At 52.9% G+C, this 69750-nt stretch overlaps 1 protein-coding gene across 4 annotated transcripts; it reads left to right on the plus strand.

Annotated features, from left to right (window-relative positions):
* Positions 1 to 6790: 6790 nt before the first annotated feature.
* Positions 6791 to 53918, plus strand: MB21D2 (Mab-21 domain containing 2). Of its 4 annotated transcripts, none has more exons than XM_072996392.2 (2): positions 6791 to 7178; positions 52020 to 53918. In XM_072996392.2, exons 1-2 carry the CDS (start codon positions 6899 to 6901, stop codon positions 53282 to 53284), a joined length of 1545 nt encoding a protein of 514 aa, XP_072852493.2. In that variant the 5' UTR covers positions 6791 to 6898; the 3' UTR covers positions 53285 to 53918. The 4 variants fall into 4 exon arrangements, with proteins under 4 accessions (XP_072852493.2, XP_072852494.2, XP_020671412.2 ...); XM_072996393.2 differs by lacking the exon at positions 6791 to 7178 and adding an exon at positions 33659 to 33764; XM_020815753.3 differs by lacking the exon at positions 6791 to 7178 and adding an exon at positions 47224 to 48872.
* The last annotated feature ends 15832 nt before the right edge of the window (positions 53919 to 69750 follow it).

A 69750-nucleotide genomic window follows, 5' to 3' on the forward strand; every position in this document is an offset into this window, starting at 1 on the left:
CAGTCAATCAATCATTCACATACAGCTGCAACTCAATAGTGTTTTTTCTTTATTAAAGTTCTTGAATGGCGAGCACCTCTTTATGCAAAACCCCATCCTTTCTAAAAGGAGAGAGGAGAAAAAGAATCATGGGCCGTTCCAGCCATCATACAGCTGAAGAAAGGCTTACCTTGTGACTTCTAACTTGTGACCTCAGAAGTGACTGAAGCTGAAAGAATCGGGGCCTTGTTCTTCCACAAAACCAGCGCTCTTCCCTTGCCAACCCCTGGGTTTGTTAGTGCTGGCAAGATCAGCAAAACACGGAGGCTTATTTATTGTACAAATCACTCTGAGCATCTTTTCACAAGGTGTTGATGTGCCCGGGATGCTTACAAAGCCACGTTGTCTTTGACTTCCATGGTCCTTTGTTCAGCATTTGGGGGGCACAGAGAAATGTGTCCCATAAAACCAGCACTTTGCTCAGTTAAGGGATGCCCCTCTGAACCCTGCAGGCAGAACTGCGGTTGCTTTCCCCAAAACAATCCCCTAAACCTTGTGGTCCTCTCCGTGGGGCTTTCTGCCCACCTGTCTTTCTCAGGACCAGACCTCTGTAAGGTGAGGCGGATTAAGATTTGGGGTGTTGCAAAAGGGTCAGGGTGGAGGCAACCTATTTCACCAGCATGACGTGGTGTGGGGCAGACCCACAAAAACCAAAGGGAGCGCTTGGGAGTGATCATCGTCACAGTCAGAGCAAACTTTTAGACACTCTTTAGAGATCATGTTCAGCCCAGGGGGAGCCTGCTCACAGCTCCTCGGAAGCACACTGTTGCTCCCCAAAGGGAAGACTCCTTAAATGAAGTCTCAAGGCAGACGCCACGACAAGGACTCCCCACAGACCTTCCCGTTGGGTTTCCTCGCAGGATGTCCATCTTTCCACCGAGGCAGCTTCGCATTGAAAACGACCCAGACCCAACCAAAGTTCCCAAAGGTTCAAAGCAGCTTGCAAGGTGGTTTGATGAGCTGACGCTGCAAAGTCTACGAACTTTACAGGTCTCTCTCTCTCTCTCTCTCTCTGTGCGCATACATGTATGCCTGTGCGCAAGTCCACATGCTTAAGCTCCCAGTTCCGGCAGGCAGGTGCAGGCCTCAAGGGGGCAGTGCTAAGGCCAGCCATGGCTGTTCTCCTGTGGTGAGAGGAGTAACCATCAGAGCTGTTTTAACTGGCCTGGCCTTCATCTTATAGCTCTTGTGGAGGGCTCTACATATGTGTGTGTGTGTGTGCGCACGTGTGTAGGCAGCTGCCCCGAGCAGATAATCTGGGCCCAGGAGGCAGATGGAGGCAACACTGCTCCTTCTGTGGGTGCCTCACTTTTGTGGAAAACCATTCCTTTTCTTATTTTACAGCCCTATTCAACTGATTTACAGCCCTTAAATCCAGGAGGGGCATAAACAGCCCTGGTTCTCTCAGAAGGAAAAGGCTGTGAGCTCCCCATGGGGAGGCTAGAGGCCCTGGCAATGGCCTGGGCTTCTTTACAAGTGTTTTGAAGGAATGCAGCAGCTGAAGGGCAGCTTCTCGCGGAGGCTGGGGATCCTGTCTCCTCTGGTTTCAGGGCCCGCCACCTCCCAGATCTCTCCGCCTGACGCACCAAAGACCGACTGAAGCTGTTTGCTGCTGGCCAGCCTGCATGGGTCATTTTGTGGACCGGGACACGAGAGCCACTGTGGTTACCGGATGTCGTTCCCGCCGGACAGGGCAGATGCCTTTTGTGTGTGCAGGAGGACATGTTGAAAACTTCATAGGCCTTCGTTCCTTTTTCTCTCTGATCCGGATTAGGGCAAGAAGCTTCTCCAGCTGACCTGCTGGGTGTTTGTTCAGGTCCCCTCCGAATATTGTGCAAGGCAATGTACACAACCGTGTGTGGGAACGATGGAACATCACGCTTCCTTGTGTTATCCAACCTCTTGGAGAGCCATCGCTTCTGTTCCTCACCCACCCACCCCCGCCAAGTCCTGCCACTGCCGGCCAAGAAGGAGTCCAGGTAGCGGCTCTCTAAAGAATGGCAAGTTGCCCCTTTGATTTATGCCATTGCACCGAGACTGCTGGAAGTGGGGAATGTTATGATTCCGCCCACTTTTGTGTTTGCCTTGCATTAGGGTCACCTTGCATTGTGCATCTTGATTAACAGCTGCTTCTCCTAGTTAGGTATCACTCACAGATTTCACGAGCATTCCCTCTGCTCCTTGAGCCAAGTCTTTCTAAAGAAAGATGCTGAGCAATACGGCACCCCACTTCTCTTGAGCATGACAAGGGACTCTTCCGAAGCACCATTGAGGTATCGGCCCATCAACCAGTCACAACTCCACCCCGTCTAGTCCAAAATGGACCTGCTTGGCCACAAGAATATCTCAAAGGATTAGAGCGAAAACCTGGCCGAAACCAGGACAGAAGATACTCACAGCATGTCCCTCGTATGAGATGCTAAAAATCAGAGTGGGGAGCGGGAGGAGGGATCTTAAGCCCATCTTGCCTGGTGAATTTATTATTTATTTCAATCTGTAAACCGTTCCATTACTGCAAATGCACTACTCTGGGTGGTTTACAGTCAACCAAAACAATAAATATAAATCATGCCTGGTATTTGGGGTCCTTTGTTGGTTGATGTATCCGCTCTGTCTGGATTTTCTAAAGAGGGGATTTCCATGGTTGATGGAAGTGTTTCAGGTACTGTACTTCCATTAGGATGGTCAACATCATTCTCGGGGAAGGCTTTATCAGGATTCCACACACCCCATCTCTCTTTCTCTCTCCCCCCCTCCCCTTGTGCAGTGAACGTCAAATTAGCAGAATCCTTTCCCCAGCATTTCTTTCAACTACGTACTCTTTTCCCTTTGGTGTGGTATTTACAGAACGCTGCTTGGTCATGCCTCACAAGAGCCCCCGTGATCTAATTTGTAATTTGGAAGATCTCTGCCTCCCCGTCTTTGCTGACTGTGCATTTCAAGGGTGTTCCATCAACTCTCGGCTGTGTGGTTTGGGTTGATTTTTATGCTCCCTTTTAGCATTTGACATTTTAATAAACAAGGGATTTCAAGAACCACTCGTTCTTTTGAAAAAGGAAATGCACCACTGGAATGAGGAGCGCCGGGCGCAAAATCTAAAGTCTGAATCGGAGCGCTGTCAGCGTACGAAAGAGAAAGAACCTCTTTGCACCTTAAAATGTGTAGGGGCCCTCTTAGCACACATCCTGCTTTGTACTACTAGTCCTGATGAAGGGAGGGTGGCAGCAGGAAGCCCATCCAGCCTTGTTGTTTGCAATGCTAGTAAATACACAATGACCGGTAGATATTGGGTGGGGGTGGGGAGAACAATATGCAACAGGACAGCTGGAAAAGCGTTTTGCACAGTCCATTAGAGAACCGTCCGCACATTCTTTGAGTCTGGTGCTTAATTTGGTGTGGATCCTCACACCTTTCTCCTTGTCTGGATGAATCATGTTCCACAGCTGCATGATTGCTGCATGAAAATGCAGGAAAAGATATTGCACAGCAGCACAGTTTGGCATGACATAAGACAACTCAAAAAATGAGGGGGACAGCCCAAACAAAATGTTATAACTTTGAAACTGGGCCTTGGTTCATTACCAAATTAGGCACAGATGTAGCAGACAGTCTAATTTTGCTCTGTGCCAAATATGGGGATGTTTTGGCAACGGGTTTGCAAGTAATGATTTTTAAAAATAAAACTATTCCCTTCCTTGAAGACACCAGCAACCTTTTTTGTTTGCAGATTTAAAACAGACTAAATACAATGGAAACACCAAACCTGCTTCTCTTGAAATAGAATGGTTAGTCCCAATGACCTTTTAAAATTTGGAAGTAATCTGGGCATCCAAGGCTCTAATATTAAATTTGGGAACAGCCATTTCAAAGGGGTGTGTGTGTGTGGAGGGGGGGTCTGACTTTTTGATAAACACAAATGTTCTAAACATAAACATTGTTTCCATTTGAGAGTCAGGGAGACCCTGCCAGTCAGGACCAGATTGACTCTCAGGAGGAGAACTTTTTAACTCATTCCTGTCCACACAGACATTTAAGAGAGTTCAACTAAGCTGGAGTCTCTGACTCCAAAGGGGGGAGGGTTTAGCTTAGGAGGGATTTTTGTTGGTGTTTTTGATGATGTAAGCTGTATGTTTTGTAGTGTGCTAATTCAATAAAATGTTTTTTTTAAAAAACTTGTGACCCTGCCAGTCAGGACCGGATTGACTCTCAGGAGAACGTTTTAACTCATTCCTGTCCACACAGACATTTAAGAGAATTTCTATGTCTGGTGTAAATATATTTTTAAAGTTATTGTCAACCAAATACAGAATAATGTTGACAACATTATTGTCAGGAGACAAGATAGCAGCCATTGTAAACCTTTTTTTTTTTTGCCACAGCCCTATACACAGGATTGTGTAAGTCCCATAACAAACCTTAGAAGGTGGTGGGTGAAGAATTCTTTCCATTCTGTGGGATCCCCTTCAAATGTGGCAGGACTGCTCAGGGAACCCTTGGACTCTGGTTGAGAATGGCTGATCCATAACAGACCCTCTTCTGCTCACTACCAGTCATTGGTTGAAAAACAGCCCTGACAATTGCTTTGTGAGAAGTGCATAGAAAAAAAAGTGGTTAACCGATTAAAAAAAATGAGTCAACGTTTGGGATTTCCCCTTCCATTGTGTCACTTTGTGAATGGCCATGAGCAGAAAAGGGTAGACCCATCTCACTGGCTGGCCATTGGGGTTGCCCACCACCTGGCTGCCCTTGGCTAGGTAAAACTTGGCCTCCTTTTTCCTGCTGGCAGCATCAGTATTATATTGTGCAGCCATCTCGGGCCCTTTCCTGGCTTTTTGAACTGTGGGTCCAGAAGCCCAATACCCCACATTCATAAACTAGAGGGTTCTGTTTTCTGAAGAATTGAGATTCGTATTGCTACAACAGCAGAGCATACCAGCAAGGTGGGCGAGAGCCTGGAAACCGAACCCGCAAGGAAAGGAAGATGAAGACACTGAATAGGTTTAGCCTGGAGAAGAGAAGATGAAAGGATGAAGTGGTAGCTACATCTGGATATTTTGCTCTGGAGTGTGTGTGTGTGGGGGGGGGGGGCAAAATCAAGGGGTTCAGAGAAATAGAAGGTGGGATTGACCCAACGTTAGGAAGAACTTCCCAGCCATCCAGTGAAAGCAATGGATTCGGCTTCGTTGCTGTTGTTCTTGTTAGGTCCTGTGTAGTTGCCTTCAAGTCACAGCGCTCCTATGAATCAGCAAACGCCAGCATAGCCTATCCTCAAAGGCCCTGCTCAGATCCCGCAAACTCAAACTCAGTGCGTCTCATGCTTGGTATCCCTCTTTCCTGGTCGCCTTCCAACTTTCCTGGCATCATGGTCTTTTCCAGAGCCTCTTGTCTTCTCAGGATGGGCCCAAAGGAGGACAAGCCTCGGTCCTTTGTTAGAGGTTTCTTCACCTGAAGCCAGGCGGTCCTAGCAGATTAGCCCAGCTGCCCAACTCAAAGACCCCCCCCTCACCCCCATTTCACTGCCCCCAAGGCCTGTGTGGTGCCGGAGAGCAGGACTCCCTCTTCCCTTCGGCCCTGATCCGAGCCTCCCAGGCTGGTCCTGAAAAGCAAGAGGGCACAGACAAAACCGACACCAAACGGGATCCTCCCGAAGGGCCAAATGGAAACCGGATTGGCTCATTACCAACCTCGGCTTGTAAATATGGTGCCGGAGGGGGGGGGGAGGGAGCTTTCTGGAGATCCTGGACGGCCAGAAAAACCAACCCGTGTGTGTTCGATATCTGATCAGGCCTGAACTGGCGGCCCGAGGCAAAGACGATGGAGCTGAGGCTGGGCTGCTTCGGGGCGTCTCACGAGGAGGCAAGACCGGCTGGGAAAAAGCCGAAGGCAGGCGGCGGCGAAAGAGGGAGACCCGAGGAGAGAAGGACGGGAGGGAGCCGTCCGGGAAGTCTGTGAAGGGTCTGGACCTTCTTCTGGAGGGTCGCCGGGGTGGCCTCGCGGGGACCCTCCCCACAAAGTGAATAAACGAAGCCCTTCTCCCGATGTGCGCAGCGCGGCTCGACGAAGCGGCCCCTGCGCCTCCCCCAAGGAAGCAGCCCGGGAACAGCGAGCGGGCCAGGACGCCCCCGGGGGGGGCTGGCTTTTTTGTTACCCCCCCTCCTCCCCCGGCCTGGCGCTTGCGGCGGAGGTTGGGAGCCCGGGAGCGGCGCGCCCCCCCTTCCCTCCCCTACGGGCGGCGGCGGCGGCGGCGGCCTTTGGCCCCGGGAGCGCGCTTCACGGGGCGGCCTCTGCGCGGCCCCTGGAAGCGCCGGCTGGAGCGGGAGCAGCTGCCTCCGCCGCCTCCTCCTCCTCCTCCTCTCCCGGCCGGTCGCTTGTTGATCTCGGCGGTGCCGGTGCCGTCCAGGGCCCGGCCGGGGCGGGAGAGAAGAGCAGCAGCAGGAGAAGGAGGACGAGGAGAAGGAGGAGCCGCGGGGCGGTCGGTCGGTCGGGCAGGCAGGCAGGCAAGCAGGCAGGCAGGAGGCGCCCGCGAGCGAGCCAGCCAGCCAGCCAGCCAGCGAGCAGGCGAGCCAGGGAGGGAGCGAGCGAGCGAGCGAGGGTGCCCGGCTGGCTGGCCGGCCGGCCTGGGCGGAGAGGCCGGGAGGAGGAGGAGGAGGGCGGCGGCCGGAGGAGCCCCGGGGCCCGCCGCCGCCGCCGCCGCCGTTGCAAGCCTCGCCCCCTCCCTCCCTCCCTCCTTCCCTTCCCCGCCTTCCCCTCCCCTCGCCCGGCGACGGCGGCGGCGCGTTGGGCGAGCCCGGGGCGGATCCGTGGCGGCGGCGGCGGCGGCTCCTCTCCGCCTCTCTGGCTCTCCGGCCTCGGTGCGAAGATGGCCGCGCCGGCCCTGGCGGCCAAGGCGGGGGGCCCGGGGGCCTCCGCCTCCTCCTCCTCCTCCTCGCTGCCCGGCCCGCCGGCCCGGCTCCCGGCCACCACCTCCGCCGCCGCCTCGTCCGCCGCCTCGTTCCCGGGGCTGGATTTCCGCTCGGGGGCGCGCGTGGAGGAGCTGAACAAACTCATCCAGGAATTCGGCCGCCACGACCAGCGCGAGTACGACGACCAGCGCGCCCTCGAGATCCACACCGCCAAGGACTTCATCTTCTCCATGCTCGGTAAGCAGGAGGAGGAGGAGGACGGAGGGAGAGGCAGGCAGGGCCCGGGGCGCCTCGCGGCCGGCCGGGGTGCCCGCCGTCCATCCCCACGTGCCTGGGCGCCCGCGCGCGTCCTTCCCCGTGGCCAAGCTGCTGCCCGGGGAAGCACCCCCCCCCGAGGGCCGTGGCCAGCCGCGCGCGCCCGGGAAGGGGGCCGGAGGGCATGGCGGGGGGGGGGGGCGCCCGGCTGGCTGTCGTTTCCCTCCTTCCCCTTTCCCTCCCCGCGTGTAAGGCAGCGGGGCGCCCCCCCCCCCGCGTTTTCTTTCTCTCTCTCCCTCCGTCTCCCCAGGTGAGGAGCGCTGCCCGGGCGCGGCGGCGGGGAGCGACACCGGGGGTGGGGGTGGGGGGGGTGGGGGGGGAGAGCAGGGGGGCGGCCGCGCGGGGGTGGGCAGGGACACACACACACACCCCGGCGGGCTGGGGAAGGAGGCCCGGCAGAGATGCGCCCCCCGCGCCCGCCCCCTCGTGCCACCGGCGGAGCGACAGCCGCCCCGCGCCCGCCGGTGTGTGTGTGAGTGTGTGAGTGAGGGGGGGGGACTGGAGCCGGCGGGGGGGAAGGGGGCTCGGCGGCCTGGCACGCCCGTGGCCGAAGGAGCCGGACTCCGCCAGCCAGCCAGCGAGGGAGGGAGGGAGCGGGGAGAGAAGGGGGGAAAGGCAGCCCCTCCCCGCCCCCGCCTTGTTTGAGGGGGGGTTTATTTCTGGGACACCCCCTGCCCCCCAGCAGGACCGGAGCTGCCGCCGCCGCTCAGCGCCCAGCGCGGGGCTCCCCAGCCTTCCTCCTCCTCCTCCTCCTCCTCCTCGGTGAGGAAGACAAAGGGCAGAAGAGAGGGGCGGGGGCGGGGGGGGGCGTGCAAAGCCAGTTGCATGCGCTGCAAACAGGTCTCTCTCTCTCGCTCCATCTCCCCCCGACGAGGGGGGAGGGCCCCCGCCCCCGCCCGCCCCCCTCCGGTCATTATCGGGCCGGGATGTCCTGGCATGGACGGAAATCCCAGCCGGAGGGGGTCGCAGACGGAGGAGGAGGAGGAGGAGGAGGAGGCGCAGCCGAGGGCCCTGAGCCCGCCCGCCCCCCCGCCCCCCAGAATGGCAGCTGGCCTTTCCCAAGGATTGATTTCCCAAGGATTTTCCCCCTCTCCCGGTTATTAATGCACTGGACAGAAAGATTTAATCCTGACCGGAAGAGGAGTCCAAAGCCTAAACCCCCTGCCCCCCCTCCCCGAAAGAGGTGGTCTGGCAGATCCAGGCCTCTCCTCCCTGCACCTCTCTTGGGGGTCTGGAGCCCAGAAACGCCCTGGCAAGCAAGCAAGTCAAGCAAGCCATCGAGATATGGAGGTCCTTCGGGAGGAAAGGTGGGATCCTGGTCAAGGGCGGAGGGTGGGAGCCTTCGTGGCTTGTCAGAAGGAGAACAGGGCCTGGTCAGCCTGAGCTGTCGCTTACGAAACAAGCCAGGTTCAAATGTTGGTTTATGCGTTTAGTTCACTCACTTTGGCAAACCCTAGTAACGCTTGACCACGGGATGCAGGGACCACGGAGCAGAGCTTGTCGATTGCCGTCCGCCTTCTGCTCCCTTTTCCTCCCGTCGGTGCCTTACTTGGAGCTGCTCCCTGGGTGCCGGGCGCCAAGCTCTACCTTCTTCCAAACGTGTTTTGGCCCTTGGTGTGTCGGATTGCTTCCTGGGCTCTGGACGCTATTCCATGCTTTTATTCCCTTTTTAAGTGGGATGATGCTGAGACTTAGTTTAGCTTCCTTCTTTGCTGCCGTCCCCCAGTCCTGGCAGCTCCATGTGGACGGAAACTGGCTTCTTGTGTCGTGGGTGGCCTCTGGGGAGGAGAGCTAGCCGGTGGTGGTGGTGGTGTCGTGGGTCAGCAGGGCTGAGCAAGAGGAACTTTGGGTGGATGGACAGAGGCTCTGGGTGACCCCATTCATTCCCATTTGGCTGTGGCCCTCATGGTAAAAAGAGGCTGGTGGACATCCCCAAACCTAAGAAAGCAGTTTTGTTGCTTTGAAATATTGCTCGGCTGGAGGATGCATCTGGAAACGAAGCATCTGGAAAGGAGACACCCGTCACTTTGGCTACTGGAGTTTATTAGGACAGGAGGATTGGCCTCGAGCAATGCTGGGATGTTTTTTTTTTAAAAAACAAGTGATGGCTCTTAAGGTTACCTGTTCTGTATACAAGGCTGGCTGTGTAGCCCGGTGAGTCTGGTCTCTGACTGCAGAGCCAAAGTTTCAAAGTTCACTTCCCCCACTGTGCATTCCAGAAGAACCAGCCTGTGTGGCAGGCTCCCTGGGGGTGGGGGGCGGGGGGGCAGGGGGGAGAACCAACACCCCACTTCCTGTTCTTTGCCGCTCTTTGGCCGCTGTCATTTTCATCTTTTAAAAATGACTCCATCTTCCTTTTCTGTAAGAAAGCAATTCTCCAGAGTCAGTTTTGCAGGCTGATTATTGCAGTTCCCCCGAGAAGCCTTGGGATGAGTGTGCAAAGCTGGACTGGGCAGCTTTTTCCGTAACTACTAGGCCGGGGGGGAGGAGAACGGGAACTGCCCACCCACGGCGCCTCCCCTTCTTCCCGTGGAAGGACTGTCCACAGGGACGTTGCTTCTGCAGTCTGGTGTGGTGGTTTCCCCCATCGATATCTGGGAGTCAAAGCCTTGGTCTCAGCTGGATGGGTCAGGCTCCCTTGGTCTGTCCCGCTGACCCTGGGTCCCATTCCTGGAGGAAACGCTGGCGATAAATCTGGCACGTCCATAAATGCACCACAAGTGGGTGCCGGGGGGGGGGGAGGCACAGCGCAGGAGGGCTGGGTAGCCAAGGAGGAGAAGGTCCCGGCTGCTGCTCACTTCCCTGCTCAGCCAAGGACCAAGTGGAGGGACAGAAAGGAGGGCTGCTGGATCCTGTTAGCAGGGGATCACCTGGGCCAGGCGGCCCGAACGTGCCCGGCCCTTCTGTGGCAAAGGACATGCCTTCAGGGGCCATAAATTCCCCAGCAGTTGCTGGCAGACACAGACGGGCGGGTGCGCTTCTGGGCCACACCTTGTCTCAGAGAATGGAGAGAGAAAGAGCCGAGGGAGGTAGGCTGGGTGGGTGTGCGTGCGTGCATGCACGGCAGCTCTCTCTGCCTCATGCTGCTGCTTGTCGTCGTGCACTTGGGAGCACGGGGGGTGGGGTTTCCCCTCTGTCCCCCACCACACACTGTCTCCAAAGTACAGTGGTAACAGCCCCTCAGGCTCAGGGCGCCAGATGGAGAGCTGGTGGGGGAGACCCTTCATGCGGGGGGGGAACAGCAAGGTGTACAGAAGTCCCTAACTCCCCCCCGCCCCAGATATTATTAGGAAGGCAGAAATCCCACGTGTCACCCCCCCACGGCCCCCACCCACCCCTCTCGCGCAGCTTCTGCCACCGCTAATGCGGTTCTTACCCACCCCCTGCCCTTTTGAGGAAGGGTATGGAAGAAGCAGTCGTACCACTAGAGCTATGAACCAACGTGCATTGTCCATGCTGGGTGGCTGCCCAGCTGCCCATGTAGACGCTGGGGGGGGGCGTCCGGCAGCCGTGGCACCTAAAAGGTAGCCGAAAGCCAGAGGTCATTCCGCCTGGGCACCGTCAGAGCAAGCTGTGCGTGCCCTCTTGGGCAGAAAGCTGTCCTGTTTAGGAGCCCAGCTGTCCAGACTTCTGCATCAGCATCATCAGCATCCTCTCCCTCCAGGCTAGGTCAGGTGAGGCAGTCGGTTGAAAGACAGGAAGGGCGCTGGAAACAGTCTTTACACCGAGGGGGGGGTTGACGGTGCTCCAAGCCCATCCAGGCCCCCCTGGGCTGAATCGGGCCCCTTCTGGCCGCTGTGGGTGTTTTCCTGGGGCACCCGTTGGCCTCTGTGACCCAACTGGGAGCCCGAGGGGCCAGGTGCGCTTCCTGGGTGCTGCTTGGGGGTTCGTGTCTCTTGCAAGAGGCTCCCTTTCAGCCTTCGGTTTTGGTTCTGTGCAGAAGCAGAAGGTTGGGGGGGGGGAACCTGGGAGGGAGGGGGTCAACCCACTGACCACCCACCACCTGTTTATGAATCCTGGTCCTGTTTGGAGGAGGGCTGGGGGTTCATCCCAGGGATTTGTAGGAGGTGCTTTGACTCCAGGTTCTGTGGTGAAGTGGTTGTGTGATGGGGCCGGAGTGGGAAGGGCTCCAAGTTAATGAACTTAAAACCCTTTTTCCTGTCGCATTCTGTCGTGTTTCCTGCAATGAAAACTCGTTCTATTTAAAACGGCACCCTTTCTTGCTTTACTTTCTCAGTCTCTGTAGCGTATGCGTGTGTGTGTGTGTGTGTGTGCGGGGGTGTGCGCGCACGCCTCTGGGCTCATTATGCAGCATTTAAACAGAAAAGCCACTTTCCCTTCCTTAGTGAAGGAGGGGAAATTATTCACTGGAATTCAGTTTCTCTCCCCATGTGCCTCTGTGTGCCTGTGTGCGTATTGCATTAATCACACCATTGTTCCCCAATTTGTCACTGAACACACATTATGTTAGACTTAGTGGGTCAAAGGCAGTTTAACGCAACACATCTTGTTACTTCTCATTATTTTGGAAATTTGTTGTGTGTTGCTTTTTCTAAGTTGCCAACACATTTCAGTTGGGGGGGGTCGGCCTTCTCTTTCTTGTGTCAGGCGGAGGTGTGTGGTAGCCCAAAGTAACCTTTTCTGGGTGCCTGCTTGTTGGATGCCCCACACGAAGGGGCCGTGCAGGCATTAATAGTTAACCCCTTTACACGAGCATCACGAGAGGTTTCTCAGCTTAACGCTGGCGACCTTGTATTTGATTGTGAATCTGAAATGTTGGTGCATTTCACCCGTCATGCTCTTACGCGGACTCCTTTCCTCCAGTGGGAGAGAGTGTGCGCACGTTCGCGCGCGCGCGCGCGCGCACACACACACACACACACACACACACACGGGGGGGGGAGGTCAGAAGGCTTGAGCTCTGGAGAAGGAGCTTATGGGAGTGACCTAGTTATTATGTTGTCACCGATAATGATGGGTATGGAATGGGGGGAGAGAGAGAGAAAGAGGAAGGAAGGTGAATGCCCCCGCTCTCCTGTGGGGAGTGTTAGGGTGCAATTGTGAGTGCCAGCCCCACGTTCCAGCTGCAGATCCCCTGCGGCTGCTGGATGGTCTCGCCAGAGCCCTGCCTTGTATCTCCCGTCCTTCTCACATCCTGCCCTTTATCCCTGTCTCTGATAAGAGCCCTCGCTGCCTTTCCATTAACAAAACCAGGGGTTCCTATTCTGTTGTGAACCCCCTAGAGTAGTGCTCAGGCACTCATAATTAAAGTGAAATAATAAACAAACAGATAAATGGCCTGGCAGCAACTTTTGTACAGACCTTTATCGGTGTGTTATCAGAACTTTTTCCCCCTACAAAGGCATTTGGATGGGGAGGGGGGGCTTTAAATCAGGCCTTCCCCGATTGCCGTGGCCACTGTTTATTCAAAGTCCGTTGAAATGTGGCGCTGGAGGATTGCTTTAAGAGTACCGTCGCTCACCCAAAATGCAAATTAAAAGCAAGTGGTGGACCAAATCAAGCCGGATCTTTTCCGAGGAGCTGATAGGACTAAACCGAGGCTAGCTGACTTTGGACCAGTCGTGAGAGGACAAAACTGGCTGGAAAAATAGGAGTGTTGTGGAAGGTTGAAGGCACCAGGAAAAGAGGAAGACCACATGTGAGAAGGTTTGTCTCCCTAACGGAAGCCACAGCCTTGTGTTTGCAAAAATCTATCTAAGGCGGTTAGCATCAGGATCTTGGGGAGGTTCTTCATTCCTAAGGTTACCATAAATCGTCTGATGGCGTGTCACATCTAGGATTGATGGAATACGTTTATACTGCCTGACGTAGTGACCGTGCTCTACTCTGAGCAGTTAAGAAGAAATATAAGTCCATCAGCCCCTCTCTGACTGAGCAACCCAAAATAAACGACCATCACTAACACCCAACAAAAATGGAAAACTAAGACCTGCAAACCCAGATGGTGGTGGAACGGGTCACCCCAAACTGTAACCATCGTGTGTGGGGGGGGTGGGGGTGGGGGGAGAATGTCCTTCAAGGCTTCTTTGAGATGTTCAGTCTTCAACATCCTCTTAAAAATTCAGAGGGAGGAGACCAGGAGAATCTCCCAACCGGAAGCCCATTCCGCAGAGTTGTGGCCATGACTGAGAAGCCCCTCCACCTCCATGAGAGCAAGGCCTGGGAGGACTGGGTGACGCGGGTAGAAGTTCTTCAGGGAAGGCATTCTGACCAGGGGCTCCTAATTTCCCTTTCCTTCACCCCAGGATAAGGGACCCACTAGCTGACCACTCCTTACCCTCCTCTCTGCAGCAAAAAAGAAGCAGACACCAGCCAAGCTGCTCTGTGTCAGCTGACGGATGGCCAGGCTTTATTTGGCGTCTGCTTCTGTGGATGGCAGCCCTTGTCATCATCATCATCATCCTCTGCAGGATGTGAGCAAGGCAGTCTGTGCCTGGAGTGGTGGAGCTCATGATTCCCTTGATCGGGGGCGCCGTGGGGCTGCTTCTTGGTGCCCCCCACGAGCTTTTGGTTCTACTGTTTTTAAATTTTGTAATGCCGCCCAGAGTAGACTTATTTGTCTAGATGGGCAGGGTATAAATCTAATAAAATTAAAAAAAATTAAAAATTTGGGCTGTGTCCACAGCCTTGCCGCTTCGGAACCCTTGTTGTGCCTGTAGAGGCCCATGGCAGACCCCCTAAATTGTGTCATCCGGCCTGCTGGTTGGGTTGTGACCTCCATCCTCCGGGGCACACTCCTGCTGCTGCTGCTGCTGCTGCTGCTGCTACTGCCTGTCAAAGCCGGCGGCTTCTCCACCCACGCACGCCTCCACGTGAGAAGGACCAGAGCTGCAGGCTGGTTCTTCAGAGGCTGGGACTCAAGAGGTGGGTGGCGTGTCCCTCCTTTGGGCTGTGGCTCTCACGAGGTCTTGGCTGCGGCCACGTCCCGTCTGCCTCGCTCCATGTCCTTTGGGGGGGTTTTTGCCAGCGGGCCAGGGCAGGGCAGCACCTTTGCGCCAACCCATTTTCCTGCCAGGGCAGCTCAGCCTGGAGAGAGTGCACATGGTGACAGCGTTTTGCATTCAGACTGGAGCATCAGAAATGGCGTCGTGGCCATTTTCTGAGGCGGAGGGCTCTTCGGCCCACTTTGTGACTGGCATGCGGGAAAGGCTACCCCATCGCTAAAGCCCCTGTAACAGCACTTTTCCAAGAAGGTGAACACGGAGCTGGTAAACTGAGGGGTGATGATTGATTCAGGTGCTTGTGAAGGTTGTGAGAGCAAGCAATCCGGAGAGGTTGCCGAGGCTCTGGTGGCTTCTTCGGTGGCCGTACCAGGTGCCTGCAACAGAATTCTTCCATGTTCCATGGATCTTGTCCACCAGGTGGGAACCCAGGGAAAGGCCAGCTTGCTTCTAGGTAGCAGTTTCCAGCTTAAATATTTGCCCTCTGCAGAACGTAGCCCCACACTATCGATGCTCCCCTTTTGGAGGGAGAGGGCAGGCAGGCATGTGTCTGAGCGTGTAAGGATTTTGCTCTTCTCTGCAAGGGGTGAAAGAGAGAGCATCTTGCCGTTGGTCGTTTCCCCAAGGAATCGGGAATGCCCGTCTGCGTCTTCCTCTCCCGTCTATAGGCCCTTGCACGGTTTGATTCCGTTTCTTTTTCTTTTCTTTTCATTTTTAAGTGTTTATTTAGGAACAGGGATGGAGAAAAAATAAGGGGGAATAGGGAAAAGGGAAAAAAGATTTGGGGGATAGGAGAACATAAAATATACCATCATCCGATTAATTCATATTACAAATACAAATCAACTTTTTGCTTTTTCACCGTTTGATTACCCTCCTGCTTTTATCTTATCATTTAATTTTAGTTTTATTCTGTTACTCCAACACTGTCTGGTAACTGCTGCCATTTATACCATACATCCCATCGTTCAGTTTCCTCTTGAATTAAACAGTCTTTCAGCCCATCTGACAGAATATCCATTTTTTCACTTCCCATATTTTCACCATAAGATTCTCTGGTTCTCTACTTCCTTGAGATTTTTGACATAATGCTTTTCAATTTTGGAAGCTGCATAGGTCACTGGGTAACTCTCTATCCCATTTATGTTACCTGGAGTCATGCCTAATACAGACGGTTCTAAAGTTTGTACAGCTTCATTTAAGTTTTGTTTGGCATCTACTGTCCCCTCTTTCCTCCCTTTCATCAAATCTTCTATTTTGCTAAGACTTTCATTCACTTGCTGAAACCCTGTTATTATTATCCTTTGCATATTAATCTGCCATTCCTTTTCTATTTCTTGTACCACTGTTCCAGAGCTTTGGGACTGAACAGAGCACGTCTCAATAATCACCCCTTAGATATCCTTCCACAGTTTCCACAATTTTATCAACAATCCAAACCCCTCATCATAAACCTCCCTTTAGATCTCCCTCCAATCTTTATCCAAATATTATAATGTAAGATTAACTTTTAACCCAGCAGATACAGAGTGAAATAGAACAGTGGCACAATTTTTTCTTCTTCTTCTCCTGAGTTCAGCAAGCTCTGTTATCAGACTCACACGCACTCTGCAATCCGACAAACAAAACAACAAAACAACAATCGCCAAGTCTCAAACTGTCCACTAGTTGCTTTTGAAGCCCGTCTTGCGATCTTCATTAACCCCTCGATACTCCTTAGTCCAGTCAACCACGTCAGCTCCCTTCTTCTCCTGAGAACCACCACATTCTATTATTTACAGTTCACAAAATCCAAGGAAAGGCGAAGAGTAACGTGTCCCAGCCAAACTACATTTACTACACTCAAGTCTCTTAAATCCAGACAGATGGTGTTACTATCTGGGATTCTTTTCCAGAAACATAAGATTTATTTTTCCGTCTCACTCTCTCGGCTTTGGAATCAGCCTGGTGTTTTAAGAGTTCACTTGGAGAAGCTTTAGTTTCGCTTTTGAGTCAGACTGGTAAGATAAGCTCGCCGCTGCTTTTCTTCTTTCAGCCAAATATTTTCATTCTTATTTTCAGCTTAATGAGGCTGTTTCATAAATCAGAGGCTTCGGCTTACTTACTTGTTATATATTACTATTTTATATTGATTGCTCTCCTCTCCCTCGGTAAAGGGTTCCTCGTGGCTCAGTGCCAAAAATGGTGCCCGCTCCGGTCCATGCACGGTGATTTCTTCAGAGGGAAGAAGTCTGGGTCTGCCTCCCTTTCTTCTCCTTCTGCTGCTCACCATCTGCTTCAGAGAGACTTCTCCTAGACTCTCCTTCTATCCCCATTTCGAAAGGGGGATCCCAGGCCAGACGGTTCCAGTTTTTTCCAGAGAGCTTCTTCTCTAGAGTTACTGGCAGCAGCGCAGCAAAGCCCTGCCTCCTCGTTTGATTCCGTTTCCACAGGGTGGATGCAAGAAGAGCGACTGGCAGAGCGGGCGGTGAGGGAGAAGTAAACCCTTCCAGAGGCTACTTGGGACTTGCTCAGTTCCTCGGCCCTGGCTGGTGTCTTTTAGTGGTTTTTACACAGAAAAGTGAAATGAAAACTCAGCAAGGAAGTCCTGTAAACGAGAACTGTTTTAAGATGGAAACTAGCCTGGCATTGAACTGGGGGTTTTGCCTGGAGGGGAACTCTGTGGCTCGAAGGTGCTTTGGGGAGGGTTGCTCACTCGCACAGCAGCAACAGTGTCGTGTGTGTGTGTGTGTCTTTCCAAAAGGTCATGGAGGAGAAGGGACAGAATGGAGGCACCCACAGGTCTTACAGCCAACCCTTTTTGTTGCTGTTTAATTGGGCTCAGAGAACGATTTTGGGAAGTCATGGTAAATGCTGGTGTATTTGAGGGGGATCATTTCGGGGGAGATCTGCCAGGTGGTTGTCTAAATTTCCTCTTGAAGTACTCCAGAGTTGGAGCGCTCACCACCTCCCGAGGTCATTGGTTCTATTGTCATACTGCTTCTAACAGTTAGGAAGATTTTCCTGAGATTCAACCAAAATCTGGCTTCCTTTAACTTGAGCCCATGGTTGCCTGTCCTGCACTCTGGGATGATCAAGAACAGATCCTGCCCCTCCTCCACATGACAGCCTTTCAAGTACAGTGGGGTCTCGACTTACGAACTTAATCCGTATTGGAAGGCAGTTCTCAGGTCGAAAAGTTCTTAAGTCGAATCTGCATTTCCCATAGGAATGCATTGAAAACCATTTAATCCGTATCTGCTCTTTTCGTCCATAGAAACTAATGGGAAGCTGCTATTCCGCCTTCTGCCACTAGAGGGGGATATTTTTTCTTTTTTCCCTTTAACCTAAGCTTTTAAAAAAAGGGAAAAAAGAGTTCGTAACTCGAATCTAAGTTCGTAAGTCGAGTCCATATATTCCTATGAGAGCGGTTCGTAAGTCGAAACGTTCGTATGTCGAGCCATTCGTAAGTCGAGACCCCACTGTATTTGAAAAATGTTATCCTATCACCCCCAAGTCTTCATTTCTCAAGGCCAAACCTGCCCAACTCTTTCATGCCGCATGGGACAAAGCAACAGGCACCGTAGCTTCACTCAGGCTGTGCAGATTGGCACAAAAATGCAAACCGTTGGCCCAAAGCGTGGTTGTTCTCATTGTAAGGGCAGAATTGAGATTGCCTCCAGAATCTTTGCCGTTCTCCTTGGGGAAGAGAAGACTACAAGAAACTCTTTGACCTTACCTGTGAAGACCAGCACAACGAGGTTTCCTCCAACACCCCTGCTCTGGTCCAGGGTGTCAGTCCCAGGCCCTTCTGCCAGGCGCTGCTGGAGAGTCTCCCCGCCAGGGCCTGGAAGCGGGCAGTCTCCCTGCCAAGCCCTGGCTTTCCCACTGAGCTGTCACTCAGGACTGGTCTGGAGCTCGGCACCGCCTGATCCAATTCCAGCTTGGCACCCCTGGTGCCTTTTCCCTGCCAGGCGGGGAGTCATGAACTGGCCTTGTCTCTCCCTCCTTGTACAAGACAGAATCGCAATTAAAGAGGAAAAAGAAAGTGACTCCGTTCCCAAGACGCCCCCGTGGAGGTGCAACTCCCAGGAGCCTTGATGTTCAGCGGGGAACCAGGGGCGACCCCGCTTAAGGGCCTCTTTGGAGTTTAGCCTGTGCCACGACTGGGGAAGACCCCCAGCCTCTTGATCCAGAACTGAGCCCCAACCCGAAGGGGACTTCCACTTCCCTCTCCCGGTCATAGGACCAGGGCCCTTTGAAAAAGCTGGCGCGGTGGGCTCATGGGCCTTGCAGTGGCTTCCAGCTGTGGGGAACGAGGGTGTTGCAGACCTCTTTTTAGATGGCCAATATAGGGGAGGGGGTCATCCAGGGATTTCAGATCGGTCTTTTGGAAGGCCAGGGGGAGAGCCTATTTTGCTGTCTCCTGCTTTAAATCAATGTCACCCCAAGAATTGGCCCTGAGCACCTGCCCTCCCAAAGAGCATCAGGTTACATGCATTTTCTTCCCACAAGGCTTCAGGCATTCACCATTTGAGGAGAAGTGGCTTATCCCAGCGGAGAGAACAAAAGGTGAATAAAATCACTCCGGGAAGGCAGTGATTTGGGGATAAATCAGTCTTGCCATCACCCTGCGGTGCCTAGCAACCACCTCCTAGTTTTTCAAAAGGGGGAGTGGAGTTCTGCCTGCTTCCCGTTTCTTTTCCCCTCCTCCCCCTCCGTCAGGTTCAGGATTCTAATGCCTAAACCTCTCCCCAAGACTCCTACCGAACCCTGCAGACCCCCTAGGGAAAAACCAGAAGCCTGTGTCCTTCACAGCTTGCCTTTATCCTCAAAAAATGGTTAATCCCAGAACGAAACCAAGCAGTCGTTGACAATCATGTCAACATTCACCTGAGTATTGAGGTATAAGGTTCCCCCCCCCATTGTTGCAATGATTCCAGGCAACCTCAGCTTGTCTAATTCAACAAGCTTTATTTCTCGACATTATTTCTAGGTCCCATATACTCAAAAAGAAAATCCCAGTTATTCAGCAGTCTCACAGCTATGAAAAAACTGTATGCTGAAACAGAACCCCATCCTTGGAGCTTGTGAAAAGCTGCAGGTGTGATTGCCTTCCAAATTTCTTACAACAAGAAGAAGTTGCAAAGAAAAGTACATTCCAAAACAAATTTTAAGTTGTAGGCAGAAATTAAATCATATTTGAATCAAAACTTAAAAGGAGTTTATAGCTCAAAAGAAGCATATTGAACCATCAGAGGATACTCCAAAGCACATTATTTTTTTTAAAATTGTAAGTTTAAGTAATCTTTAGTTTACTTATTTTTCAATAAGAATGTTCCAGTTATTCTAGCACATGTTATAATTCTAATAGTTCATTCCTGAAAATCTGGCAGGCTGCCACCTTGACCTGTACATCATTGTTATGACTAAAAGTTTTGCAAGGCCTGAAGGAACCAAGGCTGGTAACATAACAAATCTAGACACACCCCCCCCCCCCGAAACCTATCCCTTATTCATGTCTCATTATCGTTTGATTGTTATGGTAGAGTGGCCTTGCTTGGCTGGAAAGCTTGCTAATTATTTTGATAACTATAGTAAACTATTGTTCAAGCCTCAATTTTAAAAGAATTCTCATTTTCAGGGCTGCTTCTTCCATACCCTCCTTAATTATTTTGGTAGGTAAAGACACAAAATTTCAAACCTTGACATCTTCCTTGGTGGTTTTGCTTTTTTTGGGGGGGGCAGGCTGGTGGTGGGGGAGCTGAAAAGGATGCTGGGGGTGGAACGTTCCCCTCCCCTGCCACCTCTCCATGGTGAAAAACTACAATTGGGATTCAACATTGCTTGGGATTCATTCTTCTCAGAGGAGGGAGCCCATCACCCCCTTCCTGATGCCTGGAGGAACACCCTGGCTGACCCGCTTTCCCACTCGCCTTCTTCCGTGGTGCGCTCAAAGTCTTTGCTCCACTCAAGTGGAAGTGATCGCCTCCCTGAAGGGACGGCAGAGAAAGCAGAATGAGGCGCCGTGACTTTTCCTTCCCTTTCCTGTGCCTCCAAAGGAAGAAACTGGGCAGTAGCTGAACCCAGCGGTGGGCACCCAACTTCCACATCGGTCTCTTCGGGGTTAGGGCTTTTCTCTGTCTAGGGGGAGAGTAGTGAGTTGTGTACTCTTGACTCTCAGCGATGGTTCTCTCTCTCTCTGTGTGTGTGTGTGTGTTTGTGTGTGTGTGTGTGCGTGCGTGTGCGTCTGTCTGTCTGTCTCTCTGCATGTGCCTGTCCTTTTGGGAGAAATGGATGGCCTTCATCTTTGCCTGCAGGGAAAGTGAACCCCCTTACTCATAAGTGCATTTGAGGCACGAACTGCATCTCCTCCAGGGAATTGCCCTTCATTGAGCATTAAAGGTGAAAGAGAGAAAGCCTATGAAGGCAGGTGTACCAGCTGGGTTTAAGAAGGGGTATTTTGCAGGGAGGAAAGCTGGCACACTCAGTGGCCACAAGTGCAGGGCTTCCCAGCCTGGGGGGGTCCCCGGATGTTCTTTGACTCCAACTCCCGGAATTCCTGGCCAGCACAGCTCGTGGTCAAGGCTTTTGGGAGTTTTTGTCCAAAAACATCTGGAGATCCCAAGGTTGGGAACTGCTGCTCTTGGGCTTCGGGAGCTGGCCGAGGAGTCGGGAGCCCTGGTTTCAGATCTCTACTCCACGGTGACACTTCCTGTCCAGTCTCTTTTTCAGGCTGGTCCGCCTTGCAAGCTTGTTGGGAGTATAACAACCGTAGGGAGGAGGAAGAGAGCCGCCTGAGCCGCTTGACCTTGTTGGAAGAAAGGTGGGGTGTAAAGGTAACAAACAAAGAGTTAATTAAGAAATACCCCTGGCTGTGAAGTCAGGACCTCCTGGAGTGTCTCCTGTTTTTAAGAACATGTCGTAGCAGCGGCTGACCTGAATTTTTACACCTGCAGTTGCCTGAGTAAGAGAACGAATCGGAATTGTGAGTTTTTTGTGTTGGGAGGGATGGTGTCCATGTGTCCGACACTCCTACACACACACACAGTTTCTGAAAAGCCGAAGGCAAGTTGTTGTGAATTCCCCCTCCGCTGTGTTTGGAAACACCCTCTCGGGTTCTCTCCTTTTCAAGCCCTAGGATGATGTGGAGGAGACGGGGCCACGGCAAGGGAGTGACCCGGGAGCCACGCGTGCTCACCACCTGCTGCACTTCGGATCAAAGTCTCCCTGTGAGCAAGAAGAGAGAAAAAAATAATCCATGGTCCAAAGGTGCTTCCTGTCTCCTGAAAAACTTTGTTTGGTGATTTGGAGAAGCAGGACCGCCTTGGTGGTGGCTCAGCATTTCTCCGTCCAAAAAACATCCACCTTTTCTTTATTTGTTTGCTTCTTACATGTCGGTGGTGACACTTCGTTATATTGTACTGGTCAGCTTGGAGAACTGAAACGGTTTTTATTTGGCTTTCTTTGCTTTGTAACTTGTAGGAACTTGGTTTTTTTTGAAAAGCTGCATCCTTTGGCACGGAGCAGGTACTTTGTGCATGCTCAGAGGCCCTCAACGCCTTGTGCAGGGTGTCACTCCCAGTGGCGGTCCTCCGTCTCACCAGCCCCTTTCCCCGTTGCTTCCTTCTCCCCAGGGTTTCCCATCTGGGGTTTTTCAGCCTGGGCGCCAGAAGGCCACCCCAGCTGGGCGAGAGGCTCCCCAGGTGTGACTCGACCGTCTCCTGGAACTAAAAGCTTCAGGGTCCCATCCATTCCTTACTTTTCTGTCTGCAGCTTTGGGGAGAGAACGAGGCCCCTTTCCTTTCCCCCCTCCCTTTTTATCTCTGCTTTGGTCTTGGGGGAATAGAGTCTTTCCGTGGCTGTCCCTGTTCCCAGCTAGAGATTCGGGAAAGGGAAAATGTTTTGGTGGTGGCTGGTCTCTGCCACAGTAACAAGCCTTTGTGCCAGTTTGTGGTGTTATTTAATTAAAGATTTATCTGTCTTGTGAAAGCCCCATTAAAACAGCGGGAGAGCTCCGCTTTGGAGGGCCAACGTAGAGATAGAAATCTGTTTCCCCCCCCCTCCCCTCCGGCAATCCCTCCCCAGGCGCCGCTGTGCCAGCCAACCACGTTTTGTTTCGAAGGCCTTCAAACCGTGGAAGGGAAGGAGCGTTTCTGGTCTTGTGGAGGAGCCGAGTCCATGGCTGCGACGGCCCTAAAGACAAGACCAGCAGCAGTCGGACCGACCCGCCAGTCAGTCGGGGGTCGGTGTGTCTGGTGCCGCCCAGGGCCCCAACTCGCCTTGTCCCTTGGCCTGCGGTGTGTATTTTTGGGACACACGCTTGCTCACCTTCACTCTCCGTGAAGCTCGTCCTGGTTAGAGACACTTTGAGGTTTCAGGGGGTGTTTGTCTTTTCGAAAAAGAGACTCCAAGCCGCTCACTTTCCGTAACCTTTCTGGTTCCCTGCTAAGGTTCGGGTCCTTCCAGGTGGCATCTGTTGCACAGGGAGCCCTGGCTAGCCCTCTGAAGACAGCAGGCGGGCAGGCTGCCTGGGTCCAGCCCCAACCCCGCCCTTGCTTTTCGTGACGGAAGAGATGTGTCATCTCGGAAGCTTGCACGGAGCATCGGGTGCCTTTTCAACGAAGCTAACAAAGTTGCTGGTGCAAACATGGATTTTGGAACAGCCCCTCCAGTTCCTTGATGGTGCAAAGGGTGAACCGACACTTGAGTCCTTCACAGTTTGGAGCACACACCCCCCCTGTGTTTGTGTGCTCTCGAAAGGTGTAGATGTGGATTTCCTGCTTGGCCGGAGGGCCGGACCCGGCAACCTGGGCTCCCTTCTGCTTCTACAGTTCTGTGATTCTACGGAGGCTCGTGTAGCGGAGGGTGCGCGGAGCGTTTTCAGTTAGGAGCTCTGCTCTCAGAACTCATCGGCGGTGGGAGGCTCAGGGATCCAGGAAGAGAAGCTGTCGGAGATTCAGCTTCCGAGTCACCCTCTCTGTCTCGTGCTTAATCCTGGAAGGGGTTAAGGCCTGGGGGGGGGAGGCTATTGGCATCAGGGCAGAGCCCCCACCACGTTTAGGGGGAAGTGCTTTGCTCAAAGCCACCGGCTGCAGGAACGGGTCCCCCCAGGGGGCTTTTCTGCCGTCCGAAGGTCTCGCAGCGGGCACGACTTCCCTGTTGGACTAGAGAGAGGAGCTAGCTGCCCCTCCAGACCCACCTCTGGCCAAATCCAGCTCTGCGTCCCCGTCGCCTCCCTGTGGCCCTGAAGTGGACGCTTAGTCCCACATCGGGAGCATTCCGGGGAGGGGGGCGCGCCTGTGGGTCTTCTGCAGCGCATGCTCTGTGAGGAGCTGAGGCCCAAATTGATGGGGATGCTCAAAAGGGTCTCCCCGCCAAGAACAGGATCCGGCCTTTTCCGGTCTTGGCTTCTGCTGCCCTTTTGGTTCTGCTGAGACTTGCAGGAAGCTGGGGGGGGGGAATGTGCGGGGTGGGGGCAAGGGGGGGGGAGAGAAAGCATCAGTGCAAAGCTCCCTCCTTAGCCTCTGTCACCTTTCCAGGGAGCTCGAGATTGTGAGGGGGGGGAGAGGAACACGAAGGTCTTTTAGCTGACGAGGAGGTCTGGGTCTCTCCTCCCCCTCCCCCTCTGCTCTTTGCCCATGAATTAGAAATGAGCGGAGGTATTAATATTTGAAGGTCGGCTGTTCCCTCACCTAGCATTGCCAGGCCTGCCCCCCCCTTTCCTGGGGTTTATTGTGCGCATGTTTGTCTGTGTGGGTTTCTCTCCCCCGTTTTCGCAACCTGCCGCGTTCTGCCATCTGGCGCTCCCACTTGTACGGGAGGGAGGCGTCGGATTAATGCGCGAGGAGGATTCCGGCTTGCTGGGAATCGCAGCCTCCTTTCTGGCTGGGTCGGGACGGAGGGCTTCTCCCCAGCGGAGCTGCGTGTTGTGTGAGGGACACGGCGGTCGCCCCCTCCCGGGGCTCTCTGCCACTGGATGGCTGAATGGGGAAACCGAAGGAGTGCGCTGGGGGTGTCAGTGCACACGCACGTGTGTGTGCTGAGCTCTCTCAGAAAGAGGTGCCATCCTGGGGCAGGTGGGGAGGCAGGCCAGGATCTGTCGGGGGGGGTAGGGGCCTGCCGGAGGAGTTGCTTTCTTCCCCCCCCCATGGTGTTTTCTTTGTTGAGCATTGCTTTATATGTGCTGAAGGAGAATGATGCCGTGCAATGCAACGCTGAGCGTGGACGGCTACCAAACAGGCAGTGAATGGCTGATCTTGTCGGCTGCCTCGGGACGTGTCAGTGGGCCCAACGGCCTCCCTCCATCTTCCGCCCAGAGGTGGGAGCATGACTGTTTGGTGGGCCTCTTGTGGGTTGCTCAGAAATATTCTGCCATTTCTCTTTCCTTGAGGCTTGGAAAGGAAACACCCAAGGAATTCAAATCTGTCACCCAGAAATGCTGCATCACCACTGGTGGTGTCACTATCCTCACGCTTTCTTCTCTGTGTTGCTTGGCGCACACTATGTGACTCCCCCCGTCTCCGCCTGCTTCAGACCCGTTCGGATAAACTCTGCCGGACTGGGACCGGTGGTGGGAAAAATTGCTTTTGGGGCTCAGCTCCCAGAATCCTCCAGCCCATTCCCTCCCCTCGTCTGGGCTTGGGACCCTGGGACTGACTTCATGCAAAGCAAAAGCCGTGCAAATGTTAAAAAATAACCAATTTCCAGCTTTTTCGTGTTCGTGGCGGAAGAGCTGATCTAGACCTCTCCTCTTTTTTTTGCCAGTGCTCCCTTCCTTACCTGCAGCTTCACAAAGGAGAGTTTTCAGTCAGATTACTTGGTGGATGTTTTCTTTAGCGGGCGGGACGGCTTAGCTAGTGTCAGAAGTCCACGTTGCTTGTCTCTCCTGACTGGCCCTTCACAGGATGTCTTCCATAGTTGAGCGAAAGCTCAAAAACAGGCAGCGTAGTCTCCAAAGGGAACAATATCAATGCAGACGGTGGGACTACCTTTATTAGACTGCTGGAAAAAGTCCACTGGATTGCAAGCTTTCAGTGCTGGCATATCCCATCTTCCTTGGGCAGTTTTCAGACGTTTCCTGGCATGGTTGTTGTAGTACATGCCAGGTGAGCGTTTGTAAGCCTGCTTCTGTGCCCAGCCCACACCTCCCAGTCTCTGGCCCAGATGGTTTCCCTGTCGCCTTCCTCAGATGGCCTTTTTTCACTTAATGCATGGGAAGCAACCTCAATGCCTTCCTCTTTACTCCTCCCTGGGGCTGTGTCACCTTCCCCAGGCCGTTGTTGACCTCCCTTGGCCATTGGTTAGAGCTGATGCTATAGGCATGGCCGTGGCTGCTTGACCAAAGCCCAGGGAGGGAGGGAGGGAGGGAGGGAAGCAAACAGATGGAGAGGAGAGTGCCATGTGGTTCCTTCAAAAGCTGCAGAGGCGTTAGCCTCCCTGGTCAATTTGGGGTGACCCGTATCAAGAAATGAGCGCCTCCGTGTGGATTTTTGCTCCGTGTTAACCTGGGTGGCCGCTGGACAAAGCGCCTCCTCCCTGCCATTGTTAAGCTTCTCATCGAGTCCACTAATGGAATGCTTTGCGTGCTTTCGCTCTCCAAAGCTTGGCATCCGGCTGCCTGCAGGCCATTGCTAGAAAACACCGCTTCTGATTGAAGCTTACATCCTGCTTCATATTTCTTGTTTTAATCTTGCTGTTCGTTTCCAATCACCTCTAATCCTCTCCAGTCCAGCGTGCGTGGTGGGGAGGGCTCAGAAACAGGAGGAGGAGGAGGAGGAGGAGAACCCACAGGGGGGGGTTGGATTCTGTGATATTTGTGTGTTTTATGGCTGGGATGCTTAAGATAGCTCAGCAGGAAACGGCTCAGCTGCCGCTCTCCAAGAGGGGCCGACTCTGTTTCCCCCCGTGGGTTAAAAAAGAATAAAGGGTTTTGCTCCCCAGTCATACTTGGGGATGAGACTTTTGTGTTGCAGTGAATGGGGGGGGGGACACACATAACAGGCTCTTGCTTATTTTGTTTTATTACATTTACACCCCACCCATCTAGTGCCTAAGCACTACCCTGGGCAGCTAAGAGCAGCTAAAAATGCAACTGCCCCTTCCCCCTTCTGCCCTCTTGTCTTTATGAGGAGCCTCCAAAATAGGAGGAAGGTGGACGGGCTCACGTGATAACGGAGCAGTTCGTCCTTAAGGCGCCACCACGGCCGTGGGGAGTGAAGCAAACTCCTGGGAACCCGGAGTCAAATGATAGGATGTTTCACGGCTCTGTTGGCTTTTTCAGAGCTTTGTTCCTCCCGTGAAGAGCCTGTTGCAGCCGCTACTCTGAGCCGTCATGGAAGGGGGTGCAGGAGCTGCACAGATGCACCTGCAGGGGTTGGTTTGTGTGTGTGTGTGTGGGGCGGGGGATTTGGCATGCTTTCTGTTTGTTTCTATAAAGAGGAGCTCAACCAGATCATTCCAACCTATCCCTGCGGTGGGATGTGAGGGTTTCCTGATTTTTAAGTAGAAACACCTCTGCATAAAAGCAGGGCAACAACCAGATGTGCCACCTCCAAGGTGGAGGCCGAGAGGAGCAAACCGGGCTCCTTTGCTCCCGCCCTGCCCACCTTTCCCGACGGCTGCCCCAAGATGCAGTGTGTTGTGGTTGTGGCTGCTCGTTGCTGCAGGGCCGCCTTGGAGCCACTCACGTTTCCCCCCCCCCCTTGCCTCCTCCCTGCCTTTAAAAAGAGCCACCGTGCATCCCTCCAGCTGCAGCGGCCGGCGTGCTCAGAAAGGGAATGTTCTCAGGTGTCCGGAGAAGCACCGGACGGAACCCACCCCAACCCCGAGGAGTCCCAGCCAGGCTGGCTCCTCTCCCAGCTTGCACGCCTCCCCAGGCCCGGAAGCAGCCCCTTCCGCTCTTCCCCAGAATGAAACCAAAGGGCCCGAAAAGGACTCTCTCTCTCTCTCTCTCTCTCTTACGTCCCATGAAAGGGACTGCTGGCCTGAAAAAACGAACAGAAAGAAGAATCTGCCCCCAAAGCAGAGCAAACACTTCCACCGGGCCCAACGCTTCCACCGGGCCCAGCCCTAATCACAACCCTTGTGAATGCCGCCACGTCTGTGTGTCACCACCACCCCTCGGCGAGCAGCCGGGGGTCACGAGAGAGTTGCCACGATTACGCTCTTCTGCCTTTAAGGTCCCTCTGAACCCAGGGAGTCAGCCTTTCCCCACTTTTAGAGCCACGTTCTGCATCTGCACCGGCTTTGTTCCTGTCTCGCGTGCTCATTGCTCTGGTGTCACAGGAGCTGATCTCAGCCGACAACCCCTCTGGAAACCTGCGGCGGATCTCAGGCACAGCACAGGTGAAAGCCGAGGCGGCGCCCGGACGTGACAGGCGTTGGAAGCCACCATAAGGAAATGGGCAGCCGTGAGCCTCTCTGCCTTCCAAGAGACTGCGAGACCAGGCCGGTCAGGACTTGGTTTTTCTGGTTAGCCTGCTTCCTTGGGAGGAAGGATGCTTTTTCCGTCGGGCGCATGCTCCCCCTCCAACCCCAGCACCTGCGCTAAATCGTGGGCTGTTCACATAAATGGCACATCCAGAAGAAGGAGGTTGACGGCGAGGAAAAGATCCCGTATCTTTCTGTCCTGAGACGTTCCACGGAGGAGTCCAGTTGTTCTCCCCAAACGTGTTGGAATTGTTGCATCGGGTTGGACTGAAGGATGGCTAGGTGGGGCCGGCAGGATCCGTGCCTTTTCCCCAGCAGGAGCCGGCCACCTTCCTGCTTTGATCCCACAACGAACGAAGGACTCTTAAGGCAGAGTGCGTGCCTCACCCGAGCCAGGGAGAGGGGCAGAAGATGCTCGCCACCCTCGGTTATGGGTGTGACCTGGCAGCTGAGCGCTTGGGTTGGCGTGGGGAAAGCCCCCCGGGCAGCCTCTCTGGGCAGACTGTGCTCACCGAGAGGGTCTGCCTTTGATAGAAAGGGTCTGTCTGTCTGTCTGTCTGTCTCTCTCCCTTCTTGGGAGGATCTTAGGCTGCCTGGGTGGCTTCGTTCATTCCTGGGTGTCTCGGGGGGGGTCAGTCGGAGGAAGCCCCCTTCCCTCTGTAAATTGGCCACCAGCCCCGTTTTGCACAGACGCCTGGATGCCTCGGAGGGTGGAGTTGCCGGCAGAGGCACCGCTGGGGGTCCTGGTTGCTCTGGGGTTTTGCTGCGGTTTATGCTTCGGAGGGGAAAGGAGGGGGCCACCATCCCGCAATGAGCTGCTCCTGCTTCTCAGCAGCGCCAAGAAGGAAGCGCTTGCCACCAGCAAGAGACCCGGCTTCTTTCTGGTGGTGTCCCCCTCTGCCCCCCACCACTCGCCTGCTCAAAGCCCCTCAGAGGAGCCAGTGCTTTCTAAAGGGCCAAGGCACAGATGTGCTGAGCGGGTGGATGAATGGTGGTTTCTTTTAGTTATGGGGTGGGGACAGCCTCGTGTGCGGACGTGCAAGGCTCTGCTCATCCCTTCCCTCTGTTTCCTTCGGTAACACCGTTGTTTTTTGGCTTTTTTGTGGAGCCGGCGAGAAACTCGCCACCCCATTGGGTTGAGCCTCTCACTGATGTGTGTGTGTGTGCGTGCTGCAAAATTCACAGCTCCTGTGTGCGCCGCGGGAAAACAGCTGCAGGTCCCTCACGCGTCGTCTGATCCCTATGTGAAAAATGGAGCATTCATGCTTCCCCCCCCACACCCCCCCACCTGTCTCTTGATTCTGTTCGCCATCACGGCTCATTGTAGCCGAGCGGGGATGGGAAGCGGCCACCGCTCTGGAGCCTCAGAGGGATTGGGCTGGGCCGATGGGCTGCCTCGTCTTGGGGAAAGTGGGTCAGGTCACAGCAGCCACGCTCCACGGCAGGTAATGACGGGGCGTGGACGCACCGCTGGCCTAGAACCTGCCTGGTGCCTGCGCGCGCACGCACACAGAGGCTCTGCTGGGGCTCGGCGCCTCTGCCCCAGTTTCTGGGTTGGCAGGGAAGCCACACGGTGCAGGTGAAAAGGATGAGTCTGTGTGTGTGTGTGTGTGTGAGAGAGAGAGAGAGAGAGAGAGAGAGAGAGAGAGATTTCCTCCTTTATATTTCTGTTCGGATCCCGCCTGCACAAAGTCCCCGCCTGCACAGCACCACAGGTTCCCTTCAGAGGAGGTATTCTCACGGAAGGGTGCTCTGCTGCCTTCATAGAATCGCCCTAAGGTTAGAAGGGACCTTGGAGGTCTTCTAGCCCAACCCCCTGGGGCCGAAGGCAAGAGACCTCCTGCCATCACAGACCTCATACACCATGAGAGATATCTCCCCTACTCTGGCTCTCTTGCCCCCCAAAAGAAGGAGAACGCCCACAATGAAAGCCAAGCGTATTGCCCACCACCACCGCCAAAGCAAAACAAAGCCCGATAGGAAGACTCCTCGCCACTGCCCTGATAGGCGTCCATGTCACCTCTGAGGCTGCTCCACTCTTCCGGGGCTGAATTGGGGCCCCGGCCGCTTTGCTGCAGCTCTTGATTCCTGCCGGAAGCCGGTTGGTGGCCTGGCAGTGCCGAAAGCACCCTGGCTTTGAACAGCACTCTTGGGTCTCGCTTCTTCTCCGTCATGTCACCAGCCTTCCGTCTTCAGTGAAGGGGGTCCCTTTTTCCAGCCCCGTTGGACTACAGTTCCCATCCAGAAAGACCTTTGGCGGCGGCAGATGGTCGTGATGGGAGTTGTGTTCCGATGCTGCCGGTGGGCTCCCAAGGGCTGGAAAGCCCCCCAGGGTTCCAAGCGGCTCTTCCAAGGTGCTTCAGGGGTCCTTGTGAGACGGGACTGAGGAGGAGGGTGTGGCTGGTCACTTCGTCTGGCCGCCATGGCTTAATGGTCCTTCCGCTCTCAAGTTAGAGTCCTGGCCATCTTTGGTGGTGGGGCGAAGACCCCCGAGGGAGCGAGACTTTTCTCACAGGGCAGCCTTACCTGCCTCTCGCTGGAAAGGTCGGTGGCTCTCCTTGTGCGGGTCATGGAATTGGCGGCCATTGGTGTGGATTCCTTGACAGAGGAGGCGTGTTGTAAAGTTGTGTAGCCAGAAGGCACAGCGGGGCAGAGGACAATGCGCTTTGAGGGTGGCCAACCTGCCCAGAGAGTGCGCTGGGGCAGCCCTCGTGCAACCTCTCCCAGCCCTGCCCTTTGGGGTCTCGCCCTGACCCCGACCCCCAACCCCACCTAATTAAATAGCTTCCCACGTTGCGCTCCAGGCCCCAGCCAGCCTCCTCCCCGTCCCTGGGCAAGCCAACCGTTGTTGTCGTTGACGCTTCTGCTTTCCAGGAGCACAGAATTTGCCTGTGGCTTCCCAGGAAATCGACAGTGCCTCTGTATTACTTCCCCTTTGCTGCCCAGAGTGTCAATGCTGATTTTCTCCCTTGGGCACCCCGGACTGGAGGCTGGCACCGCGACCCAGTCCCCTTTTGTTTGCAGTTGCTATATAGACAAGTTGGTTTTCCGGGTCATGAAGCTGGAACAGCGGTGGCCTCAGTTGTCCTGGGTGAGTCAGCGAAACCCGGGGCTTCGGCACCTCCCCGAGTATCTGTTCGCTGCTGGCCAGGAAGGCGCTTTGTGGGAACACCAGAGTGTCCCTTGGCCCAGGATTATGCCACCGGGCAGAAAGGCAATGCACACACTTGCCTTTCACAAAGGGGCGTGGAGGCCGCCGGACCAAGCCTTCCCCTCCGTCGAACCTTGAACACCATCCTTTAGAAATCGGGGGCCTGGCAGACGCGTGGATTCCCGAATCTGTAGCTGTGCAGTAAATGCCTTGTGTGAAAGAAGCCCTTGAAAAAGTTGCAAAAATATGCAAGCTTTCAGGTTCTCTACAAAACTGTCTCTGTGTTGGATTTTTTTGTGGGGGAAGCTGCTATTGAAGTTGTAATGTTTGTGCAGTTGTGGCAAGAGTGTTAAGGTTGCTGCACCAAACACACACACAAGGGACTGGGTCCCCAGTTGATTCAGCAGAACAGTTCCTGTCGGTGTGACTTTAAGATTCTAATGGAAAAAGGCATTTAGGTAATCCTGCATCACCCTGCCTGGGGATTTTGGAGTACGGGACTTGAAGCAGGTTCCAGGGTAAGGCTGCAGCTCTAGCGATGGGTGCTGAATTCTGGTTTTGCCATGTGGGGGATTCTGGGACCTGGGCTCCAAAACTCCCCCATCCCTGCACATCTCTGCTTGGCAACAGGCCTTTGCTACTGAATGGCGTGTGGTTGTGGGTTTTCTTTTTGCTTGTCTTTTGCTGAGCTAGACAGACACGCAAAGTAGCACCCGTTCAGACAATAACTCCATGCTGCCAAATGTGGTGCCACGAGAAGCGCCACCGTGAAAACAGTGAACCACATTAAAATCTAAAATTCGGGCCAGTGACTGCTGGCTTTTGATGAACGGTTTTGACGATTTGTAATTGCTTTTACGGTTTCATGAATTCTTAGGCTCTGGACTGTATTTGTTTATTTGGAAGCTGTTTTCAAGATCCTTTCAAAGAAAAGCAAGATAGAAATGCTGTAAAAATGAATGAATAAAAAACCAAGAGACGGCAAAGCTGTCAGTTGCCAATCAGTTAAAAAAATTTACCCGTATTTTTCCGTGTATAAGACTATACTTTTGTCTAAAATCTTTAGACTAAAAATTGAGGGTCGTCTTATACACGGAAGTAAGCTGAGGAGAGAACGAAAACAAGTGGAAGGGAAAGCAGGGATCAAAGCGATTCTGCAGCGCTGTTATCCCTTTCCCCCTACACTTGCTAAGCCCCACTTAGGTTTCTTAATTTTGGATTATAAAAGTGGGGGCATCTTATACATGGGACGTCTTATACACGGAAAAATACGGTACTTTTTAAAGTGGGGGAAAACCTTTACTTAAAAGGAAAAAAGAGTTATGGGAGAGGTCCCAGTGTGAAAGTAGGAATTTTTTTTCCTCCCTGACAATCAACTGCCATGCCTCTCCATACCAGGCGTGATGACAAGATAGTCTTAACTTAAAAGATGAGCGGGTTCCCCTGGGAAGAGACCAAGATGCTTTGGCTAGAAGACGGTCTGTTGAGCAGCCGCAGAGGCTCAAGGCCAAGGCCAAACGGACGTCATTCTTTCAGGGTTGGTATCTTGCAGGTGAATCGTCTGAACTGTCTTCAAAGGCAGCCCCAGGGTGAGCCCCTGACAGCAATCCAGCGCCAACGCCGTGCTGCTAGTGTCTGCATTCAGAATGCAATCCCTTTCTCGAGATGAATTCAGCCATTAAAAGGGGGGGGGGGGTTAGTTGTAAGGCAGAATAGCATAATAAAATAAAGACAGTAAAATAAATTAAACGGTTGATTTGGAAGCCCTCTCCGTCAGCGCTCTCCTCCCCCCACCTGCTGTTTCCCGTCTCCCGCCAGCTGCGTGTTCTTTTAGCTTCTGTTCATAAGAACTTGATTAGAGAACTCCCTTTATCTTAATCCAGTTGGAACCCTTCCAGAGAGCCGCAGGAAGGCGTTGTGCCGCAGACCGGGCGGCTCTGGCCCCTCGGGTGCCAAAGGAGGGCGAGCTGGAGCCCTCAAGGCTGTCTTTCCTTCTCCCTAGTTTTATGGCTACAGCTGCAAAAGGTGGGAGCGTCAGCCCTGGCCCTAATTCAAGTTCTGCCAGGTGGGACTTCTCTCCCCTGCTGCCAAGGCGGAAGAGCAGGGCTGGTGGAGCAGAGTGTGGCTTCCTTGCCTGGGTTGCCCTTTGCACATGGTCAGGAACACCTTCTCTTTATTGCACAATACCAACCAGGAGCTCTTGAAGATTTGGGAACTCAACCCAGCCTCTTGGTCTGCGTGGCTGGGGAGTCTGTGGTGTGCCCGAGAGCCACCTCGGTCGGAACAGGTCGCGTCCACCCCCACCCGGCCGGCTGTGTTGTCCCAAACGGTCAAGAGCCGATGTTCATTCCGATGCAATGGAGGAGAGGACCCTCGCTCTCTCATGGGGCTCATCTCGAGAGCGAGCACTGGGCCCCGATCGAATGCTTTTAAAAAGAAAAAGGAGTGAAGCCCAGAATGAGGGGCAGATGAGACCCGGGCTGTTTCATCTTGCGAGGGCCTCCCCTCATTCTTGGGAAGAAGAGTTCGAAAGTATTTTAAGATAAAGAATGGCATGTAAAAATAGGTTTATTTGCAGAATGCATCGCTGTCATTTTATTTAGATTTAGGTCCCACTGGCCTCCCCCCCCCAGCTTGTAAGTGCACACGTGGCTCCCTCCAGGCAGGATTCTGCACCCCCTATTTTAATGCTCTTTCCCCCCCCCACCGCCTTTCCCTGGGAAAGAAAAGAGCTTCCAGAGTTTTTCCAGCTGTGGGTGAGGGAAGGTGGAAGGGCTCCTTCCTGTCTCTGTGTACAGATGGAAGGGCTATATTTATCTCCGCTTCCACACTCTGCTCTTTTGGTGTCCCCCCCCCCCCCCGGCTTTCCGCCTGGTCTTTTCTGCTGAAGCAAGATGGAAAACAGCTTGGAAAGCGTTTCCTCTGGCACCTGCCGTGTGTTCCTCCTCTCTTGCTCTCCTGGTGGCTGCGCAGGTGGAAGGACAGGTGTGCGCGTGTACACCAGCAGGGTCCATGGGGGAGAGGCGGGCACCAGCTGTTTCTGGCCTGTTTAGGTTTGGAGGGGGCTGTGCAAGCAGGAGGTGGTGGGAGGCAGAGCAGGAGAGGCGTTCAGGGAGGGCTCTGTGCCCCTCCCTCCCCACCTTGTGCCCCCTCCCTGATTACCTTTCAGAAAGAGAGGAGGAAAAGTGGCATGGGGGCAAAGGGGGCCGGGAGGACGGCTAGGGGTCACGTGCCCAGAAGTCCTTCTGGCCGGAGAGTTCTCGCTCGGCAAACTTCCACCTGCTTCTCTTGAACCCCTGGATGCCCCCTTTGGGGGTGGAGTGGGCCTACTTGGCGCTCCCCCCCCCAAGCAGCGATGGCCAGCGGTGGAGAGCGACTGGGGGATCCCACCTGGAATCTCTGGTGGGGAAGGTTCCCCCAGGCCCACCTTGTTTGGGGTCATCGTCCCCCTTCCCAGCCTGGCCTTCTGGTTGCTGTGCTGGGGGGTGGATGGGCTGGGAGCCATTGGTTTGGCTCAGAAATGCCACACACACACACACACCCACGCTGAGCATGATGGCACAGCGAGCCGGTTAGAGCTTAACCCCTTCTGCCCCACTGAAGAGAGAGCGCATGTGTCTTCCCCCCCCCCCGCACCTACTCACCAAAAAAAGAGAGAGACCACCGTGAGGACACGTCCTCTCTGTTCCCCCCCCCCTTTCCGGCTGCAGATAAAGAAGGCCCTGCTGCTCCTCGGGGCGATGGGCCAGCCGGCCAGCCCTGGCGCTGACATGAAGTGAAGTGGGTGTCAAGTGCCAGTTGTGTTGTGTGTGACAAAGTGCCTGCCCCTCCTTCCTTCCTTCCTCCTTTCCTTCCTTCCTTTCGCTCATTTGTGCACAGGAAATCCAAGAGCAGAAAGAGGACGCAGGGAGTGCCTCTGTGAGGGGGGGGGGGGGATTCCCTTCTCTCACCAAGGCACGTGTGACTGTGTGCAGATGTGCGTTCCGGCAAGTGTGTGCAGGGCAGTTAAAATTCTGATGCAGAATACAGTACGCAAGCCGGGTTGGGCCGGGGTGACACTTTCTGCCCTGGGTGGGTGTTCCTGCAGCGTCACATCTTAGTAGTTGTCCTCAGGGTGGAAGGGATTGTGTCCCTCCCGAATTGGCCTCCTCAGCCACGCTAGATGCTGTTCCAAGTCCTCTCTCTATTCAGAGCGCGTTCCCATCGTCTCTCGAGGCGGAAGGAGGCCTTTGGCAGAAGAGGGCATCGTGGCTGGCTTGGACTCGGGGGTTTCCCCGCCCGGCTAGCCTTATGCACTGAGATGCCACTTGGTCCGCCATAGCATGGGTTTAAATAGCTTTACAGAGGCTTGGGTTTATTTAAAGCAAAAGTGAAGCAAAGCAAAACATACAGCTTGTACGCCACCCCCGTGGCACTCAAAGGACTCTCTGAGCAGTTTACAATTTAATTATGCAGGCTACACATTGAAGAGCCTCGTGGCGCAGTGGATAAAACGCTGTCCTGCAGCCAAAACTGTGCTCACAACCTGGGGTTCAATCCCAGGTAGCGGCTCAAGGTTGACTCAGCCTTCTGTCCTTCCGAGGTCAGTAAAATGAGTAACCAGCTCACTGGGTAATGTGTAGCCTGCATAATTAACTTGTAAACCTCCCAGAGAGTGCTTGAAGCACTATAGGGCAAAATATAAGCAGCATGCTTTGCTTTTGCTTTTGACCCTCTCCCACACCGCATGAGTGTGGGGTACTCAAATTACCAACTTTGGAAGGATGAAAGGCTGAGCCGACCTTCAGCTGGCTATCTTGAGTCAGTTGGGATTGAAGTCCAGCTGGTGAGCAGAGTTTTGACTGCAGTGCTGCAGTTCAGCCGTTGCACTGCAAGGCTCAGTTTCTCACTTTCCTGCCCGAAAGGACTCCGAAAACTGTGCATTCCAGAAAGGGCCTCTTGAAATCATGTCCTTCAAGTCGGTGGGCTGGGGGTAGGTAGTCCGGGTACGGAGCTGAGAAGGGGTGGGGACGGCATGAAAGAATATTGCAGAGGGGCAACCCTGTTAGCCCGCAGAAAGCAGACTCAACAGAGACACCTGAAAGGCGGCCAGATTTTGTTTTGACACAGATATTCATGCACAGCAGCCACCCACGTCTTTCGGTGCAACAGCCAAAAGGGGTTGCAGGCCACGGATTTTTAACACGTCACCACTCTCCTCCTCCTTGCCTCTGGCATAAAACCTTTTTATTCCTCCTTTCAGAGAGCAGAGGGAGTTATGCTCACAACAGTCTAGCAAGGTGTGTTGGACTGAGCGTAAGGGGTCTAGGTTACCTCCTGAGCTTTGTGTCTCGGACTGGAGAGAGTTGTGTTCAAAGCACCTCTAAAAGTCACCGTTTCTGCAGGAGTGGATTCTGTGACTCTCTCTCTCTCCCTCTCTCTCCCTCTCTCTCATGCTCTCGTCATGTGCTCTGCCAGGCATTTCAGCAAAGAGCCCTTTTATTGTCCTGGGAGGAGGGAGTCTCCCGGCCGGGAGGCCTGGCAAGAGAAGCAAACACCCAGCTGGCATCCTCGGCACCCGGTGGCATCTGGCCCTGAGCACCCTTTGTGGCCGCCCGCCTCTCTTGTTCTCTCTTTCTTGGTTCTGGTTTAAAGGCTTACGGCCTCAATCCTGCCACAAAGGCACACATTGTCCGGTGTTGCGCCTTCCCTTCTCAGCTTCGACCCTAATCCTGTTGTCCTCGTTAGTCACGGGGAAATCTGTTCTAATGAGTTTAAGGAGGCTTCGCTTTGCCCTGGCGAGCACACAGTGGTGCGGTGGGGTGCACGTTTTGTAGGCTGGGCTAAGCGGCATTTCCAAGGGCTGGTTTGTGTGTGTGTGTGTGTGTGCGCGCGCGCACACACTTTGTTTACCCTCCAGGTGTGAGAAATGGGAAAGGGGAGTGGTGCATGGGTGTGCATTTACGAGGCAAAGAGAGGCAGGAGAAATGTGTGCCTCCCACAGGAATGAGATACACACAAGATTTGTGTTCTTTGCCCAGCTCCCCCCTTCTTCCTAGACATGCAGACACCTGACCTTGCGCCCGAGCCGAGGGTGCAGCCAGAAATTCCTGAAGAATGCCGTCTGCAGCAGCCAAGGGCAGTTATGCCAAGCCGCGCCATCTCCGAAGCCAGAGATGGTGGCAAAGGATCTGTTTAAACAGGTCCCAGGAGGAAGGGCTCAGGGGTTGAGTCTTATCACCCTGGAAGGGAGAAGGTGGAGAGGTGGCCTAATAGCCGCTTTCAAATATTTGAGAAGCTGTCTTGTGGCAAAGCGGAGGAAGCTTCTCTTCTGCAGCTCCTGAAGGGAGGATCCACGCAGATGGATTCAAGCTCTGCTCTTTTATTGGAGGCTGTCAGACCGCGGTTGGGTGGCAGCTCTCAAGGGTGCGTTAGCTGTGGATCTCCCACACTGTCATGGGATTAAAGAGGACGATCCTTGGGGTTCTTTCCATCTCTTATGATTTTTTTGATCCTGGGTTGAGGCCTCCAGAGACTAAATTTGTTGGGGATTCTCAGCTCCAAGATCCAAGACACGGTGCATTGTCACAAGTTGCTTTGGAAAAATTTTCCCCCTTCCTTGAAGAAAGGACAGGAGAAGAAAAATTACAGAACTAGAATCCAGAGAGAGACCACTGAGAGAAAATATATACATGTGTTTAAAACCCATCTTAAGGGAACTCAATATAAGCCAGGGTTTCTTAGGCCACTATTGAATGTAAAATACTGTATTGTATCTGCTGTAATTTCCTGCTGTATTTCCTTTCTTCCCAACTAAGCAAGGCGGCCTTTGAAGCCCCTTTGGTGATTAGAGATACAGTACTTGTTCCTGCTTGTTGTCTAAAGCCTGGGATTAACTCAGCCCTCAATCTTGCCATTGTTTACAGAACAGTGCTTCCTGGGAGGGGAACTCAATATTAACAGGAGTCTTAAAGGTCATTGCCAGGTGTAAAATGTGACACTATCAACAATCTCTTGGTTGGGGGGGGGTATGCATCAAAGCGACCAACATGAATTTGACCCAACTCCGGGAGGCCGTGGAAGACAGGAGGGCCTGGCGTGCTCTGGCCCATGGGGGGGGGAGGTCACGAAGAGTCGGACACGACTAAACGACTAAACAACATTAACAACGAAAAAACAATGCATAAGTGTGTAAATATTTGCCACAAAGGACAGAGCATCATTCATTTCTCGGACCACCATGGGTTGGAGGCAACTTGATGGCCCCGAACGACAGCCGGGCACCTCTGTGTAGATTGAGCTTGCCCTAAAAATCAAGGGTGCTAGCTGTCTTTTGCCCCAGATGTCTCCAAGGCACGGCCCCACCCTCTGAAACCCTGGGAGCTCTGAAGTCCAGGTCAGCTGGCTGCGGCTGAGCAACGGAGGTGGGAGACGTGGACCCTTTGGGGCTACCGATCCCAGAATCCATGCCAGTTGCGGCTTTCGGGGAGTTTTTCTGTTTCTGAGCTAGGCTGAGAAAGCTTGTCAGGAGGAGAAGGAGAGGGACATTGGTGGGCGGGGAGCGGGCAGGGCAGCTTTCCAAACCCACAAGGGGAGGCTAGAAGCCAGGGTCGTTTTAAATAATCCTGGAGGGGAGAGACCTGGGTGAGGCGGGCTGGACGAGGCGGCCGGTTGCAAGGAAGAGAAACCACAGCCACGACCGAGAAGGCAGGATTCCTGGTGGTAACCGTTGTCTTTGCCCCTTTCGGCATAGCAACCCGGAGAAGCAAGGCCAGTGATAAAAACTGGTAGCGCTGGGTTTTCCAGTCTGTCGTGTCTCCCTTCCAGGTGGGAACGGAGCACTCCAGCTGTGTTGTGCATCCAGAGGTTGTCAGTCTTCCAGGAACCAGGTCTTTGAAAAACGGGCCTCTGAGCCTCTTGGGTTGCAAATGTGAAACGCAGGTATCGTAGTATCTGGGGAGGATCTGGGTTTGTTTTTTTTTTTTAAGGTGCCTGGAGTCAGAGCGCCAGAGAAAGACCTGGGATCTCCAGCCCTCTCGGCTGCACCGAAACCGGGGAAACTAAATCAGGGGAGTACTCACGGACTTTAGAGTCTGCTCACTGCGCCACCTGCTTGCATGGCCTTCCTGATGGTGCTGGACTGCTTTTCATTTATTATTTATTATTGATTTAAAATGTTTTTAACCCGCCTTTCTCCTCAAAAGGACACCCAAGGTGGTTCACAGCATTAAAAAAAAGACAATATATAAATCTAAAACTAGTAAATGTACAAATATTTAAAAAGAATTAAACAAGTATCATATTAAAAATGGTAAATAAAATCAACACTAAAAACACATTTACAGTTGTGTTCAAAATTATTCAACCCCCAATGCTGTAAAGGGGTTTAGGGACTATAGTGTACATTTGGAATTGTATTCAGAATGAAATCCTACAAGGACGTTTTAAAGAACCAAATGCAACTAAAATAACATCAATTGTTTATGTAATACAGTAAATGTTTCTTTTGTGGTTTCTTCATTGCCACAATTATTCAACCCCTTAAAGACTACCACTCTGAAGAAGAGAGGTTTCATTCAGGTGTTTTCGATCAGGTATTGAAAACACCTGTGGATGTCACCGAGCACCAATCAAGCATAATAAGCACCAATTAGGCAGCTTTAAAATGACTGTGATACTCAGCTCCTTCTAGACATTTACTGGTGTGGTTACAAACATGGTGAAGTCAAGAGAATGGTCCAGGAAGACAAGAGAAGAGGTGATTTGTCTTCACAGGAAGGGCAATGGCTATAAGAAGATTGCAAAGAAGTTAAACATACCAAGAGACACCATAGGAAGCATCATTCGCAAATTCAAGGCAAAGGGCACTGTTGAAATGCTACCTGGTCGTGGAAGAAAGAAGATGCTGACTTCAACTGCTGTGCGCTACCTAAAGCGTAGAGTGGTGAAAAGTCCCTGTGTGACTGCTGAGGAACTGAAAAAAGATTTGTCAGATGTGGGTATAGAAGTTTCAGCTCAGACAATAAGGCGCACACTGCGTAATGAAGGTCTCCATGCCAGAACCCCCAGGCGCACCCCCTTGCTGTCTCCCAAGAATAAGAAGAGTCGACTGCAGTATGCCAAAAGTCATGTGGGCAAACCACAAAAGTTGTGGGATAGTGTTCTGAGGACTGATGAAACAAAATTAGAACTGTTTGGGCCCATGGATCAACGCTATGTTTGGAGGAGGAAGAACAAGGCATATGACGAAAAGAACACCTTGCCTACTGTGAAGCATGGCGGAGGGTCAATAATGCTTTGGGGCTATTTTGCTTCTGCAGGTACAGGGAAGCTTCAGCGTGTACAAGGTACCATGAATTCTCTTCAGTACCAGGAGATATTGGATGAAAATGTGATGCAGTCCGTCACACACCTGAGGCTTGGGAGACGTTGGACCTTTCAACAGGACAATGATCCCAAGCATACCTCCAAGTCCACTAGAGCACGGTTGCACAGGAAAGGCTGGAACATTTTGGAGTGGCCATCGCAGTCACCAGACTTAAATCCGATTGAGAACCTCTGGTGGGACTTAAAGAAAGCAGTTGCAGTGCGCAAGCCTAAGAATTTGACTGAACTGGAGGCTTTTGCCCATGAAGAATGGGCGAAGATACCCGTAGATCGCTGCAAGACACTTCTGTCAAGCTATGCTTCACGTTTAAAAGCTGTTATAACTGTAAAAGGATGTTGTACTAAGTACTAAGATTGAATGTCACTTGGGGGTTGAATAAAAACTAATAATGATGTGAGCACAGAAAAGACATTTGTGGTTATTTCATTATAAACTTAAGGTTATATTTCTCTGACCTAAAAGTGCCTCTTTCATGTAAATGTAAGCAAGATGACTGAATGATCAAAATCAATCTCAAAATGGCCAAAACATTCAATTTCAGTGGGGGTTGAATAATTTTGAACACAACTGTATATGCAACAAAGCACAAAACCCCTCTCAGACTGCCAGTTGCTAAGGAAAATCCTACCTGAAGAGAAAGGTCTCTTGCCTGTGTGTGGAAGGACAGCAAAGATGAAAAACAGCCTGGCCTCCAGTGGCAGGGAGTTCCAGAGTCTCAGACTTCACCGTGGGCTCTGTGGATCAGGCTTCATGGAAGTAGCTGTGTAGAGTCTGGAGGGTGATGTGACCTCTGTTCCCCCCCCCCTACACACACACCTCCGAATAATAAACAATACGCCAGTTTTGGTACATTGACAAACGAGGAAGGCAGTACAGTGGGGTCTTGACTTAAGAACGGCTCGTGTTACGAACATTTTGACTTACAAACCACTCTCATAGGAAAATATTGACTTGACTTACATACTTAGATTTGAGTTACGAACTTTAAAAACCCACGTGGGAGGCAGGGAAAGTGCAAAATTTGAACTTTCAGTTAACTGTTGGCCAGTGAAAAGGGTGCCTGTCTGCTTCCTCACTCCTCCCAGCGTTTAGAGAGTGGATTGGGAGACAGTCTTCGGACTGCCTGGTCCTGGACTGCCTGGACTATATTTTCCCTGCCTTCCCTGAACCTTTCTTGACCTAAGAAAAAAAGAAACAAAATATCCCCTGTAAGCAGCCCCTTATCTCCAAAGAGATTTACGGGGGTGCCGGAGACTGGGATGAGTCTGAAGTCCAGACAAACCTCTGACTGCTGAGCAGAGCCCTTAGGTCTCAGCAAGGTCCTGTCTAACACTTCTTCCTCAAAAGCCAATCTCCTTTATTAAGAAAGCAACACACAGAGACAAATCCATGAGATATACTCAGAATAATCTGGCTCTAAATCTTTGGTAGCGAACACACATGGCCAATTAGACATTCAGCTAGTCTGTACAAGAACCAATGCATGCAGATCAAATCATTACTGCTTTATTGAAAAGAATTGCTTTAGAAAAGGTTTCAGTTGATGGTAAAATAGTTCAGTAGGTACATTTTCATAACAAGACAAACAGAACACAACCCTTCCCCACTCCAGCTATAAAAATAAAGAAATGGAATTATGCTAACTAATAAAAAGCATAACACAGTCCATCTCACGTGTCTTGGGTCTTCACAGGCTGACGCTAGATGAAATCCAGTTAACTCCCATCAGTCCATGGTAGGAAAAATAGTCCATAGCAAAGTTATAATCCATTATGGGAAAAAGCACGTGTCTGACCTTTCTCAGTCCAACTCCATCTTTACCCAACCTCTTACCAACTTCCTTCTTCTTCCCAGAATTCTTCATAAGGAACACCCCCTCCTGGGTCTTGTTGTCCCACCTAACTTTCTCATGAGAGCTTGAGAGTTGTTATCATGTTTTGTGGCAGAATTATTTTGACTACGAAAGTCTCTGCTCTCTACTCATCTTAGCAACGAGATAACCAGAGAGCGAGGCTTCTCTGAAACAGCATAAAAAACTTTCCTACTACAGAGCAGACTTTAAATCAAGATGGATGCTGTCAAGACAATATTATGACTACAAAACCCATTCTAGCATCTCATAAAAACACAAATCATCACATGCCCCCCCTCTAGTGGTCGAAGGCGGAATAGCAGCTTCCCATTAGTTTCTATGGACGGAAAAGAGCAGATACGGATCAAATGGTTCTCAATGCATTCCTATGGGAAATGCAGATTTGACCTGAGATCTTTTTGACTTGAGAACCGCCTTCCAATACGGATTAAGTTCTCAAGTCAAGACCCCACTGTAGTTCACTGGGACGGTGGGTGCCTGCTTTTCCTGCAGACCATGCCACAGCATCACCTCCCTCCCCCCCTCTCTCAGTCCTCGGAGGGCCTTTGCTGCCAGCCAGCTTTGCCAGTCCCGACAGCTCGTCGGACGCCTCCATGAGTTGGAGGACTCTCCTTAGACTCCCAAGCAGGGGTCTCCAAACTATGGCCCATGGGCTGCATCTGGCCTGCCTTGCTGTTTTGTCTGGCCTGTTCCGTTCAGCCAATGGGCGCGTGGGCAGGGGGGTCAGGAGTCTGGGTGGGTGGGGGCTGCGCATGAGCGCATGCACATGTTCCTTCAGCCCTCAAAAACGTTGAAAATATACAACATGGTCCTCATGCTCAAATGTTTGGAGACCCCTGCTCCAAAGCAAAGTGGGAAACAGTTGGGGATGCAGGGAATGCAAACCCTGTGCTCCTCTCCCGTGCCTCGGAGCAAGCTGCGGCCTACTTCCCGCACCCTCTCCCCTTCCTGTGACACCTGATCCTGGATTAGTGCACGTCTCCGGGCAGGCTCTGTTGCTCTCTTTTTAAATATTGGGCAGGGCCAGTGGGTGTCTCTGGCCCATTGGCAGATATAGCACCGGTAATGGGAGGAATGCATGTGGGGTGCAAATCTTACACCATAGCTGCATGGTGTTCCTTTAGGAAATGCCAGTGTGCTTTGCTTTTGAGGGCTTGCTTTGAAATGCTCGACCTTCAGGGTGCAAAATCTTAATATCCCAGATGGACACATAATAGTCCCGTTGCTCATGTATTGTTTTCTGTAAGTAGCCAGTGATGCCACGGTTGAATCTAATTATTCAAAGAATTCTTGTGGTTGTTTTTCTAATAACACATGTAAAGTCCTTAGCCCCCATTTCACTCGTTGAGACATTTAGGGTTCCTGTTGGCTATATATTATTTTATTTTTTATCGTGTTTCAATATTGCTGTTTTTATTGTTGTTAGCTGCCCAGAATGGCCTGGTTGGCAGATGGTGCAGGGTATGAATCTGATAAATAAATAAAATAAAAGCCACCCCACCCCACCCCACCCTGCCCTGTTCCCTGGCTGCAAGGGGAGCTTGGGTTCCCTGGGGAAGCCTGCCCTCTAGTGGCCGTTCTTGGCATGGCCTCCTGCTTCTTCCTTTTTTAAAAAGAGGCCCCTGTTGGATGATGAGGTTTGCGCGTTTCCTTGTTCATGGGCTAAGGAAAAGGGTTGAAACTAGGGGTGCACAATAATGCCAAAAATTGGACTTGGATTTCAGATTTGAAATTACAGCTCTTTGGATGCGGAATTTTAAAAACCTGGCCTTTCCAAATCTCCGTTACAGCCCACGTGGATAGTAGAGACTAGTTATTTTCCACTAGAAAGGACCATCAACAGGTGAAAGAGTTTCAAAGGATTTCCCCGGGATTGAGCCAAACCGCAGGGGTGCCCTCCAACCGCCAGCAGGGCCTGGGTCTTCGGAAAGGACTGTCACGGCCAGACGGATGGAACCCTGGCCCGTGGGAAGGCCGGCAGCATTGGGAAGCGGAGGGCCGGTCACCCTGGGGAGTGGGCAGAGACCCTGGCCAGCCGCGGCAGGCCGACGGGGGCAGCCGATGGCCCGTGGTGGGTGGCCGTTGTGCCAGCCTAATTGGGCCCAGCACAGTGGCGTGGCGGAGCACAGTCGTGGGTAGCTGCTGCACGGAAGAAAGAGGTGGAAGGAGGAAGGGGGAATGGCGGACTTTTAAAGGGTGAGCAGAGGGTGCCACCTCCTCATGCTTGAAGGGGACTTCCGGGAAGCCCAGCCATGGTAGGTGGATCGTAAGGGAAAATAAGTTTCTCTACAGCTCCAGGTTTTCAGGGGTGAGCGGTGTGGAGGGACGCTCTCCCCTGCCTGAGAGAACACGCTCTCAACTGGGCACACTAGTCGGCGGGCAAGAGATGGGTCGCCCGGGCCACCTTGGCCAGACCTGCAACTACAAAATACGTAACCCATTCATACTTCCACCTTTCCTGCCAATAATTCCCAGCCATGCAGTTACACTCGTACGTATATAATAGATAACGTGGCCATTCCGCTGCGGCTGGAGAGGAGGAGGGAGTCCACCGTCTAGACCAGGCGGCACTGGAAGTCAACGCTTCGGGCACCCTTTGCCCATCGCAGATTGTTTTCTGAGCCGGACCGACAGCTCACTGCGGGGATGAGGTCTGGATGGGACCGCCGAGGCCCTTCTGCCCTCCCCGGGCCTCCCCGGAGAGCCTCTCTCGACAGGAGCCACCCCCACCCCTCGTGCCCAGACTAACCGCTCACAAGGAACGGGAGCGAATGCTTCGTTTTCTTCAGGCTACAGAAGCATCACAAGGAGGGAGCTTCCAAGGCCTTCAGGGGGGTCGACCAGGCTGGCCGTGGAACGTCCTGGGACAAGAGGGATGGTGTTGTGACCCTCGTCTTCTCCTCTGGCTGCTTTCTCTCGGCCTGCATCTGACCCGGTGGAGCTGTGCTCTCAGGTGCTGGTGCTGTGGCCCTCAACCCGAGCCGAGCCTCTTTTATTTTGGGGCTCAGCCCTCATCAGCCACAGACCACAGGATCTGGTTATTCAGCAGCTGCTTGGAAGGAAAAAGCAACCCTGGGGAGGTGCGTGGAAGCCTTGGGGCCGACCGTAGGCATCTCCTGGTGGTCTTCCTCCCTCTTGTCTCTGAAGCCGGAGGCGAGGATGCCCTGTTTACTCCCAGGAAAATCAGAGCATCCCCTTTCCAGGGAGGGAGATGCTAAGAAAACTCTTCTCTCCTCTTGGCATAGTGGTTTCCTGACGCCAGACTCCCCAGCTGAAGCACCTCTGGGGGTGGTGAGGGTTGGGGGTGGGGGTGGTCCATCGTTCATTATGGCACCTTTCAGCCCTGTTCCCAGAGTTGGTGACTAACAGCCACAAACGTCCAACATCCAAACAAACACACAGATGGACCAGGAACAGGAACCCAACTGGACTAACATTGAAAAGGGACGAATGCCAAGATAAAGTACCTCTATTTGAAAAGATTTCCCTTTTTGGTGCCCTTGTGTTAAGTACAGGGACCCTGAGAGAGAGAGAGAGAGAGAGACCTGCAAGGGTCTTCGCTGAGATGTGAAGCAGGATTGTGTCCCTTCCACACCCCAGGGAACGTTTTGGCTCTAACAACGTTTAGAAAGCCACAACCGAACACGTATTGAGGGAATTTTGCCTCTGGCTTCGAGGTACCTGCCACTTAATACTGGAGATTTCCTAGTCCTAGGTATGTGTTTGTGTTTTTTCATTTTTAAAATCATCTTTCCTAGCCCGACCCTCTGATTAAATCGGGGATTGCGCTTAGTCGTCTATGAACGTGTGAATTGAAACAAGGGAATCCAAACAGGAGGGGGCGTCCGTGTGCCGTTCTCCAAACCGGGGTGTTTTCCCCATGGGAGGCCACAAGAGGGTGCTGGTGGGCTTGGCATCTCTCCTTTTCGCTGCCGGGAGGGCAAGGCAGGCATCAGACCCTCTTATCGAGCGGAGGGGATGGGGGGGGCAGACATTCGTATTTGACTGAGACCTTCAGCGTTGTGGAGGGGGGGGTTTCCTCTTTTCTTGGTGCTTGGCTTGCAGTTGCTTTGAAGCAAGAGGAAGGCAGGCATGTCTGCCGATAGGCACCCAGCTTTTGAGGTCTGGGGGTGGGAAGCCTCTGTCCAAAGCCTCTGCACAGGAGCTGTGCTTGGGGGGGGGGTTGCCCAGACCCAACACTGCAGGCCTTCCGGGAGGGGAGGGATGGGGGGGGCTTCATAACGCCCAGGGGCGTGAGTGTCTTTAGTGGGTGTCGGGGAAGGCCAGAAAGGCAGGGAGGGAGAGAGAGAGAGGACGGGGTGCTCATTTCGATTGCAGGCAGAGGGCAGGACGGAGGGACCTCCCCACTCTGCAGTTCTGCAATTTGGGAAATCAGTTTCTTTCAGTGGAGACAGAAGGCTCTCTCTCGGCTCTCTCTGCCTCAGCCAACTTCTCTTCCAGGAACAAGGCTAAGGGGTTGCAATTTTGTTAAGGGCTGGCGCTCGTAGGCGACTCCTGTGTTCCCCCCCCCCAGCGGTTAAAGGGGCCTCGGGGTTCAAGGTGGTGCTGAGTGCATCGGTTCCATCCCAGAGGTGACCCTCTCTGTCTCTCTCCCCCCCCCCGCCCCCATTTGTCTACTCAAATCACTGTGAGGAAAGGGTCTTCTATCCTGTTCCAGGGAGCCAGGCGCCAGCACAGTCTTAAGTGCGATGACTGATTTTCACCCGCCTGGTGGGTGGTTAGAATTCCCAGGGGGTGAATTCGGAAAGGTTGTTGTGGGTTTTCCGGGCTCTTTGGCTCTTTTTTGTTCTGAAGGTTGTTCTTCCTAACGTTGCGCCCGTCTCTGTGGCCATGGGCGTCTTCGGAGGACAGCACTCTGTGCTCTTGGAAAGTTTGGGAAGTTTTGCCCTTTGGGGGCAGCAGAGTGACATTGTATGAAAGGCTGAGCATTACCCCCTTCCCCACTCTCCCACAGCGGGGTCGCTGGTTGAACTGGGTTGACTGGGAGCGTCATGGCGCAGCAGGCAAGCGGCAGGGTTACAGTCTGTGTTTGGTTCCATGGGATGCTGGCTGCCCGTTGGAAGTTCACTCAGCTTTCCATCCTTCCAAGATCAGCAAAAGGAGTGCCCCAGCTCACGGGGGGGGGGGGCAAGGAGTACCCTGAATGATTAAACTGTAAACCGCCTAGAGAGTCCTTTAAGCCCTACGGGACAGTAGAGAAGCAGCACGGTTTGCTTTGTTGACCACCAGCCCCATGGTTTGGGATCCCTTCAAGACTTGCCTTGCTTTCTGGCGAAACCCTTGTGTTTTGCAGCACCCCCGCCCCACGGGTGAGTAACAGGTAGATGCAATCAGGGTTCCCAGGTAAATATCCCCCACCTGAGCACGGTCCTATTCACACAGCAGCATTTCCTCAGCATTTGCTCTTGTTTAGCTTCTTTGTCCAGGGTGGGGCTTCCCAAACTTAGAGTTCCGGATGCTGTGGGATGATAAATGCCAGAGACCTGAGCACCTGTGCACAATGTTGGCTGTGCTTGGCAAGGGCTTCTGGGGGATGCAGTCTGGGAACATCTCAGGCCCCGTATTCAGGAACTGTTGCTCTAGTCTAGAGCATTGGCTTCTCTGAAATTGTATATTTTTTAATTGCAACATTCGTTGCACCTAATAAAAGGCAACTGCCACCAACAGCCTTCCAGTATTTACAGGCTGGTGGCTCTCCTGGATTTTAACTTGGACTGAGGTCGAAAAGTGGGGCAGGAGAGCTTGGACTGAGTTCCTTGCTGGACAAAACCTCCCGAATCCCTGCGATTCCATGATTTGGGTAGGGCAGAGGGCAGATCCTGGACTCCTGCCTCTCAGCCCTTTTGCAGCCTGGAGTGCAGGATCCTTGCCCGTACAGTCCCTGTACCTCAGTCTAAAAAAGGCCTTGGTTAACATAATTTTTGGTTTATGAATGAAAATGATGCCTCGATTTAGGATTTTTTTCCGCAGTACGAAGCAAATTTGCATTGCGCCTGAGAGGTTTATAGCACCACCCTGTGTATGGGGAAACCGCATTTCCATTTGCAAATTTTTCTCATTACGAAACATACTGGAGAATGCATTAAATTCATAAACCAAGGTACTCCTGTACTTGCTCTGTCAAGCAGAAGGGTCCAACCGCACCCCGGGCCCCTTCCTTTGGCCCAAGTCTCTGTGACTTTGGATGCCGTCAGGAGCGGCCCTGGAGCAGGAACATACATGGGAGAAGGCATGGAGGGGGCAAGGCGGCCCGTTCCTGTAGGGGACAGAAAGACCTGCACGTGTTGAGAAACACTAGCTGGTTTTTCATCAATCATTCAACTAAGTAAAATAAAATGAAATAAAAATTTAAAAAGAGCATTTGCTGTTTTAGGAAAAGATCAGTGGAACATTTGCCAAGGGCCTGTTCATGGATCCTTCAGTGGAAGTAAAGGGTGCAATGAAGGAGAGGATGGGAAGGTTCCCCACACACACACACACACACACACACACATCTTTCATCCAAAACCTTCCCTCTCCTTTGACTGCCTCACAGCATCTCTGAAAGGGCGCCCGGCCTCACACTCTTTGGGCATGTGGTTTTAAAAATAGTTCCCCCAAAAATAACTCTAGCCGTCCCATAGGGCTCTCGTTCAGTGGCAGGTTTAGTTAACAACACACTTAAAAAAGGAAAAAGCTGTGGCAGGAGGCAAGGAACCTGTTTCCCCCACTCGTTCCTGTCTGCCTTTCCTTTCCTTCCAGAGCGTGATGTTCTGTGACCGTTTCAGAACAGCACATGATGAACATGTGAGAGTCCAGGCTTGTGCCGTTTTGGATCTCCTCCTCGTCCCAGGTGACCGTGGCCTCCTACCTGGGATGATGGCGCCCTTTGCTAACTACGCCGAGCCATTTGCTGAAGTCTAGAGGTGACGTGGCCAAGCAGCTTTTCAATGACGCAGGCAGAGGAGTAGGAAACCCCCCCCCATGTGTACATCTCTTGCTGGGCTTGCCCCTTACAAACTGAGGGACGCACGGCCTAAATGGGGGCTCTCGGGCCCTTTCTCATGCACCAGAGAGGTCTATTGGGGGGTATATTGGGCTCTATTTCCAGCAGAGGAAAAAGTGCTCAGGCCCCTCCTTAAGGATGGGTTGGTAACTTCCTTTTCTCTTTTTGTCCAACACAGGCATTAAAACATGCCTGCCTTTCATAGAATCCTAGGAGAGCGAAGTTGGAAAGTGGCCTCTAAGGCTATCGAGTCCAACCCCCTGCTCAAGGCAGGAATCCAGATCGAAGGAGATCTGCCAGCTGGTTGTCTTGTCTTGAATACCTCCAGCGCTGGAGTGCTTACCACCTCCTAATGTTATGGGTTCCCTTGTTGTACTGTTCTTACAGTCAGGAAGTTTTTCCTGATATTCAACTGAAATCTGGCTTCCTGTCCCTTGAGCCCACGATGATGTGTCCTGCCCTCTGGGATGATCAAGAACAAGTCCTTCCAGCAGGGTTTCTGCTGATGGGGCCTGTAGTCCAGTTGTTGGGAGGGGTGCCACATTGCGGGGCGGGAGAGACATCTTTATAGCCACAAGGAGATGGGGGCTCTCTACCTCCAGCCTAGAGGCATTGCCTGCATTGGGAGTCGTGCAGGAGAGGCTTCTGGCTGGAAAGCTGCCCAGGAGACAACAGCGGAAACCAAGGTCAGAGCTGTTCCCCCCCCCCATCCCCAGAATCCAGCCTCCTGCCCCGAATGGTTCAGGTTCAAGGGCCGGAGAGGACAACGTCAGCCTCAGGATTGTTGGTTCCTCCACAGCGGGAGGTGCTCTCGGTTGATCTCTGAGCCACAGAGCCTGGAGTAGCTGGGCTCGGGAAGAGTGAATTTCCTGCAGTTGTAAAGGCTGGAGACGATTGTGTGCATTTACGGAGAAGATCCAAGCTTTCTACCTCTGGAGGCTCCAAATCCAGCATCCCAGTGACCATCGGGGCAAGCAGAATTAAAACACTGAGCAACCCAGCCATTCCTGGCGGTAAAGGTGGGAATCAAAGGCTGATATAAAAACGGATGGCAGGGGTGCCAGAAAGCATTGGAACCTTTTAGGGTTAGCGTAAATCGCCCGGGGGGGGGGAGCCCTGGTGGGCAGAAAGGAGATGAACCTGTGCTTGGCCTAAAATGATCAATCGCTCCTCTCTCTGTGAAATGCTCGGAGAGTCGGGCACTGCCTAAACATGGAGGTCTTTTCCTCAGTTTACCAGCTTGGAAAGAGCGGGCTTCCCTTTTAAGGGACGTGTGCTAGGGAGCCAGCTGTAGACTGGACGGGTTGTCCTTGAGGGTCTCACTCTCTCCTGGTGCCTCTCATGGCCCCTTCCTCCCTCTTTGTGGCAGGAAAGGGGTCACCCCAATTTTCCTTGGAGCTCTGTAGCCAGGGCCGAATGAAAAACCTAGCTGGTGACATTCCGGGAGATGCTCTAGAGCCAGCTTCGCTACCTGCATGTGAGTGTGTGTGCATGTGTGTGCGCGCACACATATGTATGTGATGTGATGGGCCAACCATCCAAGAACAGGAAAGGTGGAAAGCCAAATGCAGTAAAGCTCACCAGCTGGCTAAAGCGAGTGGCATCTATCCTGCCTGGGCCGCTTGCAGGAGACACGGACAGATCCTGGCCCCTGAGAGTTCAAGAGATGATGCAGAAGAGGAGTTTTGGGTGATGGCAGGGGATGCATGCCGTACGACTGAAGTGCTTTTAAAGTGGCTTTAATACCACTGTTTCTTAGCATTGTGCATTACTAGTTAGGTTGCGCTCCATGCGCGGGACGGCTGTGGTTCCCCAAAGATCTGGGGATGCGAGCATTCATTTTTCATCAAGGTAGCCATGAAGCTGGTGATGGCATCCCCATTCTGCATAGGGAAGATTCCGTCATGGGCCTCTCCCGGTGGGGCTCGGAGGGGATCCTCTGACCGGCACTGTTTCCAGCTGCCAGTCAGAGCCGGGAACAGTGGCCTGGAGGGGCTGGCAGGATCTGACCCCGTGTGAGGTGGCGGCAGCAGCAGCTTTAATTCCTGTGCTGGCCCTTAATGACCAGTGGGATTTCTTCGACCTCAGCTTTCCTGGTTTGCTTTCCTGAAGTCTGGCAAAGATTTCTGCTAGAGGAAACCTGCTGGTCTGGTTGGGGTCCCAAACGAGGTCTCTTGTTTCCACAGTGGACCCTTGACTTACAGACGGCTTGACTTACAGACTTTTTGAGTTACAGACTTCTCTGGCCGCAAAATTTAGGTTTGACTTGCAGACTGAGATTTGACTTACAGACCAGAAAAAACCCAAAATGGAACAAAAACAGCCTGTTACGGGATTAATCGGTTTTCAATGCACTGTAGGTCAATGGAGACTTGACTTACAGACTTTTTGACTTGAGAACCGCCTTCCAATACGGATTAAGTTCTCAAATCAAGACCCCACTGTACTCCCTTGGAGAGTCGCTTGGGTTGTTTTCAGATCCCCGGAGACTCCTTGCTCATCTTGGCACAGGGTTTTGAGGAAGCGGCAAACAGCAGCTGAAGTGCTGGGCGTGCTCACGCACGCACGCACGCACGCACGCACGCACACACACACACACACACACACACACACACACACACACACAACCCAGGCACCCCCTAGCCCTGCTTGTGCATCACAGCTATTCTTTCCAGGGGTGTCTGCCTGGGGATCTGCGCCCCTTCTCTTTTCCTGCATGGTTGAATTCCAGCTGCATGGTGCTAGTCCCTTTGGTTTCCTTTGGCCCCAGAAGGGCGGGTTTCAGGGTGGGGTTGGGACGCAGGAGAGACGTTTGCAAGATGGCAGCCGTTTGGGTGGGAGGACAGCGTGGAAGCATCCGCTGCTCGCATAAGGGTCTGGGTTTCAGCGTATTTCTTTCCTTGCAGGGAGCTGGCTAGGTGCCACGGAACTGCCTTTCTCTAAAATTGTCCTCCCCCCCCCTCTTTCTTCCCACCTGCTTCCCACCTTTTGCAGGCATGGTGCAGAAACTGGACCAAAAACTGCCGGTCGCCAACGAGTACTTGCTGCTTTCCGGGGGTGTCCGGGAGGGCGTGGTTGACTTAGACCTGGACGAGCTGAACGTCTACGCCCGTGGGACGGACTACGACATGGACTTCACCCTCCTGGTGCCGGCCCTGAAGCTCCACGACCGGAACCAGCCCGTCACCTTGGACATGCGCCACTCCGCCTTGTGCCACTCGTGGCTGAGCTTGCGGCTCTTCGACGAAGGGACCATCAGCAAGTGGAAGGACTGCTGCACCATCGTGGACCACATCAACGGGGCCACCAACTACTTCTTCTCCCCCACCAAAGTGGCCGACTGGTTCTACGACTCCATCAGCATCGTCCTCTCCGAGATCCAGAAGAAGCCTCAGAGAGGGATGCCCAAAGTGGAGAAAGTGGAGAAGAGCGGCACCATCATCTCCATCATCCTGGGGGTGGGCAGCAGCCGCATGCTCTACGACATCGTGCCTGTCGTGTCCTTCAAAGGCTGGCCGGCCGTGGCCCAGAGCTGGCTGATGGAGAACCACTTCTGGGACGGGAAGATCACGGAGGAAGAGGTCATCAGCGGGTTCTACTTGGTGCCCGCCTGCTCCTACAAAGGCCGGAAGGACAACGAGTGGCGGCTCTCCTTCGCCCGCAGCGAAGTTCAGCTCAAGAAGTGCATCTCCAGCAGCCTCATGCAAGCCTACCAGGCCTGCAAGGCCATCATCATCAAGCTGCTCTCGCGCCCCAAGGCCATCAGCCCCTACCACTTGCGCAGCATGATGCTCTGGGCCTGCGACCGGCTGCCGGCAAACTACCTGGCCCAGGAGGACTACGCGGCCCACTTCCTGCTGGGCCTCATTGACGATCTCCAGCACTGCTTGGTCAACAAGATGTGCCCCAACTACTTCATCCCCCAGTGCAACATGCTGGAGCACCTCTCCGAGGAGACGGTCATGCTCCACGCCCGGAAGCTCTCCTCGGTGCGCTCGGATCCTGCCGAGCACCTCCAGACGGCCATTGAGCATGTCAAGGCCGCCAATCGGCTGACGCTCGAGCTGCAGCGCAGGGGGAGCGCCACCAGCATCCCCTCCCCGCAGTCGGATGGCGGGGAGACCGGCCAGCCGGACGACCGGCTAGCCAAAAAACTTCAGCAGCTTGTGACTGAGAACCCGGGCAAATCCATCTCGGTCTTCATTAACCCCGATGACGTCACGCGGCCTCACTTCAGAATCGACGACAAGTTTTTCTGAGTGTTCCTGCTCGCTTCGGACCCGAAATGTGGTTTCTTTTGTCCCCAACCCTCCCAAGCTCCCTCTTTGGGGCATTCTCTCTCTCTCTCTCTCTCTCTCTCTCTCTCTCTCTTTTTAAATGAACGAAACACATATCCGGCTCGGAGCAGGTTGGCCGGGAACAACACAGGTCTCTTCCCGATTGTGCAGGATGGGGGGGCCGGGTCGTCCTGCTTTGTTTGCTGCAGTTTGGCTTTGCTTTTCCTAAATGTTTCCTCTCTCTCAGGAGCGGGGAGCATGACAGGCTTTGGAGAGGAGTTCCCGGTGCTTGACCGAGCCTTCAACACACACACAAACACACACACTTTTTTTTTTTTTGGCCCCTCACCTTTCTCACAGCGGAAGGGTCTAAATTGACTTTGAACACTGTGAGGTGTAACAGACTTTCTCAGACGTGGGGGCGTTTCCCTCTCCGCTTCCCCGCCGGTCACCTCTTCTTGAATGTAATTGTTCAGAACGAGACCCCCGTACAGGACGCAGAACGATGGTTTTGGCTCCTCTTCGTGCAGGACGAGATTCTGGAATGTTAGTTTCTAGTGTGTGTAATTATTCGAAGCCTTATTTAAATGCTATTAAAAGAACCTCCCGGTACCAATGTGGCTTCGCACCCGTGCCGTCTTCTGCCCTCCGCCAGCCTGCTTCTGCTTCTAAGGAGGATCACTTTTTGAAGGGGGGTTGGGGCCTGATCCACCAGGTGCTTGGCCTTGCTTGGATCAGCTCCCTCACACTGGGCCGGATCCTGTTACCTGCTGTGAGTTTCAAGAGCCTGAGTGGCAACTCAAGGGAATCAATCGAGTAAACCTGCTCCGTGCCCTTGTTGCTGGGGATGAAGCTGCCCTCGTCTCCTGCCTTTTGGCAGGGACCTCAAACCCTCCTGGAAGTCCATGGGGGGGCGGGCGGTTTTCAAAGAGAGCCACTGCGGTGGACAGAAACGGTGACCCTTGGTGTCGTGCAGGCGCCTGGGGGGGGGTCTGAGTGGCCACTGCCCTAAAGGGCTGCCTTTCCTCCGAGGAGCCTGGAGGTGGAGAGGGAGAAAGCAGGCCTCTGGGCAGGGGCTTGTCCGAGGCTTGTCCGGCACACTCTCAGGACATGTTCCCCAGCCAGGGCTTGGCACACTCTCTCTCCTTGGCAGGCTGGGTTTGCCAAAGGCCTTGGCACACCAGACTCCCTGATGCCACGTGCTGCGGCAGAGAGCTGGCACCTCACGAGGTATCCTTCAGGCCCAGGGCAAAGGGCTTGTGTAAACATCTGCCAGCAGAGAACAAGCACAGGGTCAGCACCTTCTCACCCCAAGGAAGGAAGGAGGGAGGGAGGGTTTGGTCTAGCCCCAAACATGCCCGCTCTCTCTTTCTCTCTCCCTCTTTTCTGCACCGGCCTCTGTTCTTCCCCTATTTTCTCTTTCACTGGATGCAGTCCCAAGGCAGCTTTTGGGCACCGAGAAGCTGCCTCCGTTCTGCCAAGCTTTTTGGCGCTGCTTGATGCCACCACAGAGGAAGGAAGCAAGAAAACGGGAGTGCTTGTGTAGCTTTGTCGCTGCTGCAGGGGTGGGTGGGAGGGGACAGCTGCCCTGCGTACAAAAGGAGAGCCTTATTGGGGGGGGAGAAGGGGGGGCTCTGGTGGTGCTGGTGGCTTTCAGAGGCTCCCGGTTGGTCTCTGCAGTTGCATCCTGAGCAGCCAGGTGCCCTTTTTGGCTCAGAGGATAAGAGCCTGGCCCCATCTCTTCCCAACATGGTTTTTCAAGATCATTACCATCATCTTAGAACTCCAGAGCTGGAAGCGACCCCTAGGGATCAGGGAGGCACAGTGGGAGAATCGAACTCCCAACCCGCAAACCGAACTATGAACTGGGGGGGGGGGGGAAACAATCATGAACTGGGTCCATTCACAGTTCGCTTCATGAATTCCATTTCACCAAAACAAAACCATTTGCTGAACTTTTTTTTCATCTGGTGCTTTGTTTCAGCAGAACAGGTGGGCCCTTCCCTCTCCCTGTCACCCATCACCTTCTCGCCTGGTCCTGCCTGATCCTCTTCCTTCTCCTTCAGCGTCCACAGGAGCAAAGACCGCTGGCCCGGCTGAAGGAGAACCGGGGGGAGGCAGGTCTCTCTCTGAGGGTGGCGACAACAGAGGAGAAGGCAGCATGGGGCAGGCAGGGAGGCAGCGGGGCAAGTGGGAAGGGTTGGGGGGGTATGAGGTTCCCCTCCCGCCAGACGTGAGCCAGAAAAGCTAACGGTGAACCGGTTCATTTGTCTGGGGTTCATGGGGAGCCATGAACTACCCTGATTTGGCATTTTTTCTGGTGCATGCCCTTCTCGGGACTCCCAACCTCTGGCTCTGAGCTCCCCTGGGGTGCCGTCTGCTTGCTTCAGAGTATTTCCAGTTCATTTCCTGACGGTGCATAGCCCCAACTGTTCGCTAATTCGGATCATTTGTAACCCACTGGTTTTTTTATAGCGCTGCTTCCAGAATGCCTATCAATGCCATAGAGATCAATAAAAAACACCCAGTCAAATCCTGTCCATCTGGGAGGGGGATGGTCAAGGCATGGCTTCAGGGCAGAACCAAACAGACCCACCCACTGTTTTAAAAGTTTTCAGTTCATGGGGGAACGAACCCTCTGGATGCATTCTTTCACCATCACTGCCTCTCAGCCTGAGGTGTCTTAACAGGGTTGTTTGTTGCAAGGAGGAGAGATCGCAATAAGCCTTGGTGGAAAATGAAATAAATGAGAAATTATTCTCTGAAGCCAGGACGGTGTTAGGCTTAATGCTTGGTGAGCTTCATGTTCTGGACAGACTGCTCTGAAAGCTATCTAGAAAGAGTCTCTGGGGCTCATCTAGTTGACCTCAGGAAGGCCCGGTGCTCAGAGAAAAGCCTTCAAAGATAATGAGGTTGTCCTGCAGGTGCTGATGGTTTGCCTTCTTACAGAATAATACAGAGCAGGGAGAAAATCCCACAAAGGTTGTCTGGTCCAAATGGATGCCAGGATAAGTCTGTACCACCCTTGGCAAAAGGCCACTCAGCCTCTCCTTAGAATACCTTCAGAGGAGAAGAGCATTCCACCTCCTGAGGCCTTCTGTTCCACTGCTGATCCATTGCCACTGTTAGTCATTTCTTCAAGATGTTTAGTCTAAACCCTTCCTCTTGTGATTTGAACTAATTAGGTCAGGTCCTCTCTGCTGGTGCAACATATTTGCTCAGTGATCTGTGTGGCAGCCCACCAAATGCTTGAAGATGATGTTCCCATTATTTCCAACTCCTGGGAGACAGTTTTGGTTTGTTTGTTTGTTTGTTTATACCCCACCCATCTAGACCAAAGTCTACTCTGGGCAGCTAACAATAATAGATAAAATTAAAACAATATAATAAAGTAAAAAACAACTAATAATATAGTTCAGGGTAGGAAAATTAATCAGGTGATGACAGGAGGGAAAACCTGCCTAAAGAACCAGGTCTTAAGTTGGCTGTTAAAAACACCCAGCGAGCGAGCCAGACAGATCTCTGGGGGGGGGGGGAGACTGTTCCAAAGACAAGGGGCCACTGCTGAGAAGGCCTGGTTTCTCGTTCTTTCTCTTTGAGCTTCCCTCGGCGTTAGGCACCTCAGCCACCCCTCCTGGCTAGAATGAATGATTCGGATAGATCTGGGTGGGAGGAGGTGTTCCGCTAGATATTGAGGTCCTAAACTGTTTAGGGCTTTATATGTCATTGTTAAAACTTTGAAATCAATGCAGAAACAAATGGGCACCCAGTGCAAGGCACCCAGTGCAAGGCAGCCAGAGGGGGGGGAATATGTTGATGTTTTCTCCCCCTAGTGAGAAGTCTGGCTGCCGTGTTCTGCACTATTTGAAGCTTCTTCATCAATCTCAAAGGTAGCCCCATGTAGAGCGCATTGCAGTAGTCTAATCTCGAGACCACAAGGGCATGGACCAGAGTGGTGAGCGTCCCAACATCAAGATAGGGATGCAGCTGGGCAATCCGCCACAGATGGAAATAAGCGGAGCGGACCACTGACGCTACCTGGGTTTCAGTTGTGAACGCCGATCCAGATGGACCCCCAAGCTGCAAACCTCACTCTTTGCGGTGAGAGTCTCCCCCCCCCAAAAAAAGAGACGGAGTTTCCCAAACCACAGATGGAGGGGCTACCCACCCTCAGGACCTCCGTCTTGTCTGGGTTCAGCCTCAGTCCATTCTCCTGCATCAGTTGCAGTACAGCCTCCAGGCAGCGCTGAAGGGACGGAACGGCATCCACTGTGGTTGGAGAAAAGGAGATGTAGAGCTGATGGCATGAAGCCCCACATCCCCTGATGACCTGTCCTGGCAGTCTTATGTAGATATTAAACAGTACTGGGGAGATGATCGAGCCCTGCAGAACTCCACAATTGAGACTCCACGGGGCCGAGACACCCTCCCCAAGCTGAACTCTCTGGGGATGGTCCTCCAAGGAGGATCGGAGCCAGGCAAGCGCGGACAGCCTCCCCAGGAGGATACCGTGGTCGACGGTATCGAAGGCAGCTGAGATACTGAGGAGGACCAACAAAGACATTTTGCCCCTGTCGGCCTCCCTCAGCGACCAATGTCGTTTCCGTACCGTGGCGCAGCCTGAAACCCAACTGAAATGGATCCAGGTTTTGTGAAAAATCCTGGACACTTCTATTTCTCTTTCTGCTGGTCACTTTGATAGACAGTGGGGGATTCCATGGCCGTAATGTATCTTGCTTTCATGCTATGATGTTGCTGACAAGATTGGAGGCTGCTCCTCCTACCTGGGGGCACCACTGGCTGAGCAGCCATACCAAACACGTGCGCTGTGGGGGTCTTGAGCAGAATCACCGTGGGTTTCTGTTTGACCAATGGATAAATTACTTGGATGAGTTTGTACATGGGTTAGCTTATCAGATTTTCAGAAGATCAGAGCCAGGAGGGGCAGGCACCACCACAGAAGTCAGGAGAAAGGTTCAGAAAAGGCCTGGCAGGTTGGAGTGGTTCTCTGGGGATCAAGGAGGATAAGACGAAGTTCAGCCTGGCTGAACATAAAGTCTTGCTTCCCACCCTCTGTCACTGCCATGAGTGTAAGATGGGGGAGACAAAGGGGTTAGCCTTAGGAGATGCAGAAAGAAGCTGCGTGGCCTCTTTGATCATTCACTGAACAAAACCCAGCAGCGCCCTGCAGCTGCTTAAAAAGGAAACACGATCTTCAGCTGTTTTGTCAGAAGTATAGCATCGAGGTCTCCTGGGAAGTAGTCTCATGAGAAGGGATAGTTCCTCTTTGGGGTCGGGTCGCCACATGTCTAGGTCCTGCACCCACACAAAGCCTCTTTCAGAACATCCTATGGCTCCGAGGTTTGGATGGAGAAGAGGCACCACCTGGTTGTGTTTGAGCAACAACTTTGGCAAACTGGAGTGAGTCCAAAGAGGGGCAGCCGGGATGGTGAAGCGTCTGGAGACCAAGATTCCTCTCCAGTTGAGAGTCTTGACCAGCGCAGGCCCACTGAATCAATGGGATCTCCGTTGTTGGTTCAAGATTCTGCCATTGGCCCAATGGGTCTACTCTGGCTGGGATTTAGGCTGCTCTGAGCAGCCTGGAGAAGAGAGGATTGAAAGAAGGTACCTGGGGATCATGTTGGAAGGGCTGCCATGTGAGACACGGAGGAGGTCTGTGGACCAGAGCGGTCTTGTAGTCCGTGTGTCACAATCCACTTTGCCAAAAGGGATATCTCGGGAGGGCTGGGCTGAAATGCACAACGTGCCCTTGATCTAACCCACGGGTTCCCTACCTGGAGGTCGTGACCTCCCGCAGGGGGTCCCAAAGTGTTTTCGGGGGGATTCCTGTGATTATATTAAGTTGCAATTATTTTTATGGGAAATTTCACCACAAAGGTTTTCAACACTTACCTATTGCAGCACTTCTGTGTGCATGCAGTTTACACCCCACCACGTGTACAAAAGAAAAGATCTAGCAAATGGCAGAGAGAATGCTATTGAGGCAGCCCACTTCTGGTCAGAAACAGTCTAAATATCTTAACATTTTAAAAAAATTGTTCAAATTTTCCCAGTATTTTAAATACATAATTTTAAATTGTGCAATGCTCAATTTATGAATCCAGAAAGAAAGAACCCAGGAATAAGTCTATTGAGCTCAGGGTTTAATTTAGTTTGCAGCCTGTATGACGTTCAGAATTGCAGTCAGTGCTTGCACAGATTGATTTAGTTTACCATTTATCCTGGATGCCATATTATCAAATTCCAACTCACAGTCGTCCCGCCCCCCCCCCCCCGGGATTCTTTCATTCCTTCCTATGGTCCCACCTCTGCCAATCTGACAGCGAAATGATGGGGAAGGAGCTCAAATATGAGAAATAATAATAATGAGGAGCCAGTGATAAATGATAGGGCTAATCTCATATATGGAAGATTTTTTTTTTAAAAAAAAAGGAAAATGGAGGACAATTGGGGAAAGAATGTGGGTTTTTCCCCAGTCCAGAACATCACAGCCCAACTGCCTGTGTCACCAAAACACACCCTACAGACAAGCCCTCCTCCCCATCTTTGCAATGATGTATTTACAACTACACACATGGGGGGGAAAAGCCTATTCTAATTGCTCCAGCTTGTAAAAGTAGAAGCCCCTCAGCATCAGAGAGAGAAAAAAGCCTTTATGTGAGCAAAAAAAGGGGCTGAGCCAGTTCAAATCAGCCTTGGCACCATCTGGTCAGTAAAAATACTTCAAATTTGCCCATTCTATAAGCAGAGCAAATCTCATGGTATTTGACCAAGTTACAACCCGAAGTGGTGTTTCTCTCTGAGCTGAGAAAGTCTGGTCTGGGAAATACCCTGTTTGTGTGCCATTCGGTGTCCGAGAAAAACTGTCAAATTATTGTTTCATAAGGCTTGCAAACTGCCTCAAAAGTTCTGCTTGAGGTGTGGGAAAGTTGCAGTGCAAATCATTTTTTTTAAAAAAAAAGTTGACTTAATCAGGCATCTTTTATCAAAAACCAGGATCGCTGTTCTAACACAGGAACTAAGAAACGCCAGGCGCCCTCTTACGAAGCCCTCTGTCTCCACTCTGGCCTGTCTCTTCCAGGGAGAGGAGGCTGCCACACAGACATGCATCATCCTCAAAAACAAAAACAAAAAAAAGAAAGGCGTGCTCTCCACCCCCTTCAAGCTTTAGTGCTTTGTTCTTATGCAAACGTGTGCAGCTTGAATTGATTGATTAATTGACAAAGATTTTCCCCCAAGAAATAATGCTAACAGCCCTGTTCTATTTAAAGGCCTGAGCAGTTCCTGCTGCATTGGTGCAGGGGATGGGGGGGGGTGTGAGGGATGAGCTGAGAGAGCCAAAGATCAGGAAGAGGTCCGGAGCAGGAGCAAGAGGCCAAAAACAGCCCAGGAGGAAAGAAGAGGCTTCTGGGTTGGCTGGGTGGAACAACACTCCTCCAGCCTTGTCCTGCTGGGGCATCCCCTGCATGTGTTGTGAGATGTGGTCGTTTGATTCATCGCTGAAGGCCAGGATGGAATCAGAATCAGAATCCTAGAATCATGGTGTTGGAAGGGGACCTCCAAGGCCATCCAGTCCAACCTCCTGCTCAGAAGGAGAGTGATTGGAAAGGGAACCTTGAAACAGAGGTGGCAGTTGAAATGCACCCCAGCAGGATCAGCTCAGACGTCAGGGAACACCGCTTTCTGGGGGGGGGGGGCTGGATGGCTTCTCTGCAGAGCAGCCCCAGATTAACCATTAAGCAAAATAAGCACGTGCTTAGGGTCTCCCACAAGGGAAGGGGGCACCTCAAAGGGTTGGCTTTTTTTAAGTGCCAGATTTACCATGGACGTGGGGCAAACGGGCCCCCCTCCTTAACAAGCCATATCCATCCATCCCTCACACTCGGCACTCTCAAGCGCCCCAGGAAAACCACCCCCTACCTAAATAAACTGAGTATGAACCAGTAAAAACTGCTTGGTGGTTTTTTTAAAATTTTATTTCTATTTTACTTCTGTATTTGGGGAGGTTGGGGGTGGGAGGAAGGCTAAAAAGAGCTGCTGGTCTCATGGAACGGTGGCCTCTGCACTCCCATGTGCAAACTGAAGAAGCAATAGCCACCATTAAAAATGCTTGAGCTTTTTCGCATCAGTCACTCATACGAAAAGTTCATACGTATAATTTGATTGTACGTCTGATTGTGCACGTGGTCGGTGGTTCTTTTTCGCCACCTGGAGGTTGTTCATGACGTTGTGTACCTTGGCTCAACCATCTCCGACACTCTCTCCCTAGATGTCAAGCTGGATAAATGCATTGGCAAAGCAGTGACCATGTTCCCAAGACTCACAAAGAGAGTATGGCTTCATAAGAAGCTGACGACACATACGAAGATCCAGGTCTATAGAGGCTGTGTCCTGAGCATACTCCTGTACTGCAGTGAGTCCTGGACCTTTTGTGCATTGCAGGAGAGGAAGCTGAACACCTTCCGTATGCGTTGCCTCCGACACATTCTCGGTATCACTTGGCAGGACAAAATTCCTCTTTTTTTATGGCCCCAATCCACCTTCCTCCATGCCGCAGTAGCCCACCCGGTGTCCGTTGCTGCTGAGTCTTCATGTTCTGCCCAGCGTCCAATTTGGGAATACAACGTGCAGCAGCTTCTACCCATGCAGACTTATGACCCCTGGCCCTGGCTGGAAAGATGGGAGCCTGGATGCCTGTCCCGGATGCGAGATGCAAAGGGAAGTATTCTGCCCTTTACTATGGGTGGCAGGGAGAGGAAAAGGGAGGCAGGACAGGAGAGGCTCCAGGACCCTTCTGGGAAGGGATACAGGAGTGGGTGGGTGGGTGGGGTGCCACCAAGCCTGCACTGGAGCTTTGACCCTTCCCAGCAGGAGCAGTCTCTCTCTCTCTCTCTCTCTCTCTCTCTCTCTCTCTCTCTCTCTCTCTCTGGGGATATCGGGGCATCTCCCTTCCTGCCTCCCCTCCCCCCTCCCCTCCAGTAGTGAGGGGCCAGTTGAGCTGGGCCACCATCTTTGGTAGATCTGGCCCAGAAAGAGACTCCTTGGATTTTTGGGTCCAGCCAGTGCCCAGGAGGTCCAGGGGGGAATCGAACCCCCAACCTCTATGCCCCTGAGCTATTCAGCAGAAGTCCTAGTAATTCACATTTCTTCCCTCTTCTTTATTATTATTTTTAAATAGGAGAGAGTGGGACCAAGCAGCCCCAAATGAGGCCACCCTCAGCCAGGCCATGGCAGATGTTCCTCTGAATAGGCTCAGCGCTAGCAGAGGCCTGGAGCCAGATGTTGGGGCCGAGGGACGGAGTGTCGGCTCCTGTCTGATCTGGGGGGGGGGCTTCCCTTGGAGGCTGGGTGGCCTGATGTGGATGACCTTGAAGCGACCCTTTGTCCAAAGTGGTCTGCTTGCCCGTTTCCTTCTCAGATCTCAAGTCGTCAGAAGCCGCAATCATGGCAATGTTCTAGAAACGTGATTCTGGCAGACCTTCGTGACGGAGCCGTTCGACTTGCAAACAAAGCCCGGCTCTCCTTCCTGCTGCCCACTCACGAAGCAAATCAAGTTGCGAACTACAGGAGCTGTGAAAAACCCATGGATTGTAGTTTATTTATTTATTTAAACAATTTTCATCCCGTCCTTCTCCTTAAAAAGAACCCTGGTTCAGATCATTCTTTGCCTTGAAGGGATTCTAACATATTGTCTGAGGGTTTCTTTAGCCTGAGTCCACCCTCCAGTACATTCTGTGGCCCACTGAATGCAACGTGTCTTCCTTCCATGTCAGGGTATTTGGGGACAGGATGGCTTGGGGTTCACCTGATTGCCCCTTTCAGTTAATGCTCTTCCTTCCTTCCTTCCTTCCTTCCTTCCTTCCTTCCTTCCTTCCTTCCTTCCTTCCTTCCTTCCTTCCTTCCTTCCTTCCTTCCTTCCTTCCTTCCTTCCTTCCTTCCTTCCTTCCTTCCTTCTATCCATCATCAGCTCTCTCCTTCCTTCCTTCCTTCCTTCCTTCCTTCCTTCCTTCCTTCCTTCCTTCCTTCCTTCCTTCCTTCCTTCCTTCCTTCCTTCTATCCATCATCAGCTCTCTCCTTCCTTCCTTCCTTCCTTCCTTCCTTCCTTCCTTCCTTCCTTCCTTCCTTCCTTCCTTCCTTCCTTCCTTCCTTCCTTCCTTCCTTCCTTCCTTCCTTCCTTCCTTCCTTCCTTCCTTCCTTCTACCCATCATCAGCTCTCTCCTTCCTTCCTTCCTTCCTTCCTTCCTTCCTTCCTTCCTTCCTTCCTTCCTTCCTTCCTTCCTTCCTTCCTTCCTTCCTTCCTTCCTTCCTTCCTTCCTTCCTTCCTTCCTTCCTTCCTTCCTTCCTTGTCCTTCTCTTTATCCATCTCCTTGCCAGCTGCAGGTGCTGACGGATGGCTGGCGGGCAGGGTGGTGCACATCACGGGGGCCCATCGCGCATCGCTTTTCCCTCGCTTTTCCCTCGGCTTTGTCCAGCTCACCCTTGCGCTTCAGAGATAAGCCAGGAGGCCACACAGCTCCATTGTCTGAAGTACAATCTGGGACGAGCAGCTCCCTTCCCTGAAGGATACGCACCACCCTCTTTGCTGAAGGCATGGGAGGGAGCAGAGAAAGAGAGATGCCAGCGGGGAAAGGCTGGGCTCAGCTGAGCTTCTTTCCAGCTGCTCCATTCCAGCAGACTATGGAGGGGATCCAAGCTATAGATAGCCCCGGGGCTGAGGAGGGACCCTGAAAGGAGAATGGCTGGGGAGGGGGGGTGATCAAGGAGGAGAGGGTGGCCTGATCCCCCCCCCCAGCTCTGTGCAATTTTGCTCACAGAGAACTAACTACCACTTCTCAGTTGGAATTGGTGGCAAAAATACTCCAAGGGAAAAGACTTGACAAGGAGATGCAAACCAAGGGCTCCTCTGAACAGGCTGGGTGGAAACGGGGCTGGCCCTCGGGCGAGGTTCTCAAGGGAGGCAAAGGGAGATCTCTCCTCGGACGTTGCCTCTCAGTCCAGCCCTCCCATAGCCTTGGGCTACCTGCACGGGCAGTGGTGGCCATGGGCTCCCCCAGTGACCCAGCCTCTGGTTATGGTCGCCACTCTCCGATGCCAGGCCTGCCCAGCTCGGAAGTAGACCCCCCCCCCGGTCCCGAGAGAGGAGGAGGAGGAGGAGGCTCCCCTTCAAAATCACAGGAGGACACGTCCCCCAACCCCGAGCAGCTCCATCCAGCACCTGGGAATCGATTCACGGGGGAATAATTTCACCACGACACCACCCCCAGCCCCATTTAAGAACAGGAATCCAGGAGATTGAGGAGTTTTGTTCCTTTGTCCCGTATGTTTGTCAACAGAGGAGGAAGGGCTCTGGCTGTTGATTTGCTGCATTGGCAGGAGGTTGGACCAGGTAACCTTTGGGGTCCTTTCCTCCTCTGTGATCCTGTAAGCTTAAAGTCAAACACATTTTTTGCTGGGCGAGATTAATGTGGCTGCCCCTTGGGAAACTTCAACTGGCAAGAATAAAACAAAATAAATAAAAATAAAGCAAAGCGTGCTGCTTATATACCGCCCCATAGTGCTTCAAGCACTCTCTGGGTGGTTTGCAAATTAATGATGCACGATACACATTGCCCCCCACCACACCCCCAGTTTGCTGGGGACTCATTTTATCGACCTCGGAAGAGCAGAAGGCTGAGTCAACCTTGAGCCGGCTACCTGGGATTGAACCCCGGGCCCTGAGCACAGTTTTGGTTACCATACAGCTGTTTAACCACTGCACCACGAGGCTCATGTAATATGAATGCAATAGTAAAGCAGCCCCCTCCCCACCACCAGACATGGGACGAGGTGACAGAGAACTGAAAACATTGCAGCAAACATGAAAGCAAGGGTCATAAAAAGGCAGGTTTAGAAGTGAATTCTTGGACGGCTAGACAGCCCTGGAGTCTGGACTGGCCACAAGGCCGCTCACTTTCCCCTGCCACTTTCCCCTGGATTTCCCCAGCCTTTCCCCAGCCTTTCCAGGCCTCTCCCCCCAGTGGACACCACGCCTGATGCTGGTACTGGTGGATGAGGGCTGGGGCAGGAAATGGAAGAGAGATTTGGGACGGGATGCTCCCGTGCAGAGAGAGGGCAGGAACAGATGGAGGCAAGAGTGGCTTTTGCTCCTTTATGTCAATCTCTTCCCCCTTTGGCTGGCCTAATAAAGGCATTACAGTAATGCGGTTTTCAGAAATTAAAAGACCACTGGCCCAGGCACCTCGGAACATGTGGTCGTGTGAGCCCACTTTCTCAGCCGGGTGCCAAAGGCAAATCCGGCATTGCGTGCCCTGTTAACGTCGGTTTAGCTCACTAAAGCATTGCATCTGGTTATTCATCTAGCTGATAATCCCTGGGCCAGTAATTTAATCAGGGCCTGGGATTAGCCTGGCTGGTGGTGGTGGTGGGGGGAACGTTGCCCCTGGCAGTACATCTGTGCATCCCTCCGGACATTTATTCCTTGTGGGCGGTGAGGATCAGGGGAGACTGGGCTCTCTTACACTTTCTGTGCTGGAAACTTTGGGGAAATCCAGATTTCCTGTGGAATTGGAGAGGGACTCTGCATGCATGTGGGGGGGGCATGTGCACATGCATGTATATTTATCTATATGTGTGTTTGTGTATGTGCTTGCATGCATCCCTAAGTCAGGTTTAGCACTTAAGATTTTCCTGGGCACCAGATTTCTAACTCTGAAACGTCTGTGTGGGAGAGAGCAAGGCCCTAGTTGGGCATCCATAAGTGTTGCCACACAAACCCTTTGCAAACTCCCTCCATGGATCTTGCCTCTTTCTCCCCCATGTGCCAGGAGCACCTCTGCCATCGACGGCAGCACGAGTCCCTGTCTTCTCACGTTTGCTACCAGAGCCCAGGAGGGCTGCCCAGAGACCCCTTCTGTCAGCTCTGCTCACTTTCTCCTGGCCTTCCCAAAGTAAAACAAGGAGATTTTTTTCCTAAATATCCCTGGGTTCACATGGCAAACTTCCCACGGATTACAGGGGCTTCCTCCAGTCACCTTTCTTGGTCATTTTTTAAAAAATATCCCCTCCTGAAAAGAAGGTTTGACAACTCTGAATCATATGGAACCCTTTCCCTCGGCTGCTCTCTGTGTCTCTAACGCCAGCGCAGGCCAGCCTTAATGGTGGTTTGGCCATCGGCCTCTGGCCAACCCAGAATGGATGCGAGGAGAGAGCTTTTCCCCTTCACCTTTATTACAGCCTCTTAAATATTTCAAGCGGTGTGATTCACTTTTTATTGGGGAATACACTCTGCAGTTTACAGAGCAAGGCAATTCCAGACAGCCTTTCCTTCTGAGTGACGGTTTCTTAACCCTTCATCGCTTTTGCAACCATCGTCTCTCTCCTTCTCCTTCTTCTCCTCCTCCTCCTCCTCCTCCCTCCTTCCTCCTCTTCCTCCTCCTCCTCCTCTTCCTCCTCCTCCTCTTCCTCCTCCTCCTCCTCTTCCTCCTCCTCCTCCTCCTCCTCTTCTTCTTCTTCTCCTTCCTCCTCTTCCTCCTCCTCCTCCTCTTCCTCCTCCTCCTCCTCCTCCTCCTCCGGGGTGAGTTCCTGAGCATTTCTTAGATGCGATGTCTCAGCGATGCCCTCTAAATCTGAAACGGTCTCTCCTCAGCTTTGCCTTTCCATCTCATCCAGTTCTTTCCTTCTGGTTTATCAGACTGACCCTCGAGCAGAAGTCCTCGATTAGTGGACTGTGTCCAGGCATGGGAACTTTTAGGAAAATGAAACTGGCTGCTAAGAAGGGGCTGTTAGCTCTTAACAAATGTTCCTCCTGCTAATGGATTCCAGGCATTTTCTCCTGCTTCTATCACAAGCTTCCTATCATTGATGCTGATTGCTCCATTTGGATCATCACCTGCCTTATTTCAATTGGGTTGAGTTGCTTGCTTTTAATTCACAGGTCTCTCTTCTCTCTCTCTCTCTTCTCTCTCTCTCTCTCAGATCCTTTCTTCCTGTATGTTTTCCTCACCTCTGAGGGTTTTGAGGGGCTTCCCAGAAACCTGGCTCTCGGCCTGCTGGGTGGAGCTGCCACCCGCTCACCTTTCCTGTTGGAAGCCGAGTGCAGAGAAAAGAGGCTGGGCTTCTCATGGGTCCGAATGAGCTGGCGATACCCTAAGGGGAACGGCCTAGACTTCAGGAAATCTGCGGGTTACAAGCCCAGAGGGACCCATTCCCAGACCCAGTCAAACCTTGGCATCCTCTTGCTGTGTGCTTTGTGCAGCTCTCACCTTCCCCCGTACCTTCCAGCTGCAGAGGAGCCTCTGCCCTCAGGGCTTGATTCCTTTCTTTGCTGGGGAATCTGGCGCTCGGGTCGCCGCCGCCGTAGAGGTGGACAGAACTCTCCAGCCTTGTCTTGCCACGTGGTTCTTCTGCAACAGAAGGGGCTCCGGGAAGGCATGCATTTTCCATTCTTCCCCACAGAGCGACAGGGAACATGCTGTGCCTTCTGTATGCGTGTGTGGTTGCTAAAAGCACAGGAGCCCTTCGTGCGGGAAAAGGTGGCCATTCCCAGGGGAGCAGCTGCTTCGCCTCCCCTTTCCGGCCTGGCCCCTGCCAGGGACGTTCCCTCTGGCTGCTCCGTCAGAAGGGAAACCCTTCTGCTCCTTTCTGAGTGACGCCCACAGGGGCGACGCTTTCCTCCTAAACTCGCCTGCGACAGGACAAGGACGAGGAGGCCATGGGATGGGGGGGGGTTTCAAAAGGACAGAGGCACCTATACAACTGTGGAGCACACCTGCTCCCCTGTAATCCCACGCTTCACAGCTGTGACCATCGCCAACAGCTCTCTCCATTCGGATTTCTCCTGCTGAAAGGGTGGCCAGAACAGAAGGTGTGCTGTTACAGCCCCGGGATTCTGCGCACAGGTGAGGAATAAGCCCAGGGGGGTCCCGGGGGAAGCTTTAATATCCCCTGCCTGTGTCCTTGCCCTCAAGGGTGGTCCAGGGAGTGCGCCCCAGACAGATCATTGATGTCTTTCAGGGCTTCAAAGCCCCTTCCCACTCTTTTGAGGGCCAAGTCCATTCATGCAGTTTGTGGGTTCTTCTTAGCTTGACGGAGGAGTGTTGGGTTGAAGAGGTGATAAAATGTTTCCCCTGCGGAGGCACTTCCTTCAAAGTGCTTGCGCGTATAGACACTTGCTCACACCCCACACATGCGAGGCTGTTTCCCCCCAGGGGCTGTTTGGCAAAGAGAAGCAAGCTAAGCTGCCGTTTGCCCAGTGGAAAGAGGGGTGGGGTGGGGGCAACCCCAACTGCCACCTGGGAGGAGAACCATAGGCTGCCCCATGCTTGAGGGAGCTCCTCTGGGTCTCCCCTCGGTTGGGACTCCGTGGGGGCAGCTGCCGGTGCAGCAGAGGCCAAATGGGGAGCTTGGACGGACCCTGGGAGCAGCCGCCCTCTCTGCCCCAGCCCCAGCCCCAGCCCCACCCTCCCCCATTCTGTTAGCCTCCCATGCGTGGCAGGCTTGCACATGACAGATTCATTCATAGGCAGCATCTGTGGCCAGGAAGCGTCACCCTCCTGAGAAGGGGCAGCTGAAGCTGGAAGGCGGCTCGTGGGCGGAGGGAGCTGTTCCTTGATGAGTTCTGGGTGGAATCAGTCTCTGGGCTGCCGTCTCAGACGCCACCGTCCTCTAGCTTCAGCACTTTCGAGGCCACCAAGAGGGGCGAGGAGCTACCTCTGGCACAGGCCACTGGGCTGAAGGCAGTCCAGTTGCGCCCTTCCTCTTGAAACCCAGAACCATTTCAGCCAGTTGCCTCTAGCTATAGGCGAAGCACTAGGGTCACTCTGGAGGCCCCCTCTGCCTTTAGACAGAGAAGCGAAGCTTGAGATTATGTTTTGGGAGGTGGTGCACCAGAGATAAACAGCCAGTTAAGGTCAGCTAGAGAGTCTGAGTGGTGTAGCGGAGAGAGTGTTGAAGGAGGACTCAGGAGGCCAGGGTTCAAATCCCTGCTCAGCCATGGAAATTCCCTCGGGTGGTGGTGGAGGTGGTGAACAATAGTAAGAAGCTTGCAGTTCATGGCCTTTGAACATCCCAGCTGCCTCAAAAGCCATATTAGGATTCTTAGAAGCAACCCCTTCTGGCAGAATTGCACTTGGTCCTAAGAAAGAGATCACATCGCATTGTGCTTTTGGACTTAGTGTGTTTCCCCCTCCCCATGGATCAACACAACCACCTTTGTATTCTCAAAGGCTTTCATGGGGGGGATCCGATGGTTGTGGGTTTTTTGGGCTCTTTGGCTATGTTCTGAAGGTTTTCCTTCCTAATGTTTTGCCAGTCTCTGTGGCCGGTGTATGATCGGTGATCACTGCACACAAAAGACTAGCTAACGACACCCATCAATCACGGTGACCGATCACCTCCTCCCCCCCACTTATCACAACAGTACAATCTGG

The sequence above is a fragment of the Pogona vitticeps genome, chromosome 3 (assembly GCF_051106095.1).
Source record: "Pogona vitticeps strain Pit_001003342236 chromosome 3, PviZW2.1, whole genome shotgun sequence".
Lineage (NCBI taxonomy): Eukaryota > Metazoa > Chordata > Lepidosauria > Squamata > Agamidae > Pogona > Pogona vitticeps.

Bases quoted from the DNA above. Each gene is read 5' to 3' on its own strand.
- MB21D2 (XM_072996392.2), top strand. From the start codon at position 6,899: ATGGCCGCGCCGGCCCTGGCGGCCAAGGCGGGGGGCCCGGGGGCCTCC. The intron at 7,179-52,019 runs GTAAGCAGGAGG...CACCTTTTGCAG, and splicing joins CTTCATCTTCTCCATGCTCG to GCATGGTGCAGAAACTGGAC.